This window comes from Camelina sativa, chromosome 7 (genome assembly GCF_030686135.1).
Source record: "Camelina sativa cultivar CO46 ecotype springtype chromosome 7, ASM3068613v1".
Taxonomy (NCBI): Eukaryota; Viridiplantae; Streptophyta; class Magnoliopsida; order Brassicales; family Brassicaceae; genus Camelina; species Camelina sativa.
The window spans coordinates 22,631,224-22,692,171 of NC_141886.1; the positions used below are offsets into that span (position 1 = coordinate 22,631,224).

General features: G+C 33.2%; 5 protein-coding genes and 3 pseudogenes across 6 annotated transcripts; 3 read left to right on the plus strand and 5 right to left on the minus strand.

Moving 5' to 3' along the window:
- Positions 1–15,656: 15,656 nt before the first annotated feature.
- On the minus strand, positions 15,657–16,878 carry LOC147941590 (uncharacterized; annotated as a pseudogene).
- A 6,210-nt stretch (positions 16,879–23,088) lies between these two features.
- On the plus strand, positions 23,089–26,248 carry LOC147941591 (cyclin-D1-1-like). Of its 2 annotated transcripts, XM_087459146.1 has the most exons (7): positions 23,089–23,673; positions 23,838–23,924; positions 24,437–24,535; positions 24,629–24,830; positions 24,903–25,039; positions 25,122–25,316; positions 25,678–26,248. In XM_087459146.1, the coding sequence occupies exons 1-7, from the start codon at positions 23,404–23,406 to the stop codon at positions 25,696–25,698; spliced, it is 1,011 nt and encodes a 336-aa protein (XP_087315272.1). In that variant the 5' UTR covers positions 23,089–23,403; the 3' UTR covers positions 25,699–26,248. The 2 variants fall into 2 exon arrangements, with proteins under 2 accessions (XP_087315272.1, XP_087315271.1); XM_087459145.1 differs by lacking the exon at positions 25,678–26,248 and having other exon boundaries at positions 23,267–23,673; positions 25,122–25,478.
- A 3,713-nt stretch (positions 26,249–29,961) lies between these two features.
- Positions 29,962–31,942, minus strand: LOC104701664 (uncharacterized). The gene is made up of 5 exons (XM_087456635.1): positions 31,722–31,942; positions 31,429–31,590; positions 31,277–31,345; positions 30,343–30,466; positions 29,962–30,263 (listed from the first exon to the last, which is right to left on the minus strand). The coding sequence occupies exons 1-5, from the start codon at positions 31,877–31,879 to the stop codon at positions 30,222–30,224; spliced, it is 555 nt and encodes a 184-aa protein (XP_087312761.1). The 5' UTR covers positions 31,880–31,942; the 3' UTR covers positions 29,962–30,221.
- A 7,811-nt stretch (positions 31,943–39,753) lies between these two features.
- Positions 39,754–41,629, plus strand: LOC104701666 (xyloglucan O-acetyltransferase 1). The gene is made up of 2 exons (XM_010417401.2): positions 39,754–40,252; positions 40,335–41,629. The coding sequence occupies exons 1-2, from the start codon at positions 40,060–40,062 to the stop codon at positions 41,405–41,407; spliced, it is 1,266 nt and encodes a 421-aa protein (XP_010415703.1). The 5' UTR covers positions 39,754–40,059; the 3' UTR covers positions 41,408–41,629.
- Positions 41,630–43,063: 1,434 nt separating this feature from the next.
- Positions 43,064–45,789, minus strand: LOC104701665 (WAT1-related protein At1g70260). The gene is made up of 7 exons (XM_010417400.3): positions 45,347–45,789; positions 45,179–45,241; positions 44,548–44,664; positions 44,196–44,451; positions 43,926–44,084; positions 43,596–43,747; positions 43,064–43,501 (listed from the first exon to the last, which is right to left on the minus strand). Exons 1-7 carry the CDS (start codon positions 45,544–45,546, stop codon positions 43,321–43,323), a joined length of 1,128 nt encoding a protein of 375 aa, XP_010415702.2. The 5' UTR covers positions 45,547–45,789; the 3' UTR covers positions 43,064–43,320.
- Positions 45,790–51,544: 5,755 nt separating this feature from the next.
- Positions 51,545–52,050, plus strand: LOC109125650 (uncharacterized). Its single transcript, XM_019227732.2, has one exon. It carries the CDS (start codon positions 51,545–51,547, stop codon positions 51,857–51,859), a length of 315 nt encoding a protein of 104 aa, XP_019083277.2. The 3' UTR covers positions 51,860–52,050.
- A 1,278-nt stretch (positions 52,051–53,328) lies between these two features.
- On the minus strand, positions 53,329–54,447 carry LOC104704799 (F-box protein At2g15640 pseudogene; annotated as a pseudogene).
- Positions 54,448–55,011: 564 nt separating this feature from the next.
- On the minus strand, positions 55,012–57,492 carry LOC104704800 (B3 domain-containing protein At2g16210-like; annotated as a pseudogene).
- Positions 57,493–60,948: the final 3,456 nt, after the last annotated feature.

The following is a 60,948-nucleotide window of genomic DNA, read 5'->3' on the forward strand; positions in this document are numbered from 1 at the left end:
TAAGTTGCAAATCGCACCAGCTGAAACGAGTTTGTCTTCATCTAAGAGAGATCATACAAAAAGTGATGTTGTGTCGAACGGGGGTCATAGCATGAAGACAAGGAAAAAGATCAAAACTGAACCCCGAGACTAAACAATTTCCATCACTTCAAAATATGTTTTCGTTTTGATATTGGTTTTTAATTATTTTAGTCTTTCACTGGGATTATGTTTTTTACAGAAAGTTTAAATTATTCCAGACAATTCAGTCACTTCAAAACATGTTATCGTTTTGATATTGGTTTGAAATTATTTTAGTCATTTACTGGTATAATTTTAGAAATAAACAAAGATTTATATATATAACTTGACATAAATAAATAAACATAATATATAATCGTTTTGGAAATATTGATTGTTAGTATATTCCTATGACCTAAAAGTAAAACTATTTTAAAATAAATTAAAGTTCCAAAAGAACGATAATACGTTAAAATAAACGGTAAAATTTAATAGTCTGAATATTCAATACGAAAATTGAGGAAAATAAACATTAGCCGTTTTTGTTAATAAATATTTATAAATTTAAAACTTAATGGTAAACTTGAATATTGTCAATATTCAATACGAAGTTTGAGGAAATACAATATTCACATATGTGAAAAATTATCTTCTACGTGTTATATATATATATAACTCTTCTTATTGTACCATGTCAACTCTAAAAAAAAAAAAAAAAAAAAAAAAACCAATTCTTGAGTTCTAGCTGCTTGACGTAAGAGGTGACGCAAAATTTAAGTTTTTTACAATATTTTGAATCATTGTAATTTCATACTCACATGTTTTAAATGTATATTTGAAGAATCATAATGAAACGTCCAACTGGAGTTCGTCGATCTACCAAGAAAAGTTCAAGTGCTGATGAATATGCACTTCGAACGCAACTTCAACCAGAACAATTAATTTTCTTTTGTGAGGATAGCATTCCGGAACCAGAAAAAAAATCAAGGATAACCAGGAAAGAATCAAGATCATCTGAAGATAACTCATTGGCGTATTTTAACGTTCAAAGTTCCATTGTTGATGGTGAAAATAGTATATTGAAATCAACGAACAAAAAAATCTAAATTTGATATTTGGATGGAATACAATATGATGTCTATCAACGAGACAATTAACACATATGATAAGGTTGCTTCTAGATCTATATGGTGTGAGAAGAATAAAATATGGATGCAAAGATCTAACACGTCAAAGGATTGACTTTTGGAAGATCGTTTTAAAATTTAAATTTTAAAATTTTATAAGAATATCTATTTTATTTAAAATTTAAATTTTATAATTTTATAATAATATCTATTTTATTAAATAGTTATGATCATGATGTTACTATAATTCGTTTTTGAATTTTTATAAGGGATATTATCACTTTCATTAGTTTCTCGAGTTTCCGTTTTGATAACACAATGAAATAGCTTTTTAATAATGATTACGATATGTTGATCCAACCAAAACTAAATTAATAATATAATGCTGCTAATAAATAATTAAATTATATAAGTTGATATAATTTATTTGGAACCATAGATATGATATATTAATCAAATCAAAAATATAAAAATAAAGCAATGGTTAAATTAAAAACCGATATTTATATGTAAGATTATGGAAATATAACTAAATAAAATATTGATGAAGTTCAAGAAAGTAAATCTCAAAAAGTTGTATTAAAGATCCGCATACGTAATTAGAAAGATAAATAACAAATGTTTTGAAAATAAAATTAAAAAGTTAATAGGATATATAGAAACCTAAGTTAATATTCGTATATATCAACAATTAGTACATTTTTAGTTTAGAAAATATATACGTACTATAATCCTATATAAACAGACCTAACAGCGATATTCACTAAATGTCTAAGAAAATTAAGGTATAAACAAGAAGTATCTTAATTACTCGATTATATGAATTCTTGATCGTAGTTTGGTTTATATTTTGCAGATCGCTATTCTTGACGTTTGATAATGAGACCTTCGAAGATTCCATATCGGAGGAAGAATGTATCGACACATGCTGTCTATAGAAAACGTAACGACATTTTCAATTTTTTATATTAAAAGATATGTTATATTCAAAGCTAAGAGATCGTACGCAACGACATTGAAATCCAGGTGTTAGTTCTACGATAAATCTACCTGCTTTTACGAATGCATTGAATATTCAGAATCCTGATTCACATAAGATGGCGAGGTTGAAAAGAATGCAAATATTGAAGTCTGAAAGGGCAAAAAAAAAGAAAAGAGGTTATATGTTCGGAAAGGAATTTATTAATATATATGTAAATATATAAATGCTAATTAACTAATTCAATCGTTACCTATGCAGAAAATTTTCTTCTTGCCGGACTACACGAAGATTTCGCATGTTACGTCGCAATTGATTCGGATACGAACGATAAAAGTGATTCTGATAGCTCTACTGATGAGAATTCATTTGAGATAAATGATAACGATGCAATATCTGACATGTTTCTTGGGTTTCCTCCCGTAAAAGCTAAGTTAATAAATAATGGTATAGCTCAATGCATATGTGATTGGTTATATGATAGTTTTGTAATTATGTATTTATTTAACTAATATATATTTAAAATATTAACAAAATTTTTATATAGGTTATTATGATGATGGAGATCCTTTTTTTTTGTGATAATTGTGGAGCATATATGTGGTATGGAGAACGGGTGAATAAACAGACTAAAAAGGCAAAGCCGGATTTTTCATTGTGTTGCCATCGTGGCAAAGTAATACTTCCTACGTTGAAGACTGCACCTAAAATGTTACTATCGTTGTTTTATAATAACGACGACAGGGGTAAAAACTTCCGTGATAACATACGAGCATACAACATGATGTTTTCGTTCACATCGTTAGGTGGGAAAATTAACCATTCCATAAATAATGGTAGAGGACCGTATCTATTTCAGATGTGCGGAGAAAACTATCATCGTATTGGTGATATTTTACCAGAACCTGGCAAGGAACCAATGTTTTTGCAATTATATATACATGACGTATGTAACAAAGTATCTAATAGAATATCTGCATTTAGGTAATTATTAATATAATATTGTTAAATACGTATATAAATATTATTCATATCTTATAATATGTTAAATATCTTTAATATTCGTTATATTCAACTAATCATGATTATTATAAATATTTGTGTTTTGTCGTTGATATAGAACATCTGGATCTTCGGGAGATTTAAGACATGAGATTGTTGGGCTATTAAAAAAGATGCTTGATAGTCTTAATCCGCATGTTAAGGCGTTTAGATCGGAGCGAAGGTTTGCGATTGATGTTACCTTCAGAAAGAACCACTAATGCAAGAACTCATAATCTTCCTACCAGCAAAGAGGTTGCTGCTCCAATACCCGGAGATTTTACGGTTGGTGTGAATAAACGTGACATTGTTATAGAAAGTCGTTCGGGTAATTTACAGAGGATAAGTGAGCTTCATCCCGCATACTTGCCTTTACAATATCTATTGTTGTTCTCTTATGGTGAAGATGGATTCAGATTAGGAATCGATATAGGGTTCGTGGATACCCGTTGACGTAAAAGGAAAACGGTCGCCATGAGGGAATTTTATGCGTTTAGAATATTTGAAAGATATGAAGAATCTTTGAATATTGTTATGGCAGGCAAATTATTCCAGCAGTTTTTAGTAGATGCATTCACTACTATAGAATCAAACAGGTTGAACTACATTTGGATGAACCAAAGCAAACTCCGAACTGAAAGAGTCGATAAGATAATTGAAGCTGCTGAAAAAGGACATGGAGATCTTTCACAACACGGAAAGAGAATATTTATTCCGTCATCGTTTACAGGTGGAAAGAGATATATGATGCAACATTATCTGGACGTCATGGCTACTTGCACGTATTATGGAATTCCTGATCTTTTCATAACTTTTATGTGCAACCCAAAGTGACCTGAAATAGATCGTTATCTAGAAAGGCATCGTCTTAGTAAAGAAGATAGACCTGATATTTGTAGTCAAGTTTTCAAGATGAAACTTGATAGATTATTAGACCAAGTGACAAAGGAAAAAACTTTTGGTATCGTAAATTCTGGTATGTTTTATAATATTTATTATTATTATTTATATTAGTCTTTCGAAAAATGTCAATTTGTTAATGTTTATTTGTTTTCATATTTTTCAGTCATGTATACAATAGAATTTCAGAAGAGGGGGCTGCCTCATGCGCACATGATTCTGTTTTTACATCCAGACAATAAGATGCGTACAACAGACGATATTGATAAATTCATAAGCGCTGAAATTCCTGATAAAGAGGTGGATAAGTATTTATATGAAGTTGTTTATGATGTGATGATCCATGGTCTGTGTGGTCCTATGAACAGAGATAGTGTCTGCATGAATAATGGGCAATGCACTAAATTCTTCCCAAAACCATACATGGATAATACTATTGTCGACGATGATGGTTATCCAATATATAGACGACGAACCGATGGGAGAGTTCTGGAAAAAATGGGTTTTCAATACGATAATAGTTACGTTATTCCTTATAATCGTGATTTGTCTCTTTGTTTTCGTGCTCATATTAATGTTGAGTGGTGCAATCAGACACGTTCAGTAGAGTATTTGTTCAAGTACATCACTAAAGGTCCGGACTATATTAGAGCCAAAGTAGGAGAAGAAGATCAGGAAAATGAAATTAAAAAGTTTTTCAATTGCAGGTAACAGTTTATTCAAATTTTCAAACATTATCATATTTAAATATTAATACATTATTTATAAAAAAAAACGTATCTAACTAATTCAAGCTTTTTTTAGATATGTATCTGCATGTGAGGCTTCTTGGCGAATTTTTGCTTTTCCGATTTGTTATCGTACTACACCGGTACAAAAACTCCTGTTTCATCTTCCAGGACAAGAATTGGCTATTTACAACGAGGATGATCCAATAGAAGATGTTTTGCACCGTACAACAAATAGAACATCTAAATTTTTGGGTTGGATGGAATGCAACAAGATTTATCCCCAAGCCAGAGAACTCACATATGCTGAATTTCCATCTAAATTTGTGTGAAATAGGAGAGAAAAACTTTGGAAGCCAAGGTCAGATAAACGGAAAAGTTTTGCAATTGGCAGAATTACGTACGTACCGCCTTCTGTAGGACAAGCCTATTATTTGCGAGTTTTACTTAATAAAATTCTAGGACCAACAAGCTTTGACTATTTAAAAACATTCAATGGTGTTCTTCATAAGGATTTTCAAGAAGCTTGCTATGCATTGGGGTTACTGGATGACGATAAGGAATACATTGCGGCTATAAATGAAGCAGGTGAATGGTGTTTTGGTGAATTTTTAAGGAAGTTATTTGCGATCCTACTGCATACAAAGAGTTTAACTGTTCCTCTTGAAGTTTGGAATAAAACAAAAGACATCTTGTGTGAGGATATTTTGTTTAAAGAAAGGAGAAACAGGAACGATCCAGGTACATCAAATAATTGAAAATATTTTGTTGTTACTTGAAAATAATTCATTTTTTCTCAAGACAAGATTATAAATAAGTGTTTGAACTTTACTGTGGTAGGTCTAATGTTGACACAGGCTCAGATAGAATATATATGTTTAACTGAAATAGAAATTATGTTAAGATCGAATGGGACGTCTCTTACGGCCTTCGAGAAAATGCCTAAACCAGATGATAGTATAATGATCACAGGTGTAAATAGGCTTATCGCAGATGAGAGAATATATAAGCCTCATAAACAACAAGAATTGTACGTTAAGTTGTTACCTATGCTAACTGATGAGCAGAGACGTGTTTATGAAGAAATTATTCACTCTGTGAATCACAACAAAGGTGGTATGTTTTTTTGTCCATGGTTTTGGTGGTACTTGGGAAACTTTCATGTGGACTATTCTTGGTGCTGATATTAGGTCTAAAGGTAATATTGTTCTGAATATTGCTTCAAGTGGTATAGCTGCTTTGCTTTTGGAAGGTGGTAGAACGGCTCATTCAAGATTTGGTATTCCAATCAATCTTAATGAATATTCTGTGTGTTCGATAGATGTCGAATCTGATCTTGCTAAACTGATTAGAGAAGCAAAACTCATAATATGGGACGAGGCTCCAATGATGTACAAGCTTTGTTACGAAACTTTGGATAGGAGTTTGCGAGATATTATGAGGTGTGACCAGATTTTTGGAGGTAAAGTTGTTGTTTTAGGAGGTGATTTTAGACAGATACTACATGTTATTACAGAAGGAGGAAGAGTAGCGACAGTTTTAGCATCTATCAACTCATCTGTTCTTTGGAATAGTTGTAAAGTTCTTAAACTTTCCAAAAATTTGAGACTTCGCAAGGCACGTAATAGTATGGATGCGGGTGCTCTCGCTACTTTTTCAAAGTGGCTTCTTGATATCGGAGATGGGAAAATAAACGAGTCATATAGATAAAAATTCCGGATGATTTACTAATTAATAAAAGTGGAAATCCTATTGAAGCAATAGTTAAAGAAATCTACGGAGAACATTTTGCAAGGAGGACTGATCCAAATTTTTTTAGTGAAAGAGCTATTCTAAGTCCAAGAAATGACGATGTTGATAAGATAAATCAGTTTATGCTTACTAAGCTCCCATGTATGCAAATTAAATAGAATATAAAATATGGATATGGAAGAAAAAAAATTTATTTTTAGAAATCTAATATTAAAACATATCTAAAATTCCAAAAAAAAATTAATTACAGGTGAGAAGAGACGATATCTTAGCTCTGATAGTATCAAAACGTCGGATACAAGCGTGAAACGACCTGACCCGTTTTTTTTTTTAATAATAATAAATAATAATATTAAATAATAAATAAATAAATAAATAACCAAAAAAATATTTATTTAAATATGCATAAATTCAAATCACCAAATAAACAGCGGAAAATAACAATAATAATAAACCAATAATTAACCAGAATCATAGACTCAAAACTAGCAACTTAAACCATGATTCTAACACCAACATTTCAATTCTAGCAACCTAGCAGAAACCAAAACATATTAACTAAGTCCCAAGAACATCCTCTTCTTCATTGCCATGATCCCACGGTCACACCTTGCCTCTACCTGCACCACAAACACAATGAGATGCGTGAGTATTACCAGAAATACCCAGTAAGGCGATCCTCCCATCTACGAGCTATACACACAAGCAAAACAAGAGTACAACTACAAATAAAATATAACAACCAACCATTAAACAGAACAACCAATACCACTTTCACCACACCTACACATCAACACAAAAAACAAGTCATGCAACCCAATCGTTTAGATAAGCTCATGGTCACGCACTCACCTTTTTGACCTGATTATAACAAATATGACAAGTTTAGACTCTCCTAACATCTGCAACAGCCCAAAAACGCCCTACAACAAACCACACAACCAAAAACGACTTTATAGCAAAACTGGACAGAAACATCATAAAATAACAGTCTCAAAGACGAAACCCTAAAATACAAACCAACCGTTAACTATCAAATCCCTCCGGTGAAAGGCTAGTCCTAGACATCACGAAGCGTCTCATAAAATTTCAGCACGATCGGATCTCAGGTCAAATCGATCCCGAAACACCCGCTGGTCTCAATCCGCGACTGATACGTAACACCCCACGAAACTGCCAATAACTCATTGAGTTTAAATCGAAATCCACTTCTGTGAAAAGGAGAATGACTATGAAAGGCTTGGAAATAACTCTACCAAATATCGTTACCTTTGAGTACGATTTGATATGTCGAAACTGTTTTCTCCCAAACCCTAACGATTCTGCTCCTTTGCCTAACACACCAAAATCTAACCTCCCCTTCCTTAACACCTCTTCTCCACAAACAAGTTCTCTTTTTCCTCTCTACAAAAACGACCACAACCCCAAAAGAGAGTAGAAAAGCGTGATTTATAGAGAAGTTTAGGGTTCCTTGGTTTAATTTAATTAAACCATAATTTATCTAAACCGATTCCACCAAATTTCTGATATAAAAATCCAATATTCATATTTTTCGGGACACGTACGTTACAAAACGGACATGATAATATGATCTACACTTAGGAATTCCTAAACAGTATACAAGTTTCTAGATTGCCAAGCCATGTTTTGACGTTGAGAATAGGAGCACCTGTCATGTTGCTAAAGAATATAGATCCTAAGGGAGGTTTGTGTAACGGTATGAGGCTAATTATTATTCAGATGGCCAATCATGTAATCGAAGCAAGAATCGTGACAGGAAAAAAGGTTGGTGATAGAGTAGTTATTCCACCTGATGCAAAGTTTCTCTTTCGTATGAGACGACGACAGTTTCCTGTTACCATGGCGTTTGCAATTACTATAAACAAGAGTCAAGGTCAGATGCTAGAACATGTTGGATTGTTTCTACCGAAACCGGTTTTCACACATGGACAGCTTTATGTTGCCTTCTCTCGAGTCACAACCAGAAAAGGATTGAAGGTGTTAATTACAGATAAATATGGGAAATGTCAGAATAAAACACTTAATGTTGTTTTCAAAGAGGTATTTGAGAATGTTTAATTATCGTTTGTAGTTGGATAATTTTTTTGGATCTTTAGACCTGAACTTTATTTTCTATCTTTAAATAAAGAAGTTTTTAAGATATTTATAATTCAATATTTTTCCATAAGTCTCATTATAATTTGCTGTAACATATCTCAAATGATAAGATTGCTATATAATTAGGATATATATTTCATATTGAAGTAAACCATTTTTGTTATTAGTATTAACAATGTTGTTTGAAAATATATAATTGTTAGTTGTATCATAAAGTCTATATATTAACTATCAATTTTCAAACACATTTAAATTATATTTTTGAATCATATCTATTAGATACAAACTTTGTCTTTGATCTGTTATTATATTTATAATAATAATATATAATAGTCAAAAAAAGCTGAGACACTAAAACGTTTAAGACGCAACGTTTAATCGTGAATATTTGTATTCTTACAAATCGGCAATCCCCTTTCGTTTTTGATAGCAGAGAAGAAGCAGGAAAACCCTAAATTGAGGAAATTATGAGAAACGATTATATTTCTCAACTTCATCCCGGAAGGACGAGATGGTGTATCTACGCCAAGGTCTTGAATTCTTGGTATGTCACCGAATTCTTTACAAAACGGGTTCTTCTTCTTGTGGACGAAAAGGTTAGAGTAGTTAAAAGAACGAAAACTTTACTTATATTCGTTTTTAACAGTTCTTATATATTAGATTACTCACACAATGATTAACAAACTTTGAAGGGTGACACAATTGAGGTGGTCTTTGTGCCAACTACACTTAAAAAGCTCCGGAAGTATATTTATGAGGGTGAATGGTATGATATTAGGAGTTTCAAAGTCATCAATCCAACCCTCAGGGAGATGAATACTCATCATCCATTCTAGATCAAGTTTACGGATGATTCAACCATGACTCTGCTTGAATCAATAAATTTGAAAAATTACTTCCGATTCGAAGATTTGGACGATATTTATCGTTCAAGAATCCTTCATCCCATCTCTTTCAGTACGTTTATTTAAAATAGTTTTAAATACTTTTAGTTAAATCCTGTGAATATAGATAATTGCTATCTTTGTGTTTAAAAATCTTGAGACTTTTTAGGAATTTTGGAACTTTGTGTATTGGTCCCTCCCCTAGAAAAGTACAAAAAGAAATTTTTACCAAAATAGTTATATGTAGATGATAGATTTTGGGAATATTGATTCATCTCATTGGGAAAAAAATGATTTTTTGCCACAATAGATGTTTGCGGATGTGTAGTAGCTGTGAAGGACAACAAAGATCATTATAATGAAGTTGTCTTCACGCTATTAAATGGCAGGTAAAATATATTTATTCCACCTATAATGTTACTAAGATTTATAAGTTTGACACTCTCATTAAATGTTTCGACTATCTACATTTGTAGGAATGAAACTATCAAGTGTCGTGCAATAAGCGACTATGCTACCTGTTTTATGTCTTCATGGGAGTCATCTGGATGCCATCTCACATATCAAACTGAACCGGTGTTTTGTGTACTGCGTTTCTGGAGGGTTGGAGAGTACGAAGGTATGTACTATTAATAACACTCGCTTGATTGAACAAATGCTAAACACTATGTGGTATAATCATTTACCAAACTTTTATAACACTTAAAACATCCTTAGGTACACCGTGTATTGTAAACACACTGGCCTCCTCCAAGATATTTATAAAACCGGAGTTTGAAGAACTTGAGCATCACAAGGCTATGTAAGTTTTGAATTTTCATTAATATCAAGTAGTGTATCATGTTAGGGTTTAACTTATGAATGTGTTTTCTATATCTTCAGCTCGGAATTCGCTGGACGTTATTACATAAATCATGTAATGGAGCATGAAGGAGAAACTACAGGGATGTAAGCTGAAGGCACATTAGTTTTAAAAATTTTTGTATATGCAAACTTGATAATATTTTGAATGTTTGTATGACCAATTACTAGAAACCCTTATATGAGTTGCTTTCTATATTATCTCAATGGTCTAAACGAAAGAAGTCAATTAGAACATTAGTTCATATATAAGACCAAAGAATTAACCAAATACCATTAGTTCATATAGTTATAGACCAAAGAATAGATAAAAGTACATTAGTTCATTGATTTCAGAGATCAGAGTGATCTCCTTTCCTATATTATTCTAATTAAAATTAATCATAACAAATGTATTGGGCTCATTAAATACTTGAAATTTTTAAAATGGGCCTTAAAATCTTAATAAAGATATTACATATGTAGAATACTGTAGTAAACATCTTATTAAGTATTCTTATTTGTTTACATTTTTAAAAAATGGAATTGAAAAAAATTAAACATTTAAAAAAAAAACCTGATTTAGTAATTTAGAAAATAAAATTGAATTCATTTTCTATTAAATTCCTGCCCGCACAAGTGTGCGGGTAACTCTCTTAGTAACTTGATGTAACACTATAAATGCTCTGTTTGCTTGCTTACATTTAGCATGCCTGAACATGGAATCGTATACAATGGATTTTATTGAAAGATGTATGAATATAAGTGAGACAACATCTTTCAAAGGCCCCAGGTTTTTATGAAAGTATTTTTTTTTAAATCTATTTCTCACTTTTGATATGTTGCTAATGCTGATTTGATTAGCCGTGACAAATCAAAGGACCCCAGGTCGATACATGGATGGAATTTGTGAGAATTTCTAAGGAATAAAAAAAAGACAGAACAAAAGCTGAAGATAATAAAAATTAAAGGTAAAATTAAAGTTTAAAAAAAAACAAAAAAACAGAAGAGAAAATACAAAAAATGCTAGGCTGTGTGTAGACCCAATGGAGGGATGGGGATTAAGCTTTGTATATATTTACATGTCTATTTTGTAAATGGACCATTCTTGATTTGAAGTCATTAGATCTATCTCAATGCATGGGACCAATTCTTCATACATGTTGGTCCGTTACACATGTGTTGTGGTTTTCTTTACGTATCTTATACGGTTGTGTTGTGTACAATGTATACACTAACTCCATACAAATACTTGCATATTGCACCCATTTAATTTCTAAGTTTATGACTTCAGAATTTTTGGTTTAAATATGTGTGTCCTCTTAGGATTTGGTTTTAAATATCACCAAGACACCAACCAATAATCAATCTATTTACTTTAGTAGTATTAAGGTATAAGCCATAATGAGATACTATAACATATTTATTATATCAATGAAACATATCAGAACTATCCCCTATCTAATAAAACGGAAGTACACAACATTGTTTTGTATACTATATAATTTTAATAAGTTGGTTACAAATAGATTATACATTAATAATAGATTAATTAGTTACAAATAGGTTATACCAAAAATCTTAAAGAGAATATTTTAAACAATCAGATCATCTAACTTACCATATTAATTTTCTTTATTAAGTTATTCATCAAATAAAATCTTTTGATATCTAACTTAACATATTAATTTGTTAACTATCATTATACTTCACATTTTATTTTTAGATATGAGTCTATTTTGTGAAACAAATAAATTATTATATTATTTATTATAATTAAAAATAGTTTTATTTCCGAATATACCATAAGTTGAATTTTAAAAACAAATATAAATGCTTTAATCTATAAAATATTCAAGCTTTAGTAATATTATTCTTTAAATATAAAATCAATTGAATTAAAAATTTTACTGAGTAACGGGTCAAAATTTGAATATTTAAATTCAAATTAAAAAAATTATGTCTTATAATGACATTCAAGTCATGATGTAGAATATACATTGTTGAAATAACTTCACATATATAACCTAATACAACATATTAAAATTTTATTTTAAAATATAAAATATACAAAATTTAGTATAAAATAAAATTTAATCAGTGTTATAGCACGGATAATTATCTAGAATCATTAACAATATAAAACTTACAAAATAAGTGTCTTTTTTCAAGCCATCATATTTAACATATGATTTTATTGCATAATGTTTTATTCAATAAAACTTTTAAAAACAATCACATAAATTTTATTTTATATAAAAATTATAATATAAATAAAATAAATTTAAATTCGTGCTCTAGCAATCTAGTAAATTATTATATAGTCAAACATGCGCAAGACTTTTTCATTTAATAGGCACCCTATCATTGTTAGTTTTTGTCTTCATAAATAATTTCTGTTAGGTTGAGTTGAGTTGGCCTACACTATTGAGTTTTAAAGTCAGTCAATATAGTCAAATACAATATAGTTTTTTTTTCTGGTTGCTATTTCTATCATCTTTAGGAAGTTCAGTAAAACTTTACAACTTTAAGGATATAAACGTGTTTATATAATGTCACTTATATACTATATAGATTGTGAAAGTTGAAACCACGATACATTCTATAACTAAGAAAATGAATTGTAGAGTTTTCATTAAAGAATAGACTCAGTCTATCAAGCCGCCAGAGTCGATAAATTAATCTCGAGTAAAGATAGTAGAGCTCTATATAAGATTAGACCAAACTAAAAGAGCTTAGTGGGTAGTTAGACCAGCAGCAACTTAGGCACTACGACAATGATAATAGCTATACAAGGCTTTTGAGGGTACTGTGTACATAAATAAATACTACATTTGCAAAAAGGTGTATTTATAAAATATGCATAATCTTTGAATAAAATTTTCGATTTACCAACATTATCGAAATTAATCCACTTTTATTTGGGTTGATAATCGTACGTGGGATTCATATGCTAGATAAAGTCTAAGATTAAGAATGATAATAGCTAGATAAAGTATAACAATGTTATGTAACTATATAGTCGGTTTTAACCTAAAGTGTTTGAAGTGATATATTATGTTTTTTTTTAATGTAATGTTAAATTATATTCAAAAGCAAAAATACGGTTTTACAACTAGTACATCATTCTGTTAAAAGGCTTAAATAGAGTTTATATAAAAGAAATTCAAAATCTAGTGCAATATGCATGCATATCCTATTATTATTAATTTTTGGTGATGTGTGATGAATGTCCCATTATTATGTGTTTACGAACAAATTGTTTTCGTACCATTTACTTTTTTATATAAGTTTTTTTTGTTCCGGTATAAAATTAGATATGCCGTGATAATGTGATCATTAAGAAAAACATGAACCATCGAAAACCACTTCCTTAAACTCTAAAGCAAATAACATAATGATATAAGGATAAATGATATTTTTACATATTTACGTACGTATGTATAGAAGATTTATTTGAATATTAAAATTTGTAACTTAGTGATATCTATTAATATCGTTATTATATTATTATTCGGGTTCAAATCCGCATGTTACTAGTAATTATTTATCACATATCATAAACACATAAAAAAAAACACCAATGAAGTTAATTGTTGACTTGTAAACAGAATTTACGAGAGATGATGACATGTGACTGAATTTGATCGGAGCCTATATTCCACTAAATTCAAGAAAGATAGAGAGGTTATTTAAACAAAAGAAGAAGAATAATAAAAAAAAATAGGTTCGAGAGTAATAGAAATATAGAGAAATCGAGGTATGGCGGAGTCATAATCGGCCAACGCCGACCAAAGTCCAAAAAAGATAAATTAAAGATGAAAAAGTGTCCTTTGAACATCTCTTGTGTGCAGTGCAAATCTCGATGGATTGTTAAGATTGTTAAGATTTACCAGAGATTGTTAAGATTTAGATAAGCTTGGTGTACTAATAATACGGTATTATATACCAGTTAAGAGAAATTTTGTAATTAAGGTTTTTGTTTTTGGGATTTTGCTGAACTATATACTCTAAATATAAAAGGTTTGAATAAGTTCGAGTTGTAATACTATAGAGATGGTGAAAACTAGAGCTGTCAAAATATTGTCCAATTTGATTTTTGACAAATAACTGACTGTGTCTATTAACGATCGGTCCATTAACGACCATGCCCACTAATGCTCATATTTTTATGGGTTGTCTATGGGTTGTAAATACGGATGAGATGCAAATAATAAAGTGCAGAAAGTAAATAACACAAGAGTTTTGTTAACGAGGTTCGGTTTTTCCTACTTCCCGGGACCACGTCTAGATTTCGATTCCACTAGAACAAGAAATCAAATACAACCTATTCACAAACGCATAAATCAAGCACAACCCTCTTGATTTACCGCTTCGTTCTATAACATGAAATCTTAAGGATAATTCTCTACCCTTAACTAGACTAACACCAAGCCTAGATTTAAACCAAGATAACCTAACCTTGGGCTAAAATCTCCCTGAGCCTAGACTTCAGATCTTCAACTCTCTTGAGCAACCTTCACACACACGTCACACCGACGAACAAATAAGCTTGAACAACACAAGCACCAAACCGCGAAACTAAGCCGCACACAAACAGAAAGCTCTCTAGGGTTCTAACCTTTATGCCTCAGCTCTCTTACTTCTCTATGACGTGCCCAACACCACATTATATACATATCAAGACTTCCTAATCAGCATAGGAGAAGATTTCCAAATTTCATAAGAAAAAGCCTTTTTCCTTTTTGCTATTTTCCTTATCCTTGTAAAACTCCAATTTAATTAACCAAAGAAATAGTAGTTTTCCTCTTAAATTTATTCTCAAAGCGTCCTTCAATATTGCCTTCTCAAACCTTCTAGAAACTTCTCACGCACATAAAACAACAGCAATCTTGTATCACGTCTTGAATCACACAGACACTAGTTCAGACAAACCAATACATCTTCATTCACCCCCTTTTTGATTATGCTTGTGAACTCATCAGTTCAAACACTTAAACACCATCACCAAACACATCTTCATTCTCCCCCTGAATGAGTCACAACATGGTCAAAAACTAATTGGAAAATTCTCCCCGCTTTACAATACGCGGTTGATAACCTAGTACACCACCTCCATAGAACTCATCTTTTCTAACCGATATCTTGTTGCGCCTTAGACCTCCATAGTTAGCCTCTTGAATAAACCTGAAACAATTCCTCCTAAGATGTCCTTGAACTCCACAATGATAACATGTAGGACCACAAAACCTTACATCAAAAGCATTCTCCATGCGGCTCCTCTCTCTCAACAATCTGAAACATCTTGGCCTAATATGCCCAACAACACCACAATGATGAAAACAGGTCGAAAAACGTTTCTAGGTGCATTCTGCTCTTTCACAAAAACAGTCTCTGAAGCAGCCTTTGAAGCAGTTTTGGAAGTAGTCTTTGAAGCATACGTGATTTTTCCACTTGAAACAAACACCGGATCCGATTTTGAAATTTTTCCTTCATATCCAAGGCCACACTTATCTGTCTTGCCAATATTCAAAATATGATCCAACTTTTTTGTACCATTATTAAGCATCCTCAAATTCTTTTGAGTTTCTTCAAGTTGCACTTTAGCTTGTATAGCTTCTTCTCCCTTCTCTGTTGCATATATCTCTGCTTCAACGACTTTAGCCTCTAACTCGAGCATCTCCTTAATCAAAACTGAATTTTCTTCAACCCTTAAGCCAATGTGCATACAACTTCTCATAACTCTTACCAAGTTCTTCATAACTTATATCCTCTCCATCACTATCACTATCAGATTCATGTTCAGAGGCAGTTGTAGGTTTTGCTGCAAATTCAGAAGCTGTTGCAGACACTATTGCAGACGCTGATTCAGAACTTTCTTCAAAAGTTGTAAACGCCACAAAATTCTTCAGATCTTCTTCTTCATCTGAATCAGTTTCAGAATCACTAGTAACAACATTCATAGCCTTCTTCTTATGCTTTTGTAGATTGGCACAATCAGACCGTACATGACTGTATCCTTTGCATTCAAAAAATTGAACATTCTTTGATAAAGTGTTCACATCTTCACCCATTCTACTTTTCTTCTCTTCGCCCTTACGCTTCAGAAATTTAGCAAATTGTCTTGATAACATAGCCATTGAATCTTCAAAAGATGATACCTTAAGAGCTACTCCAATGTCAACTTCCTTCTTTATTGCTTCCTTAACTTGATCATCTTTCTTCTTTACTCCTTCAGCTTCATATGCTTTGCTTAATTCAAAAGCTTTAAGAATCCCAACAAACTCATCAAAAGCCATCTCATCTAAATTATGAGCTTCTTCAACTACATAAATTTTTGACTCAAATTTTGCTGGCAACGATCGCTTCAGCTTCTTCACAAGCTTTTTGTCTTTGTACGGCTTTCCAAGAGCAAAAACCTCATTAGATATATCACATAACTTAGCACTGAACTCAGCCACAGATTCTTTTTCTTCCATCCTTAGATTCTCAAATTGTGATGCCAACATATCCAGCTTTGTTCTCTTAACACTTGAAGTACCCTCAAACATATTCTCCAATGACTTCCACACTTTTTGAGCTGATACACATTGAGAAATCAACTTGAAGTGACTTGAATCAATAGCATTGTAAATCGCAGTCTTGGTTGTAGAATTACAACTTGATAGCTTTTTCTCTGCAGTAGTCCACTTATCTCTTGGCTTAAGACACTCAACTCCTTTATCATCCACGAATTTAGGGGGCTCCCAACCAAGCTCAATCGAATTCCAATAATCTTCATCAAGGTTACTAATAAACGCTTGCATATGAACCTTCCAATACCCGTAATTTGTTGAATCAAGCAACGGTGGTCTTGACATAGATGTGCCTTCTCTGTATGAAGTCATCACAACTGATCCAAAGCTCTGTCTTACTTCCTGAACTACCCTCACCCTTGATCTACTCGAAACTAGACTAAATATCTATCGAGAACCCGCTCTGATACCACTTGTAAATGCGGATGAGGTGCAAATAATAAAGTGCAGAAAGTAAATAACACAAGAGCTTTGTTAACGAGGTTCGGTTTTTCCTACTCCCCGGGACCACGTCCAGATTTCGATTCCACTAGAACAAGAAAGCAAATACAACCTATTCACAAACGCGTAAATCAAACACAACCCTCTTGATTCACCGCTCCGTTCTATAACATGAAATCTTAAGGATAATTCTCTACCCTTAACTAGACTAACACCAAGCCTAGATTTAAACTAAGATAACCTAACCTTGGGCAAAATCCTCCTGAGCCTAGACTTCAGATCTTCAACTCTCTTGAGCAACCTTCACACACACGTCACACCGACGAACAAAGAAGCTTGAACAACACAAGAACCAAACCGCGAAACTAAGCCGCAAACAAACAGAAAGCTCTCTAGGGTTCTAACCTTTATGCCTCAGCTCTCTTCCTTCTCTATGACGTGCCCAACACTACATTATATACATATCAAGACTTCCTAATCAACATAGGAGAAGATTTCCAAATTTCATAAGAAAAGCCTTTTTCCTTTTTGCTATTTTCCTTTTCCTTGTAAAACTCCAATTTAATTAACCAAAGAAATAGTAGTTTTCCTCTTCAATTTATCCTCAAAGCGTCCTTCAATATTGTCTTCTCAAACCTTCTAGAAACTTCTCACGCACATAAAACAACAGCAATCTTGTATCACGTCTTGAATCACACAGACACTAGTTTAGACAAACCAATACATCTTCATGGGTGTCCATTGGACAACATATAACAAATTTTGTAAAATGAGAAAAAATAAAGCATAAACATAAATGTACCAAATCTAGAATGTTTCAAACACAATGATAAAAGCATAAACATGATAAACATCCAAAAGCAAACATGAACATCCAAAAGCATAAACATGATAAACATCCAAAAGTATAAACATGATAAACATCCAAAAGCATAAACATGAACATCCAAAAGCAAACATGAATATCCAAAAGCAAACATGAACATATAGAATGTTTCAAATACAATGACACAAAGGTTTCAAACTCCTTCTCCTTCTCCTTCTCCTTCTCCTTCTTTGCCTTCTTCGAATGGATCAACAATCTCTTCAAAACCTCTAAGCCAATTTCTAGCGCAAATTAGAGCTTGGACATTAGAAGGAAGGAGTGAACTCCGATACTTACTTAAAACTCGGCTTCCAATGTTGAATGATGATTCTGCAGCTACAGTCGTAATATGGATGCTAAGGATGTCACAAGCCATAGAAGACAGTTCTTGAAAATGGTTTGCATTGTCCTTCCAATAATAGGGAAAGATTGATAACTTGTATCAATCTCTGCAAGATGCCGAAGGGCTTCCTTATAGATGATTGCTCTTGAGAGCATAAGGTGAGTTGAGTTCCACCTAGTTGAAACATCTAAAAGTAGTTCACCCTTAGCTTCAATTCCCATTGTTTCCACACAGGTTTGAAAGGATTGTTTTCTAGTCTCATTCACCCTCACAAACTTAACACTATCTATGATTTTCTCTAGAGCATCATCAATCACATCCAAACCCTTTTGCACAATCAGATTCAAGATGTGTGCAGCACATCTCACATGAAATCTCACATGAAAGAACTCTCCACCACAAACCAAATTTTTCCTAAGCTGCCTCTTGAGAATTCCTTGCATATTGTCATTTGAGAAAGCATTATCAACCGTAATTGTGAACACTCTCTTTTCGATTCCCCATTCTTTTAGCAATGCCAACACCTTTGTAGCTATTCCAGCACCTGTATGTGGAGGAGGAAATGCACAAAATGACAGGATTTTTATCTTTAAATTCCATCCACTATAGATATAGTGTGCAGCCAAACACATGTATCCCTCTATTGTGATTGCCCTCCACAAATATGTTGTTAAACAAAACCTACCCGGAACTTCATCCAACATCTTTCTAAGCTTCAGTTTCTCTTTCTCATAGATCTTTAAGCAATCAGCAGCCGCAGTATTTCTTGACCAAAACTCGATGTTGGAATTTGCATACTGAAAAGCCTCCCTAATTCTTCTGTACTCAACGAAAGAGTAAGGCAAATCATGTTCTATGATTGCCAATCCTATTATCTCCCTAAACACCATCATATCTAACTTTCTATTTCCACATGAATGAGTGCTTCCTGGAGTCTTTGAGCATGATTGCATGTGACGCAAGAGAGGATTGGTGCCACTTCTACGAAGATCAAGGCAATAATTATGCTCACAACGGGTGCATCTAACATTACTCCTACCATCATCAAACTTATCTCCAACAATTTCAAAAGTTCTCCAACACCTTGACCTTTTACGTTTACTTGTAGACTTGCCAGTCCTGTTCTCAACCGTACTAGCTATTGAATCTGCTTCTACAGGTTCCTCTTCTACACGTTCTTCTTCATCCAGATTCATATCCTGCTCAAACATTAGCATCTCATCTCCACTCACATAATCATCTTCAAGGTTTAGTGTATCACCCATCTGAAATAACCAAAACCAAAGACTAATTAGAGATACTTAAACTGCTTAAATGATAAACAACCTAACCATAAGAGAATAAGAGAAACAAAAGCAGATGACGATAAACAACCTAACCATAAGAGAATAAGAGAAACAAAAGCAGTATGTATATTAAACAGAAGCAGTATGTCTACAAACATGTCGAGTGTCGACACTAGCTACTAGCTACTTTGTCTATGTATTAATAATAAGAGTTTCTTTGTCACGCGTAAGAAGTAACAGAGCACACACACAACTAGTACTAAAATCCAGCGTAAGAAGTAATCTTACTTTCTCTACCACCAATGAGCTTAACTTTAGATTTTAAGCAGGATTTTAAGCAAACACAATTTCAATCTAATACGGGGATACAACATGAGATTTTAAGCAAAACCAGTTTCAATCTAAGTAAAACAAACCCAGTTTCAATCTAAGAAGCAAACTCAGTTTCAATCTAAGTAAAGCAAACCCAGTTTCAATCTAATTCAAACAAACCCAGTTTCAATCTAATTTAAACAAACCCAGATAAAGAGAAGTTAAGTTAAATTGAAGAAAACAATCTTACCCAGAGCTTCGATTTCGAGGAGAAGAAGAGTTTCAAGGAGAAGAAGAGCTTCGATTTCTCTAGGAGAAGAAGAGCTTCGATTTCTCTAGGAGAAGAAAGCTTCGAAGAGAAAGCTTCGATTTGTGTTTTTTATTTTTTTCCCAAATCGATTTTGACCTAGGTATTATGGGCCGCCCAATGTCCACACTATCCATCCAATTTTGTCCGTGGGCAAAAGCGGATTAAGTCTATTTAGATCCATTCCAAATATGTGTTTGTCCATGACCCGTCCATAATGAATTGGACATGACAGACTATTAACATCCCGCCCATTTTAACAGCTCTAGTGAAAACTGAGCTTTAAATAGAGCTATTTAGAAAATGTGACAGTCAAAACTCCAAACCATAATTTAGTTTTTATATTGGACGCCCCTTTGTTATGGCTATATATGCTATCTTCAGTGTCATGCAAAATAACGTATTTTTAGCGATCGACAAAATTTAAACTTATACGCATTTTGGACATGTAATACTTAAATATTTTCTTACAACAAAGTAAACTCTTAACTTTATGCAGTATAAAATTTATAGAGATATTGTCTATACTGAAGACTTCAATCTTAAGAAAAACAATAAAATTACGTCAACGAAAGTGGACACCAAAAATACATATCTTTAGTTACTGTATGTACAGTGTTTGTGAATAACATCACTATACGTCACTCTTTATATTTTCCTAGTGAATTTGTTGCTATATGTGAAAAGTTTTAAATTCATGTTGTTATGTAATAAATCGGAATCTGGAACTCAGATAAATTATCGATCAATGATCAGTGTAAGAATATATTGTATAGCCCTCATTATCATTGCATTGAAATTTGTAGCTTCAATAATCTGAGTTCACCTATTTTCCAATGTATGATCATTCATTTTTTTTTTTGGTTAAAGATTTCATTTTCATGTCCTTCTCTAAAAGGTGTGTGTGAATTTCAGAAATGTTCCCCAAATTTTAATTAATATATATGTGGCACCAAAAAAAAAAATCAAACATATACAGTTGAGAATGACTCAACCCACTAGTTAACTAACTATTCATTTTATTTCTAGTAACTCAACATGGACTGATCATGGTCATCAATTCATCATTGTATATATAACAAAAGAAAATATATATACATTGTTCTGGTTTCATATGTCAATCAATACGTACGGTCCGAGTTGACTATGCTACAGGAAGAATAAAAAAACATTTCTTAACAAGTATCAATTAATGTGACGATGATATGTAGTATAAGATCATGTCTAGTGATATCACGTACCATATATACTTAGATCTGAATAACCACTCAACGACCTTTGACTATGAGGTGACTATTAAGGCAAACAGCTCCCCATGAATCGTCTTATTAACAAAAAATGACGAACCCTACCACGAGAATGTAATGTCAGTCTGATAAATTGTTGTAGGTTGGAAGGTGCATATTTTCCCTCCTTTCAGATTTCAATTTCTTGGCTTCAATTTCATTAATGGGTAATATAAATAAACATATACTGCATGATAAAAAATGTTCATGTAACTGTAAATGTGAATGCAAATATAAAATGTTTTAAATCTTGTCTACCTAAACAGAGAAACGAGTTGGTCTACCTAAATAATGAAGATAGTTTCTGCCGAAGATATTAATAAGCATCTTCTTTTTTTTTTTTTGTTCCACAATTAAAAAGTACCCCCATTGGTTGGATATATACATTGCAACTATCATTTGTTTCTACTTAAATATCTCGAGATGGAACTATATAATCATTATGGTAAACCGATCTTATCCCAACTTTTGTCTATAATATCTAAATGCAAAGCGCAAAACAAATATTAAGAGTATGAACACGTGTATAATTATAAGAAATTAGTAACTACGGCAGTGATTAAAAATGGGCCAATGATTTAACACTTTTATGGCATAATTGATAATTCAACCATTAAGGGACCAAAAATACTCTACTATATGACATATTGATACAAAAAGGAACGTGAAGAAAATCTCATGTTCTAACGATAAGGACTTCCACTACTCTTTTCCCACACGCTCCACACCACTGTTTCTCTTAATTTAATCTACCAATCTTAATCAAACTCCTAATTTAGAAATCAAAGATAATTAGATAAAACCAATCTTTACATACTTGACCGGAGAGAGATTTCACTCCGCCTCGACGGGTTTCGACTCTTCTTCCCTTTGTCGTATGGTTAATTTAAAGAACATAGTAGTAATATTTTTCACTAAAAATATAAAAGTTCATTTAAAATCTCTTAAATGCGTGAAAATGTTTCTCCTAAACCGACCAACAAAATGGTCCAAACTAACAAACCCACGGTTTCATTACTCAGGCCCATTAAGCTAATCACTAATGAATACACTCCAACGTCACCTTTATTATTTGAAAAAACAAAATACGGCCTTTCCCTTTCTCTCTTCACGAGTAATATGCAAACAAAACGTACAAATTTTATCTGTACGTACACTCATGCAACATCTTCACCTGCCACGTATTACGTAAATTACGTTATAGTATACCACTGCTTCTTTCTAACCTTCGCATTTTGCTATAGCGCATGTTAGTCACATACGCTAACAACTCAAAACGCAAACCATCCCCCCCGTCTCGATTCGTCAAACAGTCCCCGTTTCCTCGGGGCATAACGGAAACGGTAACCGTCTCTGTTTCATTTCCAACAACAAACACTTTTATTTATTTTTATTTAAAATTTTAAAATTAAAAAAAAAAAAAAAAAAAAAAACTGAGCTTGTTTATTTATACATCGATCCCAAACAAATGAATATGTTAAAAACCTTCTTCACTCTTCTCTGCTCTCCACACACACAACACAATATTTCAAAATTTCTCATTTCATTTCACACCTCTCTCTCTTCTTCTAGATCTCATCTTCTTTTCTTTTTTTTTTTTTGGTTATGGAGAGATCAGAATGAGAAGCCATAACCGTGTCGACGACGACAGTGTACTCATGTCTGTTTCCTTCTCTAACGATATGGATTTGTTCTGCGGAGAAGATTCCGGTGTGTTTTCCGGCGAATCATCCGAAGTTGATTACTCGTCGTCTTCCGAAGTTGATTCGATCGCTTGTTTTATCGAAGGCGAGCGTCACTTTGTTCCAGGACATGATTACCTCTCTAGATTCCAATCTCGATCTCTCGATGCTTCCGCTAGAGAAGACTCCGTCGCTTGGATTCTCAAGGCGAGAGAGAGAGATAGCCTTTTCACTTTTTTTCCTTTTCTTTTACAAAACGTTTTCGTTATCCTTATCGCGGCGCCCGATCGAGTCGTTTACATGCAGAGTAGCTAAAATACGCAGTGAGGTGGTTTGATTTGACTCTGTGTGTGTCTACTGTTTGGTTACAGGTACAAGCGTATTATAAGTTTCAGCCTTTAACGGCGTACCTCGCCGTTAACTACATGGATAGGTTTTTATACGCTCGTCGATTACCGGTAAGTTTTTTTTTTTTAAACGTCAACGTTAAGTTAATTTGCTCTGTTTTTTATTCATATTGATATGACAAATAATAACCAAACAAAAAACGTCATTTTTTCACTTTTTTTTTTGTATGGATCAAATTTTTAATTGACTTTTCTTCAGAAAAAAAATGAAAACGATTGGAAGATGAAAAAAATAATTAGGGGAATATTTTTTTTTACTTAGAACACTAATTTAAACGTGAATGAGATATTTGGAATGTACGTAGTAAGTGATAAAACAGGAGCGGGGTGTTTTTTTTTTTTTTTTTTCTTTTTGTATTTTTATATTTAACATTGACGTTTACATAATAATAGTATACTTTTGCAGTAAACTTTCCACTTCATATATCGGCTTTATTGAAAACTTTATAATCATAGTGTTAATTAAAACGCTCCTCTACTACTATATAATATTTGAGTTCTTTCTGATGATTATTAGTAATCAGCTTTAATTTCTGTAAATATATATATATATATATATATAGGAAACGAGTGGTTGGCCAATGCAACTTTTAGCTGTGGCATGCTTGTCTTTAGCTGCTAAGATGGAGGAAGTTCTCGTTCCTTCTCTTTTTGATTTTCAGGTAAATTCTTATATATATTTTTCTTTCTTTAGTAATATGAATTTTTGCTCTGTTTTTAAGGTATATTTTAATTGATGTATATGTGTAATGTAGGTTGCAGGAGTGAAATATATATTTGAAGCGAAAACGATAAAGAGAATGGAACTTCTTGTTCTGAGTGTGTTAGATTGGAGACTAAGATCCGTTACACCCTTTGATTTCCTCAGCTTCTTTGCTTACAAGATCGATCCTTTGGGAACCTTTCTCGGGTTCTTTGTTTCCCATGCCACTCAGATCATACTCTCCAACATCAAAGGTAACGTGACCTATAATGTTGTATGATACGTGACATTGGGTTGGTTCTAACAAACGACAATGTTAAGTACAGAAGCGAGCTTTCTTGAGTATTGGCCATCGAGTATAGCCGCAGCTGCGATTCTATGCGTAGCCAACGAGCTCCCTTCTCTATCTTCTGTTGTGAATCCCCACGAGAGCCCTGAGACTTGGTGTGACGGATTGAGCAAAGTAGGAATATTGTTGTATCACATATTGGATGAAACAGGGGAAGTATCAAATTTGCCTAATGTATTTTTATTTGACTTTGCAGGAGAAGATTGTGAGATGCTATAGGTTGATGAAAGCGATGGCGATAGAGAATAACCGGTTAAACACACCAAAAGTGATAGCAAAGCTTCGAGTGAGTGTAAGGGCATCGTCGACGTTAACAAGGCCAAGTGATGAATCCTCTTTCTCATCATCTTCTTCTCCTTGCAAAAGGAGAAAACTAGGTGGCTATTCTTGGGTAGGTGATGAAAAATCAAACCTCTCTAATTAAAACGTGTGGGGGAGTAAAGAAACAAAACCTAGAAAGAAAGAAGAAACCTCTTATGGTCAAGTAGGGTATATTTTTTTTATAACAAGTACATAAATAATAAGGGAGTGATGGAGAGAAGATTCTAAGAAGTTAAAGTAAAAGTGTTAATATGGAAGAGTTGAAGTAATTTTAGAGTGTTTCCATCCAAGGGGAAAGAATAAGAGTTAATGAAATAGTTTTGGCTACAACTTTTATGGAAAGGGTAAGTAAATTGGGTTTTGGGGGGGTTGGTTGGTTGGTTGGTTGGTTGGATGGGAGAGACAAAGCTCATCATTAATGGCATTTGCAGATTCCCAAGAAAAGCAAATGAGTGAGTGTAGACCACACGTGTGAGAGAAGAAAATGATCATGTGAGTGAGTGTGTGTGTGCGTGTGAGATAGAGGGAGCATTTGCATTAGAGTCCGTCGCAGAACATGTACTGATGGATAAGACAGGGGGGAGCGTTTGCAAAAGATTTTTGAGTGGAGAGCTCTTTGTCTTAATGGATCGCAGCAGTTTATGGACCCCCTCACCTCAGCTTCTCTCATCATCTAAAAAAAAAATGAAGTTGCGAGTATATATTTGTTTTTTTTTTTTTGCCTTGGATTTTAAGATTTTTGATTCCTTTGTGTGCGACTTCACGTGCCGGAGGCGTGTGTCTCACGTGTTTGTTTGTTTTTTTTTTCTCTTCAAATCTTTTATTTTTGACGGGAAATTTTGTGGTTTTGATGTTTGTACGTATTCCGTGGACTCCAAATGAGTTTTGCCACGATGCGTTTTCGTAACGTATGCATGCGTGTAAGGTTTCACGTGTGTATGTATGTGTTTTCTTTTAATTGTTTCTAAAAGATTAAATTATATATATAATTGTTTTCCATTATAACAATGGTCGTGGACAAGGTCAATAGACGTGAGAGAGAGGATAATACGAGTGGTGAGAATCTGATTTTTGGTGTGGCCTGTGGGGAGCACAAAAGCATGTGAACATGTGAGTTGTGGATCGAGTATATGTTTTATTATACGACGAACGTATAAAGACAAAAAGATAAAAATGTATTTCATTTTAAGACCAAAGAAAAAAATAATGTTTAGTGTAAAAAAAACAGCAGTAAAAAAAAAACAAAAGAAGTGGTTTCATGTCACGTAGATTAATTTCTTCCTTTGGTTTTAGTAAAAAGAGGAACAAACATTTAATAGGGAGCAATGGAATACATGTGAGGTTGATCTGTCTTCATGTCAGAGAAAGTGGTCTCACACCACAAAACCATAACGTAGCTACACCGTTCTATCTCTCTCGAACCCCTCAAACATCAGCCCCTCAAGATACCCATATCTTTGACTATCCACATATACACATGTGCGCACACGATTCTACAAGTAAAAGGGGAATAAGAAGTGAAAGAAAATAAATAAAACATTCATGAAAGTGTGTTTTTTTTGTCTTATAACTAAACTAGTTAAGTAAAGTTTGTTTGAGTTTGTGCCGACAGAGGTGAACCCCACGTCGAGAAAAATGTCTTCATCCACTTAATTCTAATTAATTAGTTTAACATTGTATATAACGTGACTTATTTATTTTAAATCAACGAGACAACGACATTATATGATCGTTCTCCAATGAACTAATCACGCGTCTCATATATGCTTTACACTAAATCTCATTACTTCCTTACTTATCTATCGGATGTTACAACGTAATCTACTTTTTATATCTTCATGACGCTCCTCTTCTCTGTTTATATATATTATTTTAGTTTACATCACTTTTCCCATTTTTCAACCATACACTGATATTGACATACACTGTTACCAGATTTTGAAACTGTTGCACTCAAATGTACGTAAGGAAATGTGTTACTTGCTTTTTTACTCCCGTACTTGTCATCAGTATTTACTATTAGCTTTTCCTTTTCTTTTACAAAAAAGTTGGCATGATTTATAAAAAATTCATGACACATGAAATCAGTATTTGCATTCATTATAGCTTATAGAAAAATGGATTTATCAGTATCACATTACATACACATGTATGTGAGTATGTATTGTGTATATAGGCGCATGTCGATCATGTTGGTGTGAGTAGGAATAAAATCAGAAAGACTTCGCTTTATTCTCAACTAGTGTTAAAAGGTAAAGAATCCTAGGAGTAGGTTTTTCAAAATAACTTTGCGTACATACATATAAATATAACCAACCCGATCCTATTTCATATCTACCTATTTCGATAATGTCTTCATTATACTCTAAATTTATGTTAAAAGTTAAAACGTTATACTTATATGCGACTTAATTACCACTCCGAGTACTACTTAAAGTACGTAATAAGCTTTAAGCACATACAAAAGCATAGTTTTACACTTATTCTTAAAGCGAAGCAAAAGAAAGAAAAAAAAAGGGAATTAAGAGGGAATATATGCTAGAACATGTAGAAACAAAGTTTGTGAAGATATATTGGTGTTGTTACTAGTTATACAATACAAAAGAGATAATCAAGAAGCAATGAGTAAATCTGATACAACCAAGAGTATAGACATAGATTCATTGAACGTTGCAGTGAACAAGTCTAATACAAACACATGTTCAGACATAGAAGCAGTGAACAAGATGGAGCATGTGTAACCAGCTACAGACACAGACGCAATGATTCCTCATGAAGAGAATCAGAGAATACTAGCTCAGCCAAGACAACTCAATGTGAAGTCACATGGAATGAAGTGACATGTTGAACTTTGGAGTCTTATCGAGAAGATCCAAGAAGTGAGAGCTCAACCAGTCATGCTTTAAGCTCATGAGAACAAGTCTTCCATTAGCAGCTGTGTAAACCTGAAAGCACAACAGAGCATAAATATGTTTTAGCAGTTGAGTATACTTGAAGTGCAACAGAGATGAAAACAAAGCATACAACCTATAGTGGTTGTGTAGTGCAACAGAGCTGGAAACAAGGTAAACCTCGTGAAGAGGTTGTGTAGTGCAACGGAAAAGCGTCAAGTTGCAGCAAACAGTGGAACGGCTGTGTCAGAGAAGCATGCTTGTGTTAGGTACGACAGGAACAAAAGTATGGGTCAAGTTGACAAAAAGAGAACAAGCTTTTATCGAGAAGACAAGAGGAAGAAGCTTGTGGAACCTAGGGTTTGTGGAGAACTCTAAGAGGTATAAAAGGAAGAGGTGGTAACAAGGAGAAGCTTACGCACCCTAGACCTAAAATTGAGAAAAGCACACATGTTGTGTGTGGTGTTGTCCCACCAACAAGATAGAGAATCTGTTGGTGGTTTTTGTAGAGGTTCACACTTGTCGGAAAAGACAAAGAGTGGTGGTTCCTTTAGTTCATGTAGATTAGAGTGGTATGCACAAGTGTGTGTTAGATACTATTGGCAAATGTGACTTTTGCGTTCTAATTCTATTGAATGATTCTGGACTTGGTCTCGAGGATGTAGGTTATCTGAACCCTGTTAACAAATCTCTTATGTCGTCTCTTCACTATCCTTTCATCTATCTGTTAAGCATCACACACACAGATATGTCATACAAGTCTGTAGATCTAGCACGCATCTCATTATTTCAGTTTGCACATGAAATATATTCACAAACCAAGAAGATGCACTATATATTCATTAAAATAATCAAACTTTGGATGCTTGAAAAGTAGAAAGAAATATAAAAGTGATGAGACGATATTTTTAGGGAAGGGAATCATTAAAATAGAAAAAGTAAGAGAGAAGAAGAATACAATGGTGGCATGGCCCGACCCGTAGGGGCGTGAGAGAGTGAGTGAACTTAGTAGTTTCTCGAGGGAGCGTCTCTCATTTGTTGTTTACTTTAGAAAATTTTCGTGGGTTTGCTTTTTGTTGTTTATGGTCACAAACCAAGATTTAGTCACTGTTGCACTTTCATATCTCTAGTGGACAACAACGACGTCTCCTCCTTACCAAAGTCCTTTGTTTCATCATCAAAACACTCTTCACCTAATCCGACCTATTCATGTTATTTCAAGGATACTCGCACACACGTGTGAATCAAAAGCTCGAACTAGAGTTAGAAAATAGTTTTGATTCGTTTCGATTAATGTAAAGAGTGCATCGGGAAAAGGAGGATGAACGTGAGAGAAAGGAAATGAGAGCATAAAAAGAAAAGCAAATAGCATTGAGCACAGTGACTGAAAGCAATAAAGTAAGATTGTAAGTGAGAAAGTTTAAAGTTGAAAGCGAAAGGCATTTTTATTTTTCATGGGGCGAAAGCAAAAGCGGATTAGAGAGACGAAAGGTGGTTTTAGCTAAAGAAAGACAAAAAGGAATGTAACACTCTTTTAGATTTGACGTTAAAGAAGCTTGCGAATGTGACTCTGTAGGAGCCATATCAATACATTGAATCCACATCATAACTAAATTATTCATTCCTCTATTCACCATGCTTACTAAGACTCTATAAGGCATAGTTGTGATTGGGCTAGGATTTGGGAAAGGGCTAAAGAACCATTTGTAAAGTACATGGACTTGATTCTTGATCTGCAAGATTCACTTATCCCAAGTTTTAGCTAGTTCAGCCCATCCAAATTCCATTACAGCCTAATGTTTCTGATGAGTTTAAACAAAAGAAAATGTAAATGTTGACCTTTTTATCAGTGAGTCCGTCCCTAAATATGTATTGTTTTGGTTCAGATTTGATATATACAGAGGAAAACACTGACACTCTCTGTGTTCTTGTCTACACCACAATTCAATCTCTGCAACAACAAAAATCTCTAATCTTCTTACCCTGAAGCGAATTTACACATAGCATCAGGTCTAGGTACTTCTCGGGATAGTAGCGACTTACTCTTTTTACTGTGTTTCATTGAACAAATCCTTCAACAGCCCTCATTTGTCACCGAGTTGCATCTTCTTTCTCTCCTGCTTCAGCTGTGACACAAAACTATATTAATATCACATGAGATGAGAGCGCATATATTACATTTATTACTTTGGTAGTGACACTTACCACAGTCTTTACTCGATCATTGGCAGTACGGGTTCCTCCAAAGACAGAATCAGAATCATAAGGGCTACGAACCAACACGTCATCCATTACCAGAATGTTTTTGTTATCCCAACGTGCAGGAAGCCTGGGTAATGCAGCATCACATAACATTCAATCAAAATAAGTACATGTTGCAAAATCAATAGAATGATTATCAGCGTAAGCATACATCCATTTGTCACAACCAGTTCTTAACTGCTAAATGAAGAAACCTACACAACATAAGTAGCCTAAAACCATGTCACATTCATTATAAGCAAACTCACACAACGGTAGCAAAAACTACCTACTTACTTACTTGGAAATTATACTACATAATCACATTTTGTCATTTCAGAAGTGTCATGACAAGTAGTCCAACATAAGAAAATTCACTAGTAAAGACGTGTGATTTGATAGCTAAAACAACTGAAGCAAGGCTAAAGATAAAGTCGACTCACAGTAGAACAAATATATAGTCCCAAAAAGCTTGCATCTTCTGAACCACAAGCAATAAAAACGCAATGCCATGAAAAGAATGACAATTGACAACTCTAGTAAACATCTGAGATTTGATCCTGATTTACAGGCAGCAACAACTTAAGCAAGGCTTAAGACACATTCGACCTTAGAGCTAATATATAGTCTCAAAAAGCTTGCATTTCCTGGAAACCAAGATCAATACTAACACTAAATTGACTTCAGATTCAGAAATTAAAGAACTCACAGCTTGCTTCAGATCCAGACCTCGTTGCAAACAGAAGCAAAAGCTAATTAACAATCAAACAGTAGCAGTAAAACTGTAACTAATCCAGGCTAAACCAAGAACTTCTTCACACAAGAAATACTCTAAACCATAACAAGGTTCGATTGTATTCATCATCAACTCAATATAATGAACCAAAAAGATCCTTACGTCTTAGAAATCGCGTCAAAGATCATCTGCGCCTCTGCGGTAACACCAACACCAATTTTCTTGACGTCTCTGCATAACACATTATCAAAATCAGAGCAAAATTTCGAAACAATCATAGAGATTAACACAACAAAATTGCAACAAGTTATCACCTAATGCCATTAACTTCTTTCTCTATGAGTACATCAAGATTAGCCGAAGGCTTCTTAGCTAGCGGATCCTTAACTCTCCCCAGATCCTTCAGCTCGGTTATGTAATTCGCATTCACCATCCGTAAGGTCTTCGATTCGAGAGGTTTAGGCTTCGTTCCTTCTTGTAAATCCACTAAATCCGTCAAGGAAACCGCAAAATTCCAAACAAAAGATGATGAAATCAAGAAGAAGAAGTAGCAGAGATGAGAAAACTACGAGCTGCGAGTACTGATTTCGAAAAGAAAAAAAGGATATCGAAGATGGCGAAGTTGGGAACAGAATCATATGCCAAGACGATCCCATTGAACTCGTCTCCGGTGGTCAACTTGACAGCGTATACCTTCCCCGACGCGAATTTCTCGCCTTCTCTTCCACCGTCGTCTTTAGCCACCGTAGCTCTTGCTGATTTCATGGCGGCGAACAAACTCTCTCTCTCCGGCGGTTTCTAATATCGCGGTTTTTGAAATGTGACGGTTGAAAAATATCTTTGGCTTCACGTTAAATGGACAATAACAAACTATAACCGTAAACGGGCCTTTGCTTTTAACTTTATAAGCCCATAAAAACTGCACTGGGTCGTTACTATTTGAGCTATTACCGGGCCCTAATAGAACGAATGGCCCATTATTATTATTTTCCTAGCTAAAGTTAATTTTAGACCACTTTATTATTAATTGAGTTTTGTATACTAGTAGTGTATGTGTTTTTTTTTGGACGGAAGTGTATGTGTTTTTTTCTTCGTATCAAAATGAAAATTTCTATTATTCTCAAAAGATATTTTTATATTTCATTATTTTGGTAGAATTGAATTTTAGTTACTTAATAAGATGTTTATGCTAAATAAGTAAATATTATAAGATGGAGATGAAGTGGTCCATGTGGCATGAATTAAACTAATCATTGTTATTTTTCGTCAAAAGGGAAATGGGAAGCTGGTGAGCTAGTACATCACCATTATTAGGGCTGGGCAAAATAACCGATAACCAAATAACCGACCGAAACCGAACCGAAAAAAACTAAACCGAACCGAACCGAAATTCTTCAAATACCCGAATGGTTAGTAAAAATCTATATCCAAACTAACCGAAACCGAACCGAACCGAACCGACAATTAAATGGTTAACCGAAATATCCGAAAACCTAGAAGATATCAAATATTATATACTTAATATTATGCAAAACTATAAAATAAACTTAAAATATAAATTATTTCTAGATTCAAAACAATTAAATATTTTAAATAATCAATATATGTAAATGTTATTATTTTGAATTTACAAAGTTAAATACTATTTTGTAAAATTGAATCAATATTTTTCCCTTTTTTGTATTTTTGTTATTGTATATTTGGTTAATTTTGGTTATATTCGGTTAGTTTTGGTTATATTTGGTTTATTTGGTTAATGTTAATATAATTTATGTTAGTTATGGTTATTTATTTAAATAACCAAACCGAAACCGAACCGAAAGAAACCGAACCGAACTAAACCGAAATTTCATAAATATCCAAATGGTTACTATATTACTATATCCAAAATAACCGAAACCGAATACAACCGAACCGAAACCGAATGGTTAACCGAATGCCCAGGCCTAACCATTATCACCGGTCACTACTTTTAATTTTTTAAATCTTCAGTGTCAGTCTTGAATGTTGGTTCTAAATCTGTATTAGATTTTATTGAATAAAAATATTAAATTTTTATATTTATTTGAATTTATTTAACCACACTTTCTTGTCAGTATTTAAATCACATATTAATAACAGCCAATTTGGTGAATAACCATATTCAAAAGTTTAATTAAGAATATAGCATATAAATTGAAAAAACTAAGGATGAGGGGTAAATAGTATTACCATTTTGGTATTCTGATTATTTGGTGAAAAGGTGATGGCTGAAGGTCGGAGGTGGCCATAGTTCGCCAGAATTCACCGAAGGTCGGAAGTGGCCGGATGTAGTCGGAGATCGTAGATGGTCAGAACTCACTGGAAGTAGTTGGAGGTGGCCAGAGTTCGCCGGAGGTCAGAAGTGGCCGGATGTGGTTGGAGTTTGCCGGAGGTCGGAGATGGTCAGAACTCACTGGAAGTGGCCGGATGTGATCGGAGTTCGTTGGAGGTTGGAGGTGACTGGAGTTCGCTGGAAGTCGGAGGTGGCCGGAGGTCGAAAGTCGTCGAAAATGGTTGTGGAGATGATAGGAGTGGTGGTTTTAAATTAGGGTTAAAATAGACAATAATACAGAAAATGCAAAGAATATGATATTTTGATAGTTAGAGAGTGAATTAAATATTTTTTTTGGTTATACGAACAAATTTCCCTATTAATAATGTATATAAGAAGATCTTTCTTTGGCAATTAATTAACTTTGTAAACTTATAGGCCTTAGAGCATAAGCATTGGTGTCCTCTTGTTTTTGGTCCCCAAATTTAATAGTATTATTTTAAAAGATTCTTATTTTTAATATAAGCATTGGTGTCTATTTGTATGAGTACAGGTTATTGTAGCAAATAAAACACAAACCATTGAGAGTATAAAAATCATAACATAACTGATTGGACAAAAACATTAACAATTTCAAGATAGGTGTCAATAGTAAACGAACTAGAGAAGAAGAAATTTCACGACGTGGTTGCAGCTGATAACTGTTTAACTTTGGCCTGCAAGACCATCCCAGCTTCATCTGCCACACTTTTCTTTTTGGCTGCGACCTGCATTGAATGAACATCATTCTTGACGTTAACAACTAAAAGCTTGAGTAAATTATAGATGGTAAATATAGGTTCTCCAACAAAAGAGTGTTGAACAATTTGGCAGTGACGCAAGATTGATGTGAACAATACTGAAGCAAATAAAAAGGAGAGATCATAGCATTGGATTCTGATTTATACTGAAACGATACTCGGAACTACTAACAAATACAAGAACAGCGGTTCAAATGCGGAGTTTAAGTAAAGATTCTACTTAGTGTATATTATATATGCATGTATGGCTCTACGGGGTGCTTGACAAGGTGAAGGAAAGGACCAATCAAAGGGCTTCATGATTATGTTTACTGCATTCCTTAGCAGCCGTAAAACTTACAGCCCTCAACTATTATCTACAACGGATCAGTTACTGAATGAATCAAGTAAGAGCCTAACCCCTCGTAATAGAATCAGACTCCATTCTATATTACTCATTTCACAACTTTGTAAAGGTTAATGAGAACAGTGGCATTCTTTTGTAAAAGTACAGTTCTAACTTCTAAGGCATACTCTATAAGCCGTATGAAAGAAAAGTGTAGGCTTTTTCTCTCTAATCACCTCAGGATCAATCTAAACACCAAATCAAGCATTTCAAAGTTGCCAAGAGAGTGAAATTTACCTCAAAAAGTTGGTCAAAGTTGGATTTGAGCAAGTTGATCTTCCTCTGACAATAGTCTTTTCCATCATCGTAAGTGTTTCTTATTGTGATCGCATTACCTCAATGAAGTAACCAGTGCCAATATCAACTAGAACCTTATCAGCTTCATCAAGTGTCCCAGGTACGTAGAGTGAAATAGATTCATTGAAATAGATTCATTGGTGCTGAACCTTCTGCGGATACTCGAGCTTCCTCGCTGGAACCTCGTATTCGAAGGTGTAAAATTAGAAGGGTCTTGCTCTATCCCCACAAGCTGCTCTCCTGCCCTGCAATTTTGAAACCCAAGGAGATGTCAGATATAGAACTGGCTAAATAGTTCACCACCATTGCATTACTATGCCAGTACTAAAAACCAAAACTTTAACTCATAATTCTCAAATGAGAATGAACTGAAATCAGAATTTCACATTATAAAGAACACATTTTTTCAATCAGGGTTGAGCTCAAACATATCAGAACACAAAACCCACAAACCCGTAGGTCAAAATTAATCCGAATTGGAATGTATCCAATACCAAATTCGCAACAACAGTGAAATTCGAATCAACGATTCTGCTTAACCAAAAATTGGCATCCGTTCACTTAAAATTTTCCCAGGATTAATAAAAAAACAGAGCAAAACCATAAAACTCTATCTACGTACTCCAAACGCGAATATTGAAGAAGCATTCATGGTGAAGGAAAGAGAGAGAGATTCAATCAATACCTGAGTTACTCAAAGCTGCAACTGCTGTGAAAGAGAGGAAGAAGAAGAAGAAGACGGAGACGGGACAATCACAAGACGAAGACGGAGACGGAGTCGAGATATAAGAGAGAATTCGAGAACTTTCTCTCGACGACAAAGTGTTTTGTGTTAATCCTACACAAAATTTTCTCCCAATCACCAGCTTCCACGTGTTCAAGTAGACGGACGAAAAACATCCCACTTTAAGATATGTTTCTTCGTTATTTGACCTTTTTTTATTTATTTTTAAAAGATAAATGTTGGGGACTGTCTAAATAGACGCCATTGCACACATGGTCTTAACATAAACGTTAAAAGATTTTTGTTATTTCCCTTTTTTTGTTTTGGATAATCATGGAATCTCGGGTTAAAACGTAAAAATATATGATAATTTCGTCATTTAAAATATTAATATCAGACGAATGTGTTTGAAATCGATGTTCAAAAAAAAAATCAAACCATATTCCTCCAGTGATGATTTATTCAATTATTAAAATGGCTTTATTTTCTAATCTTAGACCATAGGCCTGTTCTTTTTTATGTCGCTCATCGAGCGATAGCGACCAAAGAAATAAAACAAAAATAAGATCGTAATTAATTAAACAGTCACTGCAACAGGGAAAGGAGTCAACGTTACTGTTGCAATGAACGACGGCAACTGTCGCTTGATAATCCAGCGACTCTGTTTTTACCCTGCGACATTTTTTCTCACTCTAGCGACTGGTCCGTCATCGTCGTTTTGCATCTACCGCTGTCGTTTTGCTTTGCTGATTGCAGTTTTCATCGTCGTTCTTCTCTGTCGCTGTCGCTACTCCAGCGATTAGTAAAAGAACAGGCCCCATCTTTAACGGAGCAACAATGAATTGTTTCTCACAACAACTTAAAAAAATATTTTTATTACACATTTTTTTCTTGATTTATTTTTTAATAGTAATACTAATAAGAAAATGACATATGTCTATTTTCAAATAAGCAATGTTTTTTACAGTGCTCAACCAAGCAACGCTTTTTATTCTTTTTTCTTCTATCTTCTTTTAATCCCTTTATAATAAAACGGAAGTACACAATATTATTTTATAGACTATATAATTTTAATAAATTAATTACAAATATGTTATATACTAATGATTGATTAATTAGTTACAAATAGGTTATACCGAAAATCTTAAAGAGAATATTTTAAAGAATTATATCATCTAACTTACCATATTAATTTCTTTTATTAAATTATTCATCAAATAAATTCTTTTGATATCTAACTTAACATATTAATTTGTTAATTATCATTATCATTCACCTCTCATTTTTATATATGAGTCTATTTTGTAAAACAAATAAATTATCATATTATTTATTATAATTAAAAATAGTTTTATTTCCGGATATACCATAAGTTGAATTTTTAAAAACAAAAATAAATTGTTCAATCTATAACATATTCAAGCTTTAGTAATATTATTCTTTAAAAATAATATCTATTGAATTAAAAATTTTACTGAGTAACGGGTCAAAATTTGAATTCAATTTCATATTTTTTTGTTGAATTTTATAATTTTATATAATATTATAAACTTTAAATAATTTATTTTGAAATATTTTTAATAAATTGAAACTTGATAAAAGTTAGAAACTATAAACACTCTAAATTGATTAGTTATAGCAATGTCAATAATATGTCACTATAATATGAAAGAATTTCAAGAAACCAAGTATATTAAAACAAAAAGTATAACAATACATTAAATTACTCATAATATAATAACTTGTTTTTTAAAAACCAAATTTACAAAATTATGTCTTATAACGACATTCAAGTCATGATGTAGAATATACATTATTGAAATAACTTCACATATATAACCTAACTAGATTATGACCCGTGCTAGAGCACGGTTGAAATTCTTTTTATTATATTATAATTTTAGAAAAATATAATTTATATGATTATTTTTAAAAGTTTTTTGGATAAAACATTATGCAATAATATCATATGCTAAATATGATGACTTGAAAAAATACATATTTTGTAAGTTTTATATTGTTAATTTTGTAATTTGATGTATGAGAAATGGTTATGTTTGTTGTTTGTTTTTGTTTTAATTTTTGAACATGTTTGGTGAAAGTTTTTTAATATGACCCGTGCTTAGGTAAGATTTTATTTTCAGTTGCACAATAAGATCTCGGAAATCACGATTAACTGTGATAAATTGCTTAGATTGTATTCCTTTTTACGTCTAAGAATATATTTTTTATTTCTAACAGTATATATTTTGTAACAATACATGGAATACTAAAGATTCTATTTAGGAAATTGTATCAATCATTGGAATATTCTCTTTAAGAAGATTATTTGGTATATTCTTAAATGTATTCATATAGCCCACAAATTGACCAATTAATCTATAATGTTTTGTTGTAACCAACCTATATTTAATGTATAACCTATTTTGTAATCAACTTATAAAAATTATATAGTCTACAAAAAAAAGGTGTGTACTTCCGTTTTATTATATAGGGGATATAACATATTAAATTTTTATTTTAAAATATAAAATATACAAAATTTTGTATAAAATAAATTTTATCCAGTGTTATAGTATGGGTATTTGTCTAGTCTTATAGCATGAATACTTATCTAAAATCATTAACAATATAACTTACAAAATAGGGTTTTTTTTTTAAACCATCATATTTAGCATATGATTTTATTGCATAATATTTTATCTAAAAAAACTTTTAAAAACAATCACATAAATTATAATTTATATAGAAATTACAATATAAATAAAATAAATTTCAACCCGTGTTGTAGCACGGATCTTAATCTAGTTATTTGTTTAATAAAATCATCAATGTGAGCAACCCCACTAATGATGCTCTTAAGAGCGAAAAAAATAATATATTTTTAGAGTTTATTTGATAAAGATGACTAGTTTGGCTAACAATTATAGATGGTCGGAAAGAGGAGGGCACATGGAAGAATGGGATGGACCGACGTTAACGGGGATGAAGACAACAAGTCGAACCAACCACTCATTGCAAACCTCTCCTAGAGCACATCTTTGATGATCACATGTTATTTGAGTCGTCCATCTTGCACATGCGTTTTCACATTATAATGTTTGTTTCCACTCTATATATTATCATTTAACAGCTATTAATTATGATGTGGTGGACAATTATTATCTTACAAAGTCTTGGTTTACGGATTTAAATTTCAAGAAGAGTTAGTAATTTTATAAGTAAGTTTTTTCATCCACAAAACTTTTTTTTTTTTAAACGTTACGCAAACTATATGTCATTTACACCAATATTTACAAAATGATAATGGTGTATTCTTAATTGATTTGGTAATGCAAAACGCATGATACCGAAATCTTATTTTTGAATTTGAAATATAAATTTGTTGGGCCAAAACCACCTTTACCAAATTATTATTTTTTTGGGTTATTGCTCTGACTCTCAAAATTTTCACCGTCTAATAAAATGATTGAAAATCATTACATGTTTAGTGGGTAAAATCATCTCCGCGTTGACTAGTGCCATTAAATCGTTGAAGCCGTACAAAAGTTACCACCTCTTTAAACAAAATTGTGTCAAGTGTCATACTTTACTAATTTCATCTTAACAGTGATAAGTCTTTATTTTATCTACATTACATGCTTATACGTGTCACTTTATTATAGGATTTTTTAAATAACCTAAATCAAGTTTCATCGCGGCACGTTGTTATATTATCTTGACTTGGACCATTTTCAGTGGACACTGACAATTATACCCTGACACTCGCAAGCAACAAAAAATGTTATCGAGGCACCGCACCAAGGGCTAATTTCGTCATTTCCTATCTTAGTAAAGCCATCAGAGTCTCTGGCCAATTTCAGACTGGCCACTCACTGATCAAAAGGCAACTTGCTCCTCCACCACAAGCCACAAACTTATTTAACAATTTAGTAGTATATCTAACATCCAAGATTAATTGTACAAAGAATACAAACATAATATCAATTTGTAATTACCATAGCAAAATTAAACATCACTTCCAGATTTTAAATCCTTACAAATAACTCAAAAGTAAATGGAGTCTTGTGTCAAAAACTCAAAACTAAAATTTGGCATATATTCATCATATGTGGTAGACTAATATTTTATAATGTTCTTTTCGCAAAAAAGTAAAGAACCTATTTTACAACTGTATGAACAATACTGAAAATTACAGCATAACGACAGCATTGACATGGATAGATTAATAATAATAATAATAAATAAATAAAAGATTTGAGTAAAATATGCCTCCATGGTCCAAAACCATTGAACCACTCGTCTCGTCTCTTCCACATAAAACAAGAACAACCACCAAAAAACGATGTGACATATACTTACAAACAAACAAGAAGACCATCATATCAACTAATCAGAGCAACAGAAAATAGAAGAAGACGCAAGATTTGTTTCCATGATCCTGAAATGGGATTAAAAGAGCAACAGAATTGTCTGAATCAGAGGAAGATCATAGTTTTTTTATTCTTAGCTTTTATACCAATAGCTCTGTTTCGACTCTGTTTTAATAATCCATTCTCCTCCATTGATGACACCTCTCTCCAAGACTCTTCACCTCACGTGGTCATCACTAGCTTCTCTTCTTCTTCTTCTTCTCAAGGTAACATCGAACTTATTCAATATTTTTGTGTAGATGCAAAACACAATGGTTTAAACTTTAGAATTGTTGTCTAAATCTGCAGAAGAGGATACTCAAGAGAGTACTGATCGTGTAAAGGACGAATCTTCATGCGATTATACGCAAGGGAAATGGGACAGGGACGAGATTGGTCCACTCTACAATGGTTCAACCTGCGGAACAATTAAAGATGGTCAGAACTGTTTCCGCCATGGTAGGCCTGATTCCAGTTATCTTTATTGGAAATGGAAACCGAACCAATGCGATATACCGAGATTCGACGCAAACCGGTTTCTTGATCTTATGAGAGATAAGCATCTAGCTTTTATCGGTGACTCCATGGCTAGAAACCAGCTTGAGTCTCTTATGTGCTTGCTCTCTACAGTCTCTAGTCCCGATCTCGTGTATAGAAACGGAGACGACAATAAATTCAGAAGATGGCGTTTCGAATCTCACAACGTCACGGTCTCGGTTTACTGGTCCCCGTTTTTGGTGGCCGGTTTGGAGAAATCGGGAAACTTGGACCACAATGTATTGCACCTAGACCGCGTGGATGAGAGATGGGGCAAGGATTTAGAACGTATTGATACTGTCGTTGTCTCAGTGGGACATTGGTTTCTGCATCCGGCGGTTTACTACGAGTCCGGTTCGGTTTTGGGATGTCATTCTTGTGAAGCAAGCAACTGTACCGAGGTAGGGTTTTACGATGTGTTTAGAAAAGCGATAAGAACAACGTTGAAAGCGGTGGCTAGAAGTCGCCGTGAGGTTATCTTGACGACTTTTTCGCCGTCACATTTCGAAGGCCGGCCTTGGGATAGTCTCGGCGCGTGTAACATGACAGAGCCGTACGAAGGGAAGGTGTTAGAAGGTTTGGACTTGGACATGCGCCAAATAGAGATGGAGGAGTTTACAGCGGCTAAAGCGGCCGCGGGGGAGGTGAGGTTAGAGGCGTTGGACGTGACGGCTATGTCGGTGTTGAGACCAGACGGACATCCTGGCCCGTACATGTATCCGTTCCCGTTCAAGAACGGTGTACCGGAAAGAGTGCATAATGATTGTCTCCATTGGTGTCTGCCTGGACCGGTCGACACGTGGAACGAGATTATGATCGAGATGTTGCGGCGATGGAGGGTCTAAATCATGAACCATGATTGTGGAAGTGATCCTATGACATCATTCATTTAAACGCATATGACAAAAGGTGTAATCATATATTATTTTTTTTCGGGATTTCAGAAAGTATAGTAGTTTTCTTTTCTTGGAATAGATACGATCGAAAAAAAAAACACATGAATGATGTACTTTATTTGTTGGTTATTTCTTCCGTTCTTCAAAACGATAGAGAGGAGTACACAAAAATAGCTGCACAATTTATATTTTTTTCCAATAATTCAAACTAATTAAGTAGTCATATGTCATAGAAATTTTTTTTGGCTTGGAATCTTCTAATTATTGTGCCTTAAACTGTCCATGTACTGATGTACAATAGCCACTAGCATGCTTGTTCTTTTATATTAAGGTGTAGATAGCTGTCACTATGATTCGTAGATCATTGATTAATGATGGACCGCGTCTAGAATTTTTTTTTTGTAGTGATGAATATGATGTCATGGCCAAGAACATTGTTACTAAAGAATATAACATTTGTTCTATTAATTGGTCTATTCAATTTCACTTGTTTATAAGAGGCCTTTGTGGAAGCAAAGCAAGTGGCAACTGGCAAGAAAGGGATGGGCACCGTGAATTAAAGAAGATTTTGTAATAATGTTCTATATCCAATTTTGCAGGCATTTTTTGGGTTTTGTATTTGTGGCAGAGCATAAGAGTAAGACCCAGAGATGTGTTTTTTGTCTTTTATTTCTAGCATATGTTTTTTTGTCTTCCAGTACACAATTTTTTTTTGGCTTTTTTAACGAAGATGAGAATCTTCAATTTTCTTAAGAGTAAATGGTTAAAAAGATTTTGTTAGACAAGAGAGGTTTTAACTTTTGACCAGCTGTTTATTCTTTTTGCCCTCCCTCTTTCGAGTAACCCTTCTTCCTCCTGCCTTTTCTGAGTTTCTCCACTAAGTTATGTTTGGAACTTATGTTGTTCCCGAACACGTTACTGCTCTCGGTTGTTTACTAAGATAACTTGTACTAATTTATAAAATCGTTTCCAAAGTGCTTTTTATAGGTTTGAATGGTGACAGTGGACTAAAGAGATTGATCTATTTTTGTAACTAATTTATTTTTATTGTTCATCCTAAAAAATATCATTGCACACTCGTATGGTATGGGCTTTGCCACAATAATATTGAAACATGCGTATGGGCTTTTTACCAGAGCTTCGTATTAGGCTCATTTGTGTCATCAAATTCCAGAGCTCACCTTAATGTGTCTCTTACTACAGCCACATGTACCACACTAGTGAGTAGCCCATATCCCTATGTAGGTAGCATGTAGCAGAAATAGAATCATATCTCTCATTCACATCGAGGTTGCTACGAACCACAAAAAGAGAGTTTGATACTTTGATTCCTAGAGTATTTCAGGGAGATTTTTGTTTTTTTTGTTATTCAAACACATCGAAAGTAAGATCAAATAAGATTGAAAATATATATATATAAAAGCTAACTGATTCATTGTAGACTGGTTTCTAATTAATTATAAACCTCTGACATTTAGTTAATATATTTGCTTTTTATTGAGAACTGATAGTAGTCATATATGATCTTTCTTTCTTGCATTGAATAACTTCAATACATAATGTATATTTACAATAGATTTAAAGCGTGAATACAATAGTTGATCCTTGATTCGAAGATTATTCAGATTCATTACATAGAAACATAAAAAAGAGCTCTATATAGCTATTCAAAGACATGTATATACATTGGGTAGGTTTTGCTTTTCGGACCAAAAAGCCTACTTCAGCAATCTCCCATTGACACTGACCACTTAACACACTCTCACACGCATTTCTTCTTATTCACGCCATCAAAAAGAGGAAAGGGGCCAAAAATTTATGAGCCCTCAATTCTTCTTAAAAATAAATACATAATACAAAATTCACACAGGACTGTCTTCCTGATTAGTAAGCAATGGAACTTTGTATTCATCTTCTTTGCGAGAATGAATAGTTTTGATGGATTTTCTTTCATCGTTCGGATTTTGTTTTTCTTCGCTTTCCTTCAATTGTCCCCAAGACACTGTATAGTATCCCACACCACCTATGGCTGCTCCTAACACACTGCACCCATATGCACCAACAAATACTTAATAATCATGTACAATAACCATATGCTAATAAGTATTTAAGATGATCAATGAATATTTTATCGGACCTCCCGTAGTGAAGACTGTTGACGAAGAAGCTGGTGCCAAAAAGTGTTGCCCAAAAGATACCAAAGGGTTTGAATAATGGCACGTAAGAAGGTCCTTTCATTTGGGTGCACTTTACGTGTACACTTGTTCGTATCACACTTCCAAATGTTCCCTGTTTAACACATCATCATAGTGACCAATATTAGACACGTTACGATCAATGGCTTTATGTATATCATTTTTTTAAACATAATTATTTACAAAGTTATTTGAACAGGTAGTCTTGTTCTAGTGTAATCGAACCTGGTGAAATGCATGTTATTGCAAAAAAAAAAAAAGAAATTAATTACCGTAGCGATAATGAGGTAAAGATCGAAGTTAGGTTGGATCTTCCATGCACTTAGGTCTCTTTCCATATATAACGAGAATATTAGACACTGGATCGTCCCAACTATGCTGTAAAACGAAGCCACCTTCATTACATGTGGATACTTTTTCACCGTCCCTGTCTGCCAAAGAGAAAAACAATAAATATTCTCAAAATTAATTAACATGCATGCATAAGCTAGCATAACGATCGTTTCAGTAATAGATGGATGGTTTATATTATTGTTGAGTACCTGAACAACATTGAAGAGGGAGACAGAAAAAACGGCGGCGGCCAAAAATATACAGCCGAGAAACCAATTGTCGGGGAGGTTGTAGTAGACCAAAAGTTTAGGGATTGATTTAAGAAAACGAGTTGGGGAAGCAGACGAAGCTGGTCTTATGAAGGGACCTTTGTACAACTCCTCAACAAAAGCTCCGCTTAATGAGATTATTGTTCCCATCATTTTAGCCCTCGTACTCGTGTTTCTCCAATCCAATTTGCTCCTTCTATAAATGCATAGATGGTTATTATATGTTGGAAGACGTACATATTACAATTATATATATATGGAGATTTATAAATGGTAATGCGAGATATCTTACCCGAGAAGAATAGAGAGTAGGAAGGAGAAGGAAGGGATTTGCAATCCCATTGCACATACGACTATGGGTGAGCTGAAACTTAGTCCCACGAATGCCAAGTTTTGGAATATAAATATCCTTCACATATTTAAAATGTTGCAGTATAATCAGTGCATGTGTATGCATGCATGAATAACGTTCAAAATGCATGCAAATGCGTGTGTGCTCGCAAGTGAGCAAACTATCATGACCCAACATATGTTACACAGTTTTTTTTAATATCAAAAAAAAAAACATGGTGTGTGCATGGTATGTGCCCCTCACAAATAAACGTCACGATGTGGAAAATAAGAGAACATATTAGGCCTAATTGTATATTTTATAACCGAGTAAACGGCACGCAGTTTTGTTTCTTTTCGATAGATGACGTTGCAAATCCATGTTTTAAAATATTGATCAGCTAGTGGTTGAGACAGTACGTTTATAAACATGGAGTACCTTATATATTATTATTTTTATTTAAGGACCACCGAAGTTATTAATATTGCAAAATACAATAATACTGGTAAGAATCTGGTCTGAGTCCCAAAAAATCTATATGATAGATTTCTAAGAAAACATTAACTAATAAAGAGAGATGGGATGTACCCACCCGGTGAAGCCTAGAAAGAAAACACGAACGAGAAGTGGCCAAGAGAAGATAGATTGTTCAGTTCTGCAGGTGTGATGATAACACCATTATAAACCATAAATCAGAAAAGAATCAAGATTGATTAGTGAGGAGATATTATACTAAAGTATGCATGGAACGTGGACCGACCTGTCATTCCTGTGGAAGAAGAAAGAAAAAGGCAGAAGAAGAATAGATCCAAAAGCATTTGTGTAAACGACGAACACAAAAGGACTCATTCCTCCCGTCAACGCCGTCTTTGCCATAATCGTTAGAGCAATAGTGCATGCTTCCATTATCGCCATTGCGACAAACGGCACGAACTCATCCCTTCTAACTTTCAACTCCATCTCTCTTCGTCTAGCCTCAAATAAAAACTGGACGATGTCTCCTAGCTCCAAGTATATAGGAAAATAAAGATTAGATAGAGAGAGAGGGGGAGAGAGAAGGAGAGAGAGAGAGAGGGAGATAGATCTTCAATGCTATTGGAGAAGATACGAAATTATTGGTTTAATTTCTCTAATCATATATAGAGAAGGAGGAGTTATCATACATTTTTATTTTTTATTTATCATTATCTATTTTTCAGATATAACCTTTCACGAAACGGTGAAGCTACTTTACAAGCGTGATGTAGCTACACGAGTGACTCCACCATTGCACTAAGGGTGATATGCTAACGTCATATTCGTATTTATTTTTTTACTTATCAGCGTGTGTTCAACTTCAGACATAAATCCAAATAGTGTGATGCTGTTTTCAGATCATTTCCTTTTATTTATGTAGTTACGTCGCGTTTTTCGTCTAATAAGTTATGTAACGTATACAATTATATATAAGTTAGCGAGAGCATGATATGGAACGTACGTGGGTTCTCCTAATACATCGTCAACACTTAATTCTGATCGTACGCAAACTAAATCAGCGATTAATTGGAGACCATACATTTTTTACTTAAAATTTTATCCTATCCTAAACTTTTCTAACAGTTTTCTCTAGAATTTAGAAACGGATATATATATATATATATATATATATATATATTGTTGCGTTCAAAACTAGAGGACTTACAAAAACCAAAACAATGAACGAACTTCTTAGAGTTCCCTGTTAATTGATGTCTCACGACAACATTTTTACAAGGACAATGTCATGAAGGGGAGAAATTCTGAATCCAATACTGCAGGAAATTTGAAGCTTTAGACGGACGAGTCATTAGAAAATGATGGTACTTGATTCGTAATTTGATGATTAATTGCTTTGAAATTGTGGTACGTTAGCCCCTTCCCGAGTAAAAGTTCGGGAGTCTCTATGCTCCTCACGGTTTGGTTTAGACAATTCCAGCCACAACTTATAATGACTGAAAGTAAAAGATTAACTTCTCTCAGCAGTGCATTAGTCACTTACCATCATCTTTTAGGGATGTCTCTACTTCATCTTCTACTCTCTCTTAAATTCCTACTCGCAACAAATTAGTACGTACCTTTGTAAAATCAGCTAACTCTTTTTCTGGTTTACTATGTATTCAAAAAATAAATCTTTTATGGATTCTGTTATTCCGTTCACGCCCCCATGAAAATGGCATATCATTTAACTGAGGGCAATAAATTAAACCAATAATATGTACTATTCTTACATTCTAATGATATTAGGTATACACTTACACAATGGACTAGTAACATCTCACTGAACATTTTTTTTTTTTTAACGAAGTCCCTAATTGTGAACGTAACTTGAGATACTACCTTAACTTCCACATCCACTAACCAATTTAAAATTAGACGCGATTTTTCGTTCAAAGGACCATTTGAACGTGAAGTAATATTTTAAGCGTAAAAAACAAAAAGAAACGACAAAGCATATTGCTGACATATGCAACGTAAAATCCTATAATTGCGATCTGCATATTAATTTATACAATGGGCCAGGTGATTTGTCTACTCTTGGCTGAGGTTAATTCATGACCCACACTCGGAAAATATAAAAATAATGGGGTCCAAATTGAGTAATGATAAAATAGATGACTCGATCGATATTTTTGTCAAAAAAAGAATTGAAGAAAAGGTGTCATTTCTTGTCAACCCCTGCGTTAACCTCCAAGTATTTGATACTGTAATGGTTAGTGGATTCAGATTCATCCAACAAAAATGTTAGGTTATGATGGCTCTTAGGCTTTTTTAAAATTCTTCTCCCTAATTCCTAAATATTTTAGGTCTGACGCTAGGCCGGTGAGTTTCTGATGATGCTTATTCAGACTATAGTCATTCATAATGAGACAACAATAATTTATAGATTTGAATCATACACATTCGTAGACAGGATAAGTAAGTTAGGATACACAAAAAATTAAAGTCATACAAGTTCGAATACACAGCCATAGATGCTAAAATGATAAAATCTGAAAATTCCATCGAATCCTGCGGTAAATGCTGTAATATTCCCATTTAATACGTGAATCTTAAAATGAGTTGAACTCCAAATGCGTTCGGAACTCTGACCATTTGGTCAAATTGAGTGACCATACATCTTAAATGATGAAAGCAATTTATATAATTTTTTTTGTTTGGATTAAAAATTGTATAATTTGTTCGGCCACGCCAAGGAAACAATTAATATATCAAGAGAATAAACATGTCATGACTATTGCATTAGATATATTTTTGGTTCAACAATTAAGAAATATAATCTGTTTTAAGTATAAATGCAAATGTGACTCTTCATTATGGTTTTAGGACCAAATTATGAGCATTCCCTTTGTTAGGTTTGAACTTAGAACTATCCTTCAAATACAATAAAACAAACAAGTATTGATACGATTGTAGTAAAGAAAAATCATTATTTAGTTTTCTTTCTTATTTGCATTTAGCTACAATTAAATTATTATACTTTCTTTGTTGGGCTATGCACTTAGGCGGTTAGGCCCAACATTTTTTCAAATGTTTATATAACCTCTTCAATTCCTCATGTTATAAGTTATAGTATAACCTAATGTGCAAAACCTTGCATCTATATTAACTTGGGTCTCAAGAAATGGGCCAAATGTACATTAAGGCACTTTAAAGGTTGCCTGGAGTGTCCATTTAAATGAGATCATGAGATTGAAGCATTCACCGTTCAAAATAAAAAAATTGGCGTTACTCATGCATAATCAACGACTTGACTGTCCATAAGAAATAAAGAACCGTACTCATGTAATCTTTGAGACCTAATTTGGATAGACATGAAAACAAGAAAAAGTCTTTCTAAACCCCAAAATATAATTTTTTTTTAATAATCTTAATAACAGTTTTAATTATGTGTTGTTGTTTGGCCAAGAAAGATTGCATTTTGTGTTGCATCAGACGTTCATCTCTTTGGAATATCATGGTCGCTGAGTTGGCCAAAGCACATGAGAGCATGGGTTGCATGCATATATGTATTAATTTTGGTTGATGTAACCAACCAATCAAACATTTGCAACAAACAAATGAGTGGCTTCTATCCATTTATATACTAATAGTAAATCAGTGTGGACTAAATGGGAAGTGGAGCTGGCAAAAATGAATTGAGGGAAGAATCGACTAATAATATATGAGAAATCATGTTAACATTTATGCAAAGCACATGTAAGATTTAAGAAATAGTCCGATCCGATAGAAAGTCCAATAGTTTCATGCAATGTGTTTATAATATATATCAAGAAATAATCGTTGCAATCTCATAGACTTTGATATTCAAACACATCATGTGCTTGCTTTACGTACAAATAATTTACATTGGAAAATGCGGCACCATACCCATACTCATTTCAAAAACAAAGTCACATATTTCGTGTATCAGTTCGGAATATATAATATATAACATAGAATTGTAGTGAAGTAGTTTTATGTGAATGTAAAAACTATATTATTTTCGAATTACTGTTTATCGGGAAAAACATGAAAAATGTAATATCAAATAATTGTTCCGGGATCCCGCCAAATTAACCCAATAAACCCACAAAAGAGGGAAACCTATAAAAGTAGGGAGCTGTTTCCATAGACTGCGGTGCCTCTCCTCTTCCATGAATAAAATCCATTATCAATCAGTATAATTTTTTAAAATTACGACATATAACTAAATTATGTAAAACTATAGATTAAAAACTGAATAAAAAGAAAAGAGAACCATGCAGTTGCAGAAGAAATGATGCGTATGGGCATTGGGCAATGATCGGACGGTGAGAAAGGAAGGTAGAATGGGACCCAAAGTGACCCATCAGCCACGTTAAATTGCCGAAAGAAGGGTAATAACAGCAACACCAAATAGTCATTGGTCACTCAGATAGCCACATACATAGCCATCTTGTTCAAGCTGTCAAAACCCTAAACTTTCGAAACTAGCCCACTTGATTTCCATCCTTCACCAATCATCATTGTTCATTATCACACATACAATTGCATGTGATTCGTAGAGTGGTCCATTTCGTGAAACCACTGTGCCACGTTCTCGACTCTAGTATAGAATTTGTGATTGTTCAAATTTCCAACCAAAAATAAAAAAAAAGCTAATGAGATTAACAGCTCCTCAAGCGTCTTTTTCCTTTTTCAATGCTTGATTGAAACTACAAACTGAGATAACTAGGCTCCGCTTGTAGAAAATGAAAGAAAACTATAGGAGTTGTATAATTTCCACACATATATATTTTTGGTATTTAAGTTCAATATAGATTATAAAAGATTTTTGTAACCATGTACTCCCAATATACTTATATAGATCAACAATGGAGTAAAAATGAACATTAAAGAGAAAAAAAGACAAATAGAAATGAGAGAGATCGCGTCAATGTCGAGTATCGATGGCAACAAACGAGAGTTTGGAAAAGCTAAGCTGTCGAAAACACGTGCATAGTATCCAGTTGGCACTTACAAACATTGCATTGTGTCGGCCCAAAAACATTTAACAATACACCCCAACTCGTAGGAACACACATACATTTGTATTATTATGTATTAGCCTCATAAATTTCACTATCAATAAAAATCTTTGGTCCCAAAGCTCTTTTATATGTGCGATCAACTCTTTCATCAGTAGTTAACAATAGACAAAAGCGAGGGAAAGTAAAAGAAGTGCAGAACCATATATTTTACTTCTCTTTCCCACCTTTAAAACCCTAAACCTGTGATTGAGAAGATTTTGGAGGAACTCTACATTGTAAAAATGTTATTGGAATAAATGTTTTAAGACTTTGGAGTGAGGAACTCTACAGCTCGTAAGGAACAACAAAACGCATACATTTTATAGTAGTTTTCTAATAAAATCAATAGGTCCGATGACCTAAGTAACGCCACTAGTTCAAGTTTCACTTGGTACTTGTAATCTTAATATAGAAACATGGGTAAAACAAATTCTATAAGATTTCATATATTATGTACTGAAAAAGATTAGACAACTGTCCGAGTCACAAAAGTTATATAGTGACTCCAACACGTGATATATATTATATATACAGCTTTCGTGTTTTATGGAATAACTGAAACTAGTCCTGGGCAAATGGACCGAACCGAAATTTCGGTTCCGGTTTGAGTATGGTTAGTGGATAATAACCGATTTGATAGTGTTTCAATTATTTATGGATAGGTTATTAACCGAACTGAACCGATATCCATTCGGTTATCCGAATTAAACTGAACTCATATTAAATTTATGTTTTAGCTGAGAATTGAATTTGAGTCCCCTGCAAACTTGAGCGTGCGAAGAAGCCACTGCACCACGTCGAAGTTTTGATATTTCAATACGTTTTAATTTAGATAAAGGTAATAAAAATTAAACTAAAAAACCAAACCAATATCATATATATTTAGACCAAAATACCAAAATATTTTAAATAAATCAAATATCTAGAAATTTTTAGATATATTTGTTAAATTATAATCAAATTTTATTTTAAATAATATTTTTTTTAAAAATAAATTACACTATTTCGGGTATCCAGAATCGAACTGAAAATAACCGAACCCGAACCGAAATAGTAAATTAACCGAATGGATCTTAAACCTCTATATCCAAACTACCCGGAACCGAATGGATATATCCGAAACCAAATGGATATATCCGGAACCGAACCGAAAACCCGAACGCCCAAAACTAATTGAAACCACGCAAATAAATACAAATTAAATTAAACGACCGACATTACTAATACCTTTTTTTCTATTGGATAATGCTTTCTCATTGCAAAAATAATAAGGACAAACAGATCGAGCGTGTGGACATAAGCGATCATTTTCAAAACAACACCTCCCACAATTGTACAAAATTAATAGAAATAAAAATAAATATATAGAGTAAAAGACTCTTACTGATTTAGAATCAAGACTCTATATAAATATGTACCACCCGCACGTTCGTTTGCATCACAACTTCAAAGTGTTGTCATTAAACAAAAAGGCAATGGAAGAGTCGAAGAAATACAAGAGGATGGGAATGAAGCACACGATGAATAATAAGAAGAAGAACAACAACAAAACGAGTCATGGATCCGGGTTGCTCCAAATGAAGGTGAGGAGGCTCCAAATACTGATACCGGGAGGGGTAAGATGCAACCACCCGGATCTTCTTTTATTAAAGACCGTTGATTATATTGTGCAATTGAAGTTGAAGCTAAAGGTCCTTAAAGCACTCTCCGATATGTATTCTCTTTGAAGATCGTAAAAATGACATTCTTCTTCTTCTCGATCGTCCTCGGTAATATATAGCTATGTTGTCAAAAAATTTAATATTCCGTTTATGGATTTATCATCTGTAGACTTGCTTTGTCGTTTTTATTACCGTCTTTGATATAGTTGTGTCAGTGTTTATATGTGAATCCGACAATTAGTTGGAAATTTGACTAATCTGATATCCGACAATTAGTCTCTTTGACCAAACAAAAAAAAAACATAAGGTTATTGTAATTAAGTATATGTATATGGTTCTAGGAGAAGAAAAACATTCGCCCATAAGTAAAAATTAAGGAAAATCCTCTTTCAAATAAAAAAATATGGTTTCAAGTGATGACACAAATCATAATAAAATTTGCAATGTTATATATAACTATAAAAAAAATCAGGCTATAACGACGTAATTATAACTTATTATTGTTTCAAAGTGCGGGATGATTAGGCAAAGAAACGAAACTAACTTACTGATTTTGAAGAAATTGAAGTTCTTCGATCTTGATTTTGAAGTTCTTCGTTTTTTTAAGCTTCTCATTTTGATATTGATTCATTAATCTTCGTTAAAATTTAGAATTTATTTATTTATTGATCCGCATCATTCATCTCTTCAAGGTATTTTTTATTGGGTTTGTCACTAGCTTAGATTATATATAGATTTATGGTATCGAACAGAGGATGGTGAAGATATAAGCCATGTATAAACCTATGATTTTAGAACAAAGTTGAAGTGAAACTCCAACTTTACGTATAAAACTATGATTTTAGAACTGTTTTTCAAACAAGGCAAAAGAAGAGTAATATTAGGAGTCGAAAATAGTTGTTCGAAAATTTTGAATCCTTTTGACTCTATAGAAACATCAATATTAATTGAAATGCAGCTATAACAATAGATAAATAATACCATTAGAGGGACAAAGATGAAAACATAAAGGCCCAAGAAAATAAATTTATAAAATAAAATAAAAAGGAGGTGCAATTAAAGAATTATAATCAAGTTTCCACTCCAAAACGTTGTTTAATAATATTACTCATTTCAAGTTTACACTTTCCTATGTGGCAACACACAACTACACAAGTCAGTTTCTTAGTATATATAACTTCAAACAAAAACGAAAGCAAAGACATATACAGAAACCAAAGTTTCAAATTTATAAATGGCTTCAAGTATACTCATCCGCACCTTGCAAACAAAACAAAAGCAGGAATAGATGAACAAACTTTTTAGAAGTTTGAGTGCGACCAAAAAATAATATGACCTTCATAAAAGCAGCTCATGTAGGAGCTATAAAAACGAAGATAGGATAATCGGACTTGATTAATCAAAATAGGAAAATGAAAAGCTATATATCAAAGAGTATAAACGCATAAACAAGGTTGACAAAAGAAAAATGACAAGCCAATTGATTTCACCTAACTCCAATCTTGTCTCTATCTTCTTCTCCTTGTCCCTTCTGATCAGTCTGATTCTGAATCTGATGGTCCCATATATTCTGCCTTCTCCAATGGAGGATGTACTGATTTGAGTAGTTTATGTCGTTAACGTCAAGATCCTCTACGTGGTTTAGAAAAGTGAGAACGCTACAACAGTTCTTAACTTCTTCACCAAAACATTGGATCTCAACAGGTTGGAGAGTGTTCCTTTTCGGGATTGAAGTGCAAAACATAAAACGGTTCTTTAGGTGTATACTTGTACATCGAAAAAACTATTTCACCGGAAGCGGTCGCTCCAACGACGGAAACGTGATGACAGAAGAATTTATCAGCGCTCAAGTGTAGGTATATTTTGACCATTTCTTTTTCTCAAGATCCTCTACAACCCACAGTTCCAACTCATTAATGGGCTTAGTGTCGTCATCTGTGTAGTCGTCATCATCATCCCAATAAATCATTGCTAATTTGCCCTTGTAGTTTATCAATTGATTACAAAAAAATTCTACGTTGATAAAGGTGAATTTCTCGGACCTAAGATCGAAGCAAACTATCACATTATCAGATGTTATAACGTGATCATCATATCTCCATCTCCAAATGTAAGAATTTTATGATGACCAGGACCAAATGGATAAGCCATGGACAATGCCTTATGTTGTTTGTCAATCGGGTCAAACCCAAAAAAGCTATAAGCCCTTCTGTAAGTATACCGATTAGGTAAGATCGCATACCGTCCTATGATGGGGTTACATTTCACAGGTCTAGCTTCGTATCGATCACCATACATATAGAGCAAGCCAGAGGCGTAGCCACATGAAAATTTTCTTATGTCAGCACAATAAGAGATCTTTAGATCTTTTGGAGAGAACTTCACATGAAATTCGGCGTCTGCTACAAGAGTCGACGACGACTGAGGTGACGAGAAGAAGCTCCACACACCGTTTTCGTGGATGGCGAATAAGAGACGCTGCTTAGCCGAGGATCTGGTCATGAACAGCTCCTTGAAATATGGACTACCCAACATTGAATCCCATAGCTTCGATACGCAATGAAACCTCGCGACTGACTTTGAAGGCAATCTCGACAAGATCTCCAGTATGAGATAATTAATCAGTGATATGGGAGATGATGACTTCTTCATTGTATGCGATCAAACGAAGAAAGAGAGATGATAAAAACATATTAAGACCTAGAGAACCCTAGCTAATACTATCTACAAAAGAAACTTGTTAATGGGCTTATTTAACGTCGGTAATAAGTTTCTTTATTCTAACTGTAGTTTTCTTGTTAAAATTTTAAAAAAATGAAATTTTTTTATTTTGAAACAATTTTTAATAATAAAAAGTTATTTCTTTTAAGGAAAGAGGCATTTTTAAAGAAAACCTTTCCAAATTTTGGTTTAATCACATTGCATATCAGTGAGTTTATTGTGGAGATTTGCAGTTTTATTGTGCATTGCCAATAAAAGTTACTATCAGTACATATGTCATATACTGATTTTGATAATCGTTAGGCTACGAAGTCACATAAGATAAGTTCAAGACACAATACTTAAGACAACACTAACTAATAAACACAAAAGTTTCTTTTACTAAGTACTCCGTAGCATCCAAGACAGTACCCCTCATATACATTCATCCATCATCAGTGAGTCTCCTCTTAGGGGTTGAAAGACAACGAAAAGCAGCTCGTTTGGTTTAAACCTCACTATAGATAAACCAAATTCCAGGATTTCTTCCCAAAGCTCGTGATGGATCTTGAACATTGTCTTCTCCTCCGGCATATGATCCTTTGCAAAAGAACCCGGGATCCTCTGAAACACACACACAAAAATACATATTTTTGATTCATATCAGTTTTTTTGTAAAAAACCAATGCCTTATACATGGACTCTTGGTTTTTCTTATCTTTACCAGGTATATGAGATATATGCTTTCTTGAATAAGATGGTGAATTCTGCAACCAAAGACGAAGAGGCAGCTGCAGAATCCCTCCTGGCCCTAACCACTTTCTCACTTCTCTTGGAGTTTTGGGTTTCCTCAGCTTTCTTCTTCCCAAAGCTGAGCTTCGTTTTGTACTTTTATCCTCCATTTGATTCAGCTTCTCTTGTTGGGCCACGATTACTCAACTCAGGAGACACCACCTCTTCCTTCTTGACATCATTGTAGGCGCTACCTCTTCTTTGTTCTGTTTTTATCCGACCTGTTTTATCATCAAAAGTAAAAGAATTATTTGATGTCTTAATATGGTTCACTGTTTCATAGTCAGAAAAGCAAATCTTACTAGAAGAAGCCAAGGATGCTCTGGACTGTGAAGGTTGGAGCATCTCCTTGCCGTCTTATTTGAAGATGCTAACAGTGAAACTCATGTTTCCATTGTGAGTGAATGTAAGAAATTCACTGTGTCCCAAGGCATTGTCCTTCACAAACTTCTCCCAACCAGACTTCTCCATGAAGTAGAATCTCGGGTTTTTGGATATTGCTACTTCCCAAGAGCGTCCCCAATGTGTTCTTATCTTCATCTTAAATGAGAGCTCTTTGTCAGAGAAGCTTCTCACAAAGTCATGAGGAAATGCTCGCTTGGTTTTTTGTAACTACAATGAAACATCAGTGAACTTGTTATTACATCTCATCAAGTATTTGAGTCTAAAGTTTCAAAATTTTACCATGAACCATTACATACAAATGAAAATCTAACAAGACAATTGTAACGAACAGAGGACAAATCTCATTCAGATCAAGAAACAATGCCGAATATTACAAAGCATAGATCCACTCATTCAGACAGAGATGTAAGGGAAGCAACAAAGTGACAAGAATCAATGAGTTATTTTAGACCTATGTTGCACTGAAACGGATACGGGAACAGGAATCGGGTAGGGAAACGGGGACGGAAAACGGCAAAGTAAAAACTAATAGATACGGGTGCGGCATGAGCACTTCAATAACATAAGAAAATTATAAATATAAGTCTCAACATAAATATAATAATTATAACTATAAGTCTCAAAAAAATAGTCTTAAATAACAATCAAAAACATATCAAGAGAAAATTAGAAGAGGTGAACTGGTGAAGATTGAAGAATATAAGGCACTAGACAAGGGCGCAGGGCAGTGAATAGTCTTAAATCTAGTACACGTGAACGTGAAGAGATCAAGAGAAAACTAGAAGAGGTGAACTGGTGAAGATGGAAGAATATAAGACACTAGACAGACAGGCAGAGCCGGTGCTGAGATTTTGGTGGCTGCAAGCCAAAAAAAAGAAAATGCCTATTTTTAAAAAAAAAAGAAAAATGTAAAAAATGAACCATGTGTGGTTCGAAACTGTGACCTGGTCCTTTTACTAGAAGTATGTTTCCAGTAGAACTAATGACTCTTTCATAAAAATTAGACTGATTAAATACATATTATTTTGGCGGCCGCAAGCACCAGCTTGGCTTGCTTGTAACTTTGGCCGGCTCTGCACACAAGGGCACAATGCAGTGAATCGTTTATATAAAAGCCTTATACCCTAGAATATGCCCTTTAATTCCTCTTTTTTGTTTGAGTTTTTTTTTTATAAAAAATAGTTAAATTGCCTATTCTAAAAAGGGGGCACTTAAATTATCTTAGAAATGACTTGGAGACGTTCCCGTATCTGTTTACCCCGTTTCCTGTTTTTGGTTGCCGTCTCTGATTTCTCTTAAACGGCAGAGAAACGTTTCAGTTCTGTCCCCGTCAGGTATCCGTCCCCAAAACGAATCCGGGGTGGGAGACGACTGTCCGTAGGTGAACTGGTGAAGAGATTCTACTAGACCCACTGTTACAGAGAACCAAAAGTTTCAGCCTTTTCAAACTTAGCTAACAAGATTCAACATTTAAGACAAGACCCATTGCTACAGAGAACCAAAAGTTTCAACTTTTCCATACTAAGCTTGCAATAAATCACCAAATTTACGAACTAAGAAGAGTTTAGAACATTGTTACCATGTTTTCGGAAGCAACATTCTACACTCTGAACAGCCTTGAAGATATTAGATTGTGGGCTTCCAACTCAAAACCAATTGGCAATGAGTGGAGAGGCCCATATATTATATATACCACTTAAGATTCTACTCAGCTTCCAATGTGGGATATTGTATCCCTAATAGAAGAAGCCTTCATTCTTGCGTTCTTGTAAGCACCGAAGGTAATCAGCGTTCCTAGCCATTTCTCTGATTCAAGGAAGGTCACACTCACACACAAGCTTTGTTCCTTCAACCTCTTCTCGTGTCTCTCACACTCTCTTTCTCTTTGTTTTGTAATGAGCAGAGCAAGTATTCTTGAATTTTCTGCGAGAATTTGTCATGGAACTAATTCAGTCAAAGTAGTTAAAACTAGAGCTGAAAAATAAGTACAATGTGACATCATGTGATTTTTGTATATCACACATAACTCTAATGTGCTTTAAATTATGAAGAAAATGTTATTATTATCCAATTAAAACCAAGGAGTAGTTGGAAACTCTTTTATAAAGTTCTCATTTTTTTTTTTGTGAAGTGACTTTAGTGCAGTGGCCAGAGGTAAGTCTTTAATGCACAAGGCACCATCACACCAGGGATCGAATCTCGCTCCCTACGAATGTAGAGATTAGGCTAATGGGTCGGCATGTAGTGGCCTAATGGTTGACAAAAAAAAAATTCTCATTTTTTGTAAGTATTTACATCAAATGTCACTGGTCTTTTAAGACTATTTTAAAATTTCACATTAAAGGTCAAAATGAGAAATTAACCAAAAAAAATAAACAATTACTATTAGTTTCCAAAAATATTAATAATACACTTTCTCTATCTTACTAATTATGAATGAAACTATTAATTAAGTTTTTAAAAATTGAAAACTAATCAAAAATACAAAACAAAGATTGAATATTATACCATATGATCCCTACTATTAAAAGAGAAGTAGTTTAACAAACTAACCTTTGTTTTGTAAGAAATTACATCCAAATGCCATTGTAGTTATGACAAATTTAATCAATTTAAAAAATGGAAAAAACGACATTAAATAAATTAATAATAATAACTATTTTAAAAAGAGTAACAACTAGATTCATATCTTAGTTTTAATTTTCTTAAACGAAATCAAATAAATAAATTAATAATAACCATATTTTAGGAATTCCCTTAAAGTTGTTACCATAATAATCAAACTATTAAATTTAAATTGTGGATATGTAAACTAATTTGATTTGGTTTTATATTTTGAGATATATTTCCGGCAAATCAATTTAACACAATTAAGGATGTGGTCCCTACTTTAAAACAGTTGGATATACAATTATATTTAATATTCTTTAAAAATAAAATCGTGAGCATTTAATGTTTAAATGAAGAGAATATCAGCATATATCTGTTTTCCTTTTCAGAAATCGTAATCAACTTAATATTTTCTAAATTTTTATTATTTCAGAAATTTTAGGAAACAATAACAAACTATTTAATTCCCAAAACCTAATTTAGATAACACAATATTCCCTATAAATATAATACTATACTCATCCGATTACTTCATATATTTTTTTTGTTCTGAATTATGATGGTTGTTTTTTCTTTTTTTTCTTAATCCATATAATCCTAAATTTCTTCTGATTTGTTTTAGTCCAATATAAAAATAGAAAATGATATATGTGTGTTTCTTCTTTTTACAGCCAGCTCTGTTTTGAGTTTTAGTTTTAATGTTTCGTTCGACCAAATAAATGGAAGTTGCTTTCTTTTAATAATTTATCTTTACATGGAAAAAAATTCTCATCAGTTTTCTATAATTTTGAGAAGCTAAGTTATACCTTTAAGATGAAATGTTTATCTTTTCTTTTCAAGGGGTTTTCAATATAAAAAATGTTGTGATGTCTCAAGTTCGAGCCACTATAACGTCTAATTTTTTTCCCCTTTTATTATTCTGCTATAAATTACTGTAATATTAAAAAAGATATTATACATTAATTTAATATTTTCTATTATTTCTCTATTTGTTGGAAAAAACAAAAAATGTAAACTATAATATAAATCTTCATACTATATAAGATTATACCAAATTTTAAGCTGTATTTTTAACGCAAATTATTTGATTGCATGTCTTATAATTATGGTGTTAATTGGTATAAAATTATATCATATAATTATGAGATTTATTAAATAACAAACAAACTTGGTTACCAAGTATTATAACAAATGTGATCTTTGACATATTTAAAGTATATATTACGGGAGGAATAAATTTACTATATTACTGGAAGTATAAATTACTAAATTATGTTTTATTTAAAATATACTAAAATAATACTTACTTACTAGATTTTTAATTAATAAATTTTGATATCTTTAAAATAAATTATTTCTTAATTACTTCCCATACTAAATTTCAAAAATAATCTTGCAGTTTCCATAATTCTCGAACATTTAAATTAAATCGGATTAATTTTCTTAAATTTGGTAACAAATTTTTTTAAAAATCAATGATATTTTTAAATTAATACTAATATAATCCTTTTTATCATCAATCTCACTTTTTAATCAAATTCAAATTTTTGAATTCGATTTTTGATTTGTACTAATCTGATAATCAAAAATCTTTGAATATAGACTAATAATTAATATAGAAAGCTGATCTTTAGCAAATTCAAATTATTAACTTTAATAATTATAATTTATTAATTCAAATATTTTTCCACAAGTTTAGCAATACATAAAATAGAAATTAAATATATTTCATTCAATAATAAATGTTACCACCATTAGCAGCTATATTAACAAAACCATTCCTTAAAATTAGTTATCAAAATCATAAATCTCTACAAAAAAAAAGAGGAGAATTTGTTAAAAATATCCTTTTTGATATACACTCTTCAAAAATACCTCATTTTTTGGCCATTTTTAATTTTGCCCTCATTTAATTTTTAATGACCATTTTACCCTTACATAAAAATATTTTATTCAATAAAAATAAAAACAAAATTTTCCGCCAAAAAAATTTCTGACATATTTTTCCGCCAAAAGAATTTCGAAAAAAATTCCCGCCAAAAAAAATATACAAGGTTTTTAAAAGGTTTTATTAGGTAGAAACCTTACAAAAACCTTATAAACACCTTGTAAACGTTTTTACAAGATTTTTAAAAGAGTTTTAAAAGATTTTTAAAACACCCTTGTAAACGCTTTTACAAGGTTTTTATTAGGTTTTCAAAATGTTTGTTAAAAGGTTTTCAAAATGTTTTTTAAAAGGTTTTTAAAAGATTTTTAAACAACTTGTAAATGCTTTCACAAGGTTTTTACTTTTAAAAGCGTTTACAATGTTTTATAAGGTATAAATTTCAAAAATTTAGGCAGAATTTTTTTGATTTTGGCGGAAAAAAATATTTTTTGACGGAAAAGTTTTCGATTTTGGCGGGAAAAAATAATTTTTGGCGGGAAAAGTTTTTGATTTTGGTGACTGTACATTTTTGTTGTCATTCAAAGAAAGGGTAATTTGGCCATTTTGTTAATAAAGAAGGGTAGTTTTAAAAATGGTCAACATAGAAAGGTATATTTAAAAAGTGACATAGAAAATGGGGTATTTTTGAGAATGCCCCAAAAAAGAAGGAAAAAAACCAATTTCATCATAAATGTACCGGATCTTCAGCGTCTATCAACTA

What these genes read in the sequence shown, in the direction of transcription:
- LOC147941591 (XM_087459145.1), top strand. Translation starts at nt 23,404, where the DNA reads ATGAGAAGCCATAACCGTGTCGACGACGACAGTGTACTCATGTCTGTT. An exon ending in CCGTCGCTTGGATTCTCAAG is followed by an intron (nt 23,674 to 23,837) that starts GCGAGAGAGAGA and finishes GTTTGGTTACAG; the next exon opens with GTACAAGCGTATTATAAGTT. An exon ending in CATACTCTCCAACATCAAAG is followed by an intron (nt 24,831 to 24,902) that starts GTAACGTGACCT and finishes TGTTAAGTACAG; the next exon opens with AAGCGAGCTTTCTTGAGTAT.
- LOC104701666 (XM_010417401.2), top strand. Translation starts at nt 40,060, where the DNA reads ATGGGATTAAAAGAGCAACAGAATTGTCTGAATCAGAGGAAGATCATA. An exon ending in TTCTTCTTCTTCTTCTCAAG is followed by an intron (nt 40,253 to 40,334) that starts GTAACATCGAAC and finishes CTAAATCTGCAG; the next exon opens with AAGAGGATACTCAAGAGAGT.
- LOC104701665 (XM_010417400.3), bottom strand. Translation starts at nt 45,546, where the DNA reads ATGGAGTTGAAAGTTAGAAGGGATGAGTTCGTGCCGTTTGTCGCAATG. An exon ending in TTCTTCCACAGGAATGACAG is followed by an intron (nt 45,242 to 45,346) that starts GTCGGTCCACGT and finishes TCACACCTGCAG; the next exon opens with AACTGAACAATCTATCTTCT. An exon ending in TTCTTTCTAGGCTTCACCGG is followed by an intron (nt 44,665 to 45,178) that starts GTGGGTACATCC and finishes AAATATGTGAAG; the next exon opens with GATATTTATATTCCAAAACT.
- LOC104701664 (XM_087456635.1), bottom strand. Translation starts at nt 31,879, where the DNA reads ATGAAATCAGCAAGAGCTACGGTGGCTAAAGACGACGGTGGAAGAGAA. An exon ending in CCCAACTTCGCCATCTTCGA is followed by an intron (nt 31,591 to 31,721) that starts TATCCTTTTTTT and finishes AGTGGATTTACA; the next exon opens with AGAAGGAACGAAGCCTAAAC. An exon ending in AAAGAAGTTAATGGCATTAG is followed by an intron (nt 31,346 to 31,428) that starts GTGATAACTTGT and finishes TGTGTTATGCAG; the next exon opens with AGACGTCAAGAAAATTGGTG.
- LOC109125650 (XM_019227732.2), top strand. Translation starts at nt 51,545, where the DNA reads ATGTACCACCCGCACGTTCGTTTGCATCACAACTTCAAAGTGTTGTCA.